The sequence below is a fragment of the Salmo trutta genome, chromosome 27 (assembly GCF_901001165.1).
Source record: "Salmo trutta chromosome 27, fSalTru1.1, whole genome shotgun sequence".
In the NCBI taxonomy this organism is placed as follows: Eukaryota; Metazoa; Chordata; class Actinopteri; order Salmoniformes; family Salmonidae; genus Salmo; species Salmo trutta.
The window spans coordinates 19,955,886-20,027,974 of record NC_042983.1 but is presented as its reverse complement, the minus strand read 5'-3'; the positions used below and the strand labels follow the sequence as shown (position 1 = coordinate 20,027,974).

The window sequence follows — 72,089 nt, the reverse complement described above, 5'->3', positions numbered from 1 at the left end:
GTCTGCCACCGAAATGTCAGTCCCTAGTTCTTCCTCCCATTTTGCCTTAATGGCATCAGTAGAGGGTGTGCTAACAGATTGAAAAGCATCATATATACGAGATATCAGTTTGTCTGAGGTGGGGCATATTTTTATGCATCCGTCAAACATGGAAGGTTTAGCATTCCCAAATGTTGGGAGGTATTTTCTAACATAGTCTCTAATCTGTAGGTATCTGAAAAAGTTACTTCTGGGAAGATTATAAGTTTCCCTCAGCGATTCAAAGGAAGCAAAGGTTCCCCCTATATATAAATCCCCTATGGTACTTATCCCCAACTCTCCCCACCGCTCAAAGGTGTTATCGAGGTTAGAGGGGGCAAAGGAGGGATTCCTGGCAACAGGAAGCATGAATGATATTGGTCTAAGATCAAAGTGGACTTTAATTTGCTTCCAGATTCGGACTGTGCTATGTATAATAGGATTGTTACGGTAAAGTGACATCTCCAGATTGACAGGTGACAGAATCACAGCACCAATAGAGAAGGGGTGGCACTCCTCTCGCTCCATACTAAGCCAGCTGGGTGGCGGGAGTGCGTCATCCAGCAGAAACGTAACAGCGCGGAGGTTGGCGGCCCAGTAGTAAAATATAAAGTTTGGGAGAGACAATCCTCCTTCCAGCTTGGATTTACAGAGGTGTTTTTTACCTATCCTGTGTGTTTTATAATCCCAGATGAAAGGATTGATAATAGAGTCCAGTTGTTTATGAAAGGCTTTAGGTATGAATATTGGGATGTTCTGGTATAGGTAGAGCAGTTGTGGGAGGAAGACCATTTTAATGGCATTAATTCTTCCGAGCAGAGAAATTGGGAGAGTTCTCCAAAATTGTATGTTTGCCTTAAGTTTTTGCATCAGAGAGGGGAAATTCTCTTTAAATAGTAAGGAGTATTGTTTGGTAACTACAATTCCAAGGTAGGTAAATTTATCTGAAGATAGCTTAAGTGGAAGATGTTCTAGCCAGGAGGTGTTTTGCAACCGAATGGGCATTAATTCACTCTTGTTCCAATTTATTCTGTATCCCGAGAAGGTACCAAACAAATTAATCACCTCCAGAATAGCTGGAATACTATCTTGGGGTTCTGTTACATAGAGGAGAATGTCATCTGCGTATAGGGAAATCTTATTTAGAGTATGTTTAGTATTATAGCCGTGTATTGCTGCGTGAGATCTGATCGCTTGAGCGAGAGATTCAATAATTAGAGCGAAGAGCATAGGCGACAGCGCACAACCCTGCCTTGTCCCTCTGTGAAGGTTAAATCGGGGTGACAATGATTGGTTAGTGAGTATTCTCGCACAGGGGTTCCTATATAAAAGCTGGATACACTTTATGAACCCATCTCCAATATTACATTTCTGTAGGACCTTGAATAGATAGGGCCACTCAACTTGGTCAAAGGCCTTTTCAGCGTCAAGAGATATAACGGCTAGGTCCACGTTAGGTAACCTCTGAGAATACATAATGTTGAATAGGCGCCTGAGATTGAAGAATGAGTTTCTGTTAGGGATAAAGCCGGTCTGGTCTGAATGGACCAATTTGCCAATTAAAGTGCTCAGCCTGTTAGCCAAAGTTTTTGCTAAAATCTTTTGGTCTGTATTAAGGAGGGATATTGGTCTGTATGACCCTACCTCTTCCGGATCCTTACCCTTCTTATGTATAACTGTAATAAACGCCTCATCCAAAGTGGATGGGAGCACTCCATCCTCGTTGGCCTGAACCAACATTTTGTGTAGGTAGGGAGAGAGCATGTTGCTGAATGTTTTGTAGAATTCACTCGGGTATCCATCTGGGCCTGGGGTCTTGCCACTCTTTAGATATTTTATTGTTTCTGTAATTTCTTCAAGAGATATTTCCTTATTCAGGAAGTTAGAGTCTTCCTGGTTCAGGGCAGGAAGATTACAGTTCTCCAAAAAGTTTTGCATAATTAAGGGGTTAGGGTCCGCTTTAGATGTATATAAAGTCTCATAAAACTGACGGAATCTGTCATTTATGTCTCTGGGGGAAGAGAGTAATTCCCCAGATGCAGATTTAACTTTGTGAATCATACGGTCACTCACATTCTTACGAAGTTGTCTGGCGAGTAGTTTGTGTGGTTTGTCACCAAACTCAAAATATTTTTGCTTGGCATAGAGAAAAGATTTAGCAATTTTAGCAGAGAGGATCTGATTGTATTTAAATTTTAAAGACATCATTTTTTTATGTTTCTCCCTAGATGGGTGTCTAGCATTCTCCCTATCCAGTAAGTGAATTTGTCCCTCCAGTTCTACCAATTCTCTTCTGTTTTGCCTACTCCTGGCAGTCTGAAAGGAGATGATACAGCCTCTCAAATAAGCCTTCAGTGTTTCCCACAATAATGCTGGGGAAGTCTCTGTGTTGTCGTTGGTATCAAAGAAAAATGTAATTTGATCTTTAAGATGTTCACAGAATGTTGGTTCAGTGAGGAGCTGAGGATTCAACCTCCAGACCCTCTCGTCTGGTACGATGTCACCCAATCTCAGGGAGAAGGTGAGTGGACTGTGGTCAGAGATTATAATATCATGATACCTCACATTACAGGTATAGGGGAGTAGTTTAGCATCAACCAAAAAGTAGTCAATTCGAGTATAAACATTGTGAACATGAGAGTAAAAGGAGTATTCCCTACCCGTAGGGTTAGAGATCCTCCATATATCATGAGAGTAAAAGGAGTATTCCCTACCCGTAGGGTTAGAGATCCCCCATATATCATGAGAGTAAAAGGAGTATTCCCTACCCGTAGGGTTAGAGATCCTCCATATATCATGAGAGTAAAAGGAGTATTCCCTACCCGTAGGGTTAGAGATCCTCCATATATCATGAGAGTAAAAGGAGTATTCCCTACCCGTAGGGTTAGAGATCCTCCATATATCATGAGAGTAAAAGGAGTATTCCCTACCCGTAGGGTTAGAGATCCTCCATATATCATGAGAGTAAAAGGAGTATTCCCTACCCGTAGGGTTAGAGATCCTCCATATATCATGAGAGTAGAAGGAGTATTCCCTACCCGTAGGGTTAGAGATCCTCCATATATCAAATAAGTTCGAATTTTTTATGTAGGTATTCAAGAATCTGCTTGAATAGTAGGTAGGGGTTCGCCGGGTAGAGGATCTATCCAAATATTGGTCTAGCACACAGTTAAGGTCCCCTCCAATGACCAGGTTAGTATGGGAGATATCTGGAATCAGGGCAAGGACTCTTTTGAAAAAAGAGGGGTTATCAATGTTTGGCCCATAGATATTTAGTAGAGTTACAGAAGTAGAGTGGATCTCTCCTATTACGATCACATAACGACCCTCTTTGTCCACAATAGTGGTTTTATGTTGAAAGGGAATTCCTTTCCGTACCAGAATCGCTGTGCCTCTGGTTTTGGCAGAGAAGTTAGAGTGATACACTTGCCCCACCCACTTACATTTAAGTCTGTTATGAGAATTGTTTTTCAGATGGGTTTCTTGCAAAAATATAATATCAGACGAGAGTGCTTTCAAGTGGGCTAGGACCTTGCCTCTCTTAATTGGTTCATTTAAACCCTTGACATTCCAGGAAGTGAATGTAAGCCCCGCCCTCCTCTCATTTGTAGTTCCTATGGTGGCCTGCATGGCATGTAAGTTACTAAAAAGGTAAGAAAGCGCAACAAACCATCATGATCAGCATATGTAGCACCTACACCCGAGCAGTATCCAACCCACCCCTCCCCCCCTGCAAGCACCTTTACTTTCCACCCTGTTCCCCTACTTTCCCCAAAATGTACCCCTCCCATCAACCCACATTTAACAGGCATACACAAAAAGGAGAGAAAAAAACATGAAAATAAAAATAATAAACACATTGTCTGGCCGATGCCAAAAAAGCACGGCGCGACCTCGAACAAGAGGTAAAACAAAAATAAAATCCCAACTATACGTTCACCTCTCATTATCCTAGAACTTCTACTAACATCTGAACTGAGGAGGCTCCCGCGAATAAAGTGTTCAATTAGCATCTAATAAACCTAAACAGAATAAGTTGCAACTTAAACATATTGTGCACTTAAGCTTCATCTTGGGTCAATCCCTGAGATAAGCAAGATATAGCATCACAAGATTACATTGCTAAGCAATGCCGGTCTAAACATAAACCATCAGCAACCGACATAGACAGCAGTACAATTACATATTGTGGGTTAGGAGATGGGAACAAGGATTTTGATAAATTGAACGTACCCCCCAATAAAATTAAAAAAAAATAAAAAATAAAAAATAAACAAAATAATAATAAAAATACATTTTTTTTCCCTTCTAAATAAAATTTAAAAAATTATCTTTTTAATAACTAAAAAAACAATAGTGATATATATATACATACATACACACATACATACACACACATACATACATATATACATATACATACACACACACACACACACACACATACACACACATATACATACATACACACATACATACCTATATACACACATACACACACACATACATCCATACACACACATGTACATATACATACATACATACCTACATACATACATACATACATACACACACTTGTACATATACATACATACATACTTACACACACACGTGCACATATATACACACGTGCACACCTACCTACACACACCCATGCGCAAGTATATACACACATACCCACATACGTACACACGTGCATACACATACACACACGTACACACGTGCATACACATACAACCAAAAATATATACTTATAGAAATAAATATTTAAAAAAATATATATACAGACACACACACACACACACACACACACACACACATACATCTACATACCCACCCCAGAATAGTAATCTACACTAATTTAAAATATACACATACCTAATACTAAAATGCTAAGAGAGAATAATAATAATAAAGTACACATAGTAATTATATGTACGCACACCTACACAGACACAAGCACCACGGAGGTCTGGTGGGAATCTAATCGTGAGAGCGGGCCAGGCTATGACAAAGGCAGAACAGCACAAAACATCAACTTGCATTCCAGGTGTTTGCGTCTGCCCCTTCCCAGCCATCACCCCCAGACCCCCGCAAGCAATAACTAACTGGTATGGTAATAGGAATAATGTAAGAATTGAAAAATAAATAACGAAACAAAACAAAAATGGGGGAACATAAGTATATCCATCCGAAAGTGTCAATGATCAGACCTGGAAGGCCTCCCAAACAGGCACCACCCCGAACCCAGTCGGAATTAAAGTGAAACTGACGTTAAATGAGAGCTCTAACCGCCCTCCATTGGTCAGCTCAGCGTGTTACATGTTCGGCAGGCCCTGTCGAGACCGTTTAGTACGGTTTCACCCGTTATGGTATAGTATGGGTTCGAGTCCATGAGCAGACCCTAACACACAATGACAAGGCACTCTAACCCGTACGGGGGATTGGCGTATATTCCCGGATAAACTTCTCTGCGTCCAAGACCGAGGAGAGCCAAATCTTCTCTCCGGAAGGCGGGGTAATTCTTAGTCTTGCAGGGAAGAGCAAGGCTGGGCGAAGATGGAGTTTGTAGAGTTTGGTCATGACATCTCTGTAGCCGGCGCAGTGCTTTGCCACATCGGGCGCATAATCCTCGTAGACACGGAAGGGGTGCCCTTTATGTAACAGGTTGCCCCTCAGTCGAGCCTCGCGCAGGATAAGATCCTTGGTCTTGAAACTGTGACAACAGATGATTACTGGGCGAGGACGTTGGCCCGGTCGAGGCACTGGGACAAGGGCGCGATGTGCACGGTCCAGTTGGGGATCTGAAGCCAAAACATCCGATCCCATTGCATCCTTCAATAGCTTGGCGAAGAAGTCGGTGGGGCGAGAGCCCGCCTCTATCCCCTCTGCCAGCCCAACAACGCGAAGGTTGTGACGTCTGGATCGGCCCTCCAGGTCGACCACTTTCACAGAAAGCCTCTGCACACTATCCTGCAATGACGTGCATAGCTTCTCCAACTCGTCGATCCTACCAGCGTTGAAATCAAAGGCTTTCTCAAGGTCCACAATACTCTGGCCCTGCGAGGCGACCGTTCGAATGGTGCTCTCAATTTTAGTGTCCAGTTCAGCAATAGTAGCCTTAAGATCCTCAGCTATAGCAACACGTAGTTCTCCCAGAGCGCGGGTAAGTTCTGTAAGTGTCACGTTGTTACCTGTGCCTTCCGCCATGTCTGTCTCGTTGTTTGGCGGGGAGTAGGCCTCCGAAGTGGATTTATTGTCCTTTGGTCGCTTATTACTCGGCATTTCCACATAGAAAGTTACAATATTGTATTAGAAAGAAACGCTTGTTGTAAAAAGTGCAATAAAGTAGGTTAAGTTAGATTATTTCGCTAAAAAGTTGCAGGAGCCTCTCACACACAGCCGTTCACTCCAACATGCTAGCTCCGCCCCCAAAACATATATTTTTTTAAATGGCTTCTGTCATTGAAGGTGTCATATTTCCAAAACATCTCAGAAATTGCAGGAATTAGCCAAATTAGATTTCCAGGTTGAGATGTAGATTCATGTGGGTTTCAGCTGTATACTTTAATTCTGTCACTAATCCCAATTGGCAGATCAAACAAAGAAGCCTGTGAGGGGAGCATCCTCTGAGGCTCCACAGTGGCCACTCGTGCTGCATCTAGTTAGACAATTTCCACCTAAATGATATTTTCAACCCTCTAATTAACATCCAGCTCTTTAGCTTGAAGCCGAAGACACAACAGGAGTGCCTTCCTTGGAACATGCCGGCCTCCGACCCTCTCTATTAATGAAACAAGCGTGAGACTGTCTACTTCAAGCTGCTGCTGAGCTACTGCATGACGGGCAATTTCTCCCGGGCCTGCTTGGTGCCAGAGCAGCGGGTGAGGGGTGGGGAAACAGCAGCCTGGGCAGTGTTGGCACACAGCCGTATGTAGCATCCTGCCTATTAAGATAAAAAGGCCTTGCCCCTCACCCGTGCCATAAAAAACAACTCTACCCCCAACCACTTTGCTAATGATTGCTGTTTTATCCCTTTTGTCCCCAGAACTCCTCTCAAGAATCTTTATTTGAACCATATATTAGCAACACAGAATGCAGTGAGAGACTTGTTATTTTATTCACAATGAGAATAAGCATAGCCGTCAAATCCATTTGTGTCCCAGTGATTTTGAATGGCACCCAGCATGCTACATAGAAATTCAGCATGAGGCCTAGCACTTATTACCTAAGAAGGCATTTAGAAATGGGTTTGACCTGTTTGACCTTAACTGTCCCGCTTCCTTCGAAAGTAGCAAAATTACAAGAAAATTACATTGCTGTATACACTAAAACGTCAGGAAGCTAGAACACAAGGGAATTTAATGTGCTTAGTCATGTTTACCACACCAGTGCAATTCTCTACAAGCAATGGTATTCATGTTTGATACTCCAGTACCTGGGAACCTTACATTTACTGTAAAATGTACTCTTCAATCTATTCTATGAAAGGATAGCTGCCTAATACTCCCACAAACACGTATTTACAATGATCCACTGTCTTGAGAATCCATGATAGTGTAGCTGGGGTGCTTATTAGAGCCAGCATCCCTCTCAGCAGGACAATGTACTTTATCATAATCATCTCAATGGAAGAGCGTCTGCCTTTCATGCTGCTACTACTTGGTAAACTACCTAGTTATATGAAGGCCATGTGCTGTAAATGGATCCAAATTGTTCTGTCATTACTGCTGTTTTTACTCCTGTTGTTTTGTTAATCCTACGATACACCTTGACAATTTTTTTTTTACATTGGACTAAATTATAGAAGTTGTCGGAAAGTGATTTGTCCCTCATAGTGAATAAACGGAATTTGGGAGAGCTAGTTGAGTGTTGGATTTATGATGTAACAAAAATTATAAAGTTGCATACAGGTCACAGTACACTGCCGTGTTACAAGACTCTGTTCTGGGTAATTACATTTTATAGACCTTTTTGCTTGAAGACTGGAGTTGGAAAGTGAAGATCCTGGCCCCTGCTGTGTAGTGTGTGTGTGTGTGTGTGTGTGTGTTTGTGTTTGTATTTGTGTGTGTGTGAGAGAAAGAGAGAGAAAGAGAGAGTTGTAGAGTGAGAGAGAGAGAGAGAGAAAGAGAGAGAGTGAGAGTGAGAGAGAGAGAGAGAGAGAGAGAGAGAGAGAGAGTGAGAGTGAGAGAGAGAGAGAGAGAGAGAGAGAGAGAGAGAGAGAGAGAGAGAGAGAGAGAGAGAGAGAGAGAGAAAGAGAGCAAGAGAGAGAGAGGGAGTTGCAAATACCAAGCATGGTAATTTGTCTACTATTTTGACCATTAGGCCATTTAAACTTGTCTGTTCGGTCTGGCTAGACACACTGTCTTGATATTACTGGACAATGGAGGATCCCTTTAGGGAATTCTTTTTGGAAAATTGTCTCATTAATATAAGAACAATAAACATGAAAGTGTCGGCTGCAGAATATCAGGCAGGCAGAGTGGTGTGGTGTGGTATACAGTCGGTGGAGGGCCAGACTAAAACCCTGGAAGCTGTAAATTAGGGTAGCTTTACTTGAAGGAATATTTAATAGTGAGTGAGTTCCTTTAGAATTTATTAAATTGAATAAAACTGTTTTGTGGACATCATTGTGAGAACTCACTCTGCTTCATTGATGGGCATCATTCCCCGAATCATAATTACATTTACATTACATTTAAGTCATTTAGCAGACGCTCTTATCCAGAGCGACTTACAAATTGGTGCATTCACCTATAATATCCAGTAGAACAACCACTTTACAATAGTGCATCTAAATCTTTTAAAGGGGGGGGGGGTTAGAAGGATTACTTTATCCTATCCCAGGTATTCCTTAAAGAGGTGGGGTTTCAGGTGTCTCCGGAAGGTGGTGATTGACTCCGCTGTCCTGGCATCGTGAGGGAGCTTGTTCCACCATTGGGGTGCCAGAGCGGCGAACAGTTTTGACTGGGCTGAGCGGGAACTGTGCTTCCTCAGAGGTAGGGAGGCGAGCAGGCCAGAGGTGGATGAACGCAGTGCCCTTGTTTGGGTGTAGGGCCTGATCAGAGCCTGAAGGTACGGAGGTGCCGTTCCCCTCACAGCTCCGTAGGCAAGCACCATGGTCTTGTAGCGGATGCGAGCTTCAACTGGAAGCCAGTGGAGAGAGCGGAGGAGCGGGGTGACGTGAGAGAACTTGGGAAGGTTGAACACCAGACGGGCTGCGGCGTTCTGGATGAGTTGTAGGGGTTTGATGGCACAGGCAGGGAGCCCAGCCAACAGCGAGTTGCAGTAATCCAGACGGGAGATGACAAGTGCCTGGATTAGGACCTGCGCCGCTTCCTGTGTAAGGCAGGGTCGTACTCTGCGAATGTTGTAGAGCATGAACCTACAGGATCGGGTCACCGCCTTGATGTTAGTGGAGAACGACAGGGTGTTGTCCAGGATCACGCCAAGGTTCTTAGCACTCTGGGAGGAGGACACAAGGGAGTTGTCAACCGTGATGGCGAGATCATGGAACGGGCAGTCCTTCCCCGGGAGGAAGAGCAGCTCCGTCTTGCCGAGGAAATGTGCACTTAAAAAATCAATCGCAGTATTTTTGCTTGGGGTTATCGTTATATGAGTAAAAACACCCAGGTTTTCCCAAATTTACTTGCATGTGATTCTTCTGCTAACATCTCATCTCTGCTCCATTTACAACAATTTAGGAGAATGTTCAGGGCAGAACTGCCAGTCTATAGGTGTAAGGACACGTAACATATATTCTTACATAAATTCTCAAATTTGATTAATAAATCCTCTACGAGATCAATGTCCCCCCCGCGGGACGGTTGAGCTAATGTGCGCTAATGTGATTATCATGACATTGTAAGTTACAAGAAACTTTCCCAGGACATAGACATGTCTAACTGCACTGTCCAATTTACAGTAGCTATTACAGTGAAAGAATGCCATGCTATTGTTTGAGGAGTGCACATTTATGTACTTGAAAATGTATCAATAAACCAATTAGGCACATTTGGGCAGACTTGATACAACATTTTGAACAGTAATGTAATGGTTCTTTGGATCAGTCTAAAACGGTGCATATACACTGCTGTCATCTAGTGGCCAAAATCTAAATTGCGCCTAGACTCCTAAGTCATATAACGGCCTTTCTCATGCATTTCAAAGATGATGGAATAAAAAATAAATAAAACACATGTTTTTTTCATGTATTATCTTTTACCAGATCTAATGTGTTATATTCTCCTACATTAATTTCACATTTCCACAAAATTCTAAGTGTTTAATTTCCAATGGTATCAAGAATATGCATATCCTTGCTTCATGTCCTGAGCTACAGGCAGTTAGATTTGGGTATGTCATTTTTAGGTGAAAATTGAAAAAAAGGGTACGATCCTTTAGTTAAACACTGAATATTTATTCTGTACCCCTTTCCTGCAGTCAATGACCTATTTGGCCTCATGGGTAGAATGTTATTAATATTTAATAAAGATATTTATTTATTTTTCTGATAAAAAACTTGGTGTTTCTATGTCAAACAGTTTTGTTATATTTCAGTCTTCTGTGATGTACATACAGTGTAATATTGGGATGATAACTCAAAATTGAATACGTTTTATCTGACCTGGTACAGGTGCCTTGTTTTTTTAAGCCCATAACCATGTGTGTGCGGTGTATACTTTTGCTTCAAAGTGTTTTTTTTAAGACAACCAAGAATCTCTCTGTGTGACCCTGGCTTATCCCACTGCACAGCAGGTTAAAAAGAGATCCTCCTTTTCCATGTCTCCTTTTAAGCATATACCACATTTTTTTCTCAGGGCATATCATTTAGGTACATGATTTTAAAATATACTAAATACTGTACATGAAGAGTACATCGTGGGTGGCTAGTTGAAGAAATAACTTCAGTCTTGAACCAATATTTCAGTTGGATCTCTCATGTTCTCTTCTGCAAATAATTTGCTTAATATTTTTTTTAACGATTTTGTAATATGCTTATATCACTGTAGTAAGTCACAATATTTGGTTTCCAAATTCAGGGACTTGTATATTGCATGGCATAATATTTGAGTTTTGAGTTTTATTTTGGTTGTGTTTGGCCTGAGTGGCGGACATGATTTGGCAGAACATGTTGTAATAACTTAGAGTTCTCTGTAAATATGTGTTTCTATGACCTTAGGAATTGTCCAGGGGGCCTCTGAAGGAAGAGCAGAGACCTACTAGTACGACATACATCAAATATAGCGGTGGTAGCACAATACATACAACCACAGAGGAGCGACTTGAGCTATACTTGAGCTATGTGTGTTTACAAAGCTTGGCCTTGTCTAACCAATGTACCAAGTATCAAGCTACTATTATCACACTGTACTCATGAATGTGCTCTTTGAATGCGAGGATACTTATGGAGTTGGATAAGAGTGCATCAACAGATGTGGTCTTCTCCTCTGGGTCTCCAGGGCTACAGTGTACCTGAAGTGCACTTCTCTTACACCCTCGTGTCCTGGTTGTCCTGGTGTGTGCTGCCCCCCCCCCCCTCATCCTGATTCTGCCGTGGCACGGCGGACTAGTCCCAATCCCCTGGGAGGAAGAGGAATGTTTTCCCAGGGAAGCTCCACTCCAAAGAACCCATTCCTTACATAAATAAAACATCACTATGGATTAATGAGGTTTATCCCACGCAGAAAAGCTAACTGTACAGTGTGTCCTACAGTACACAATGTTCTTGACTGTGTGTGCACCACCATGTGTCTTTTCTCTGTCTGGAGTTAGAACCTCTCCATCCTTCTCCTGTCATAGGGTTTATTATCACACTTTTCGCCATTATCATGTATCATCAAGGTAATATATTACACTCAGCTGCTTTTTCAGTTGTTTGTAGATCCGTATAGTTTTTCCTATACAATATTACTTGCTGGAGGTTTAAGGAATTGATATGCGTAATGCAATGTTACTGTAGGATGCCTGATCAGAGCAATAAGCATTATGCTCTATGGGGCCAATTCCGATTGAAGAAATGTATGCCTTTCCTACACATGCCCTTCTTATGCACTTCTCAGTGGTTGTCATGTAGACTTACCTTATGTATCGTTCTGGTGACTGGGTGTATTAATACACCACCCAAAGTGTAATTAATAACCTCAAAGGGACATTCCATGTCTGCATTTTCTATTTTTACCCATCTACCAATAGGTGCCCTGCTTTGCGAGGCATTGGAAAACCTTCTTAGTCTTGTGGTTGAATCTTTGTTTGAAATTCACTGCTCAACTGAGGGACCTTACAGATAATTGTATGTGTGGGGTACAAAGCTGAGGTAGTCATTGTAAAATCCTGTTACACACTATTATTGCCCACAGAGTGAGTCCACAGAGTGAACTTATTATGTGACTTGTTAAGCACATGTTTACTCCTGAAGTTATTATTTAGGCTTGCCATAACAAAAGGGTAGCATACTTATTGACTTAAGACATTTTAGCTTTTCATTTTTTATGAATTTGTAATAATTTGAAAATAAATAATTTGACTTTGACATTATGGGGTATTGTGTGTATGGAAGTGACGCAAAACCTACATTTAATACATTTTAAATTCAGGCTGTACTACAACAACATGTGGAAAAGTCAAGGGGTGTGAATACTTTCTGAAGGCACTGTAACGGTTATGTGTGGTCTGAGTTCCATAATGATTCAAATAGACTACAAGTCCCAATGTTAGCCTAATATAATCGACTAAAGCTAGCGACCCTCAGGATCATCCACACAGACGTGACAGAGGAATGAAAAGTAAACGGAATGGAATGGAATGAGGCTAAATGTATGCTACAATTGGAAGAAAACTAACACTGAAGTGAGAGTTATAAATGTATGTGCCTATTACTGACGGTGGCTCTGGATAGTAGCTAATATTTAGCATGTTACAAATTGTAAAATAAAATAGAGAAAAGCCTGGGCATATAATTAAAACATAGATCAACTCATACATCAACTCGGCAGGTTCAGCCCTATAACTTGTGTCTCATAATTTTGAGGGCACACAATAAAAATTCTGAATAACTGCACAGCTAATAATAGCCTACTTCACTGTGGAAAAGGGGCCGTAATACCTGTCATGCTGATATGATTTTCCGTTTGTTTCCGTATGACTGGTTTCACATTCGCCTCCAGGGCTCATAAAAACAATTGTGTATTTACAATCCCTGTTTCCAAACGGATTACTCATTCACCTAGCTCTTATCAATAGCTCTTATATATTTATAAATTACAGTGCATGTAGAATGCTGTTATTTCTATCAGGAAAAATGAAGTAGATTCATTTTCCACATGGAACCGGTAGGTTCGCTCGACCTTATTCAAGGTTTCTCGCACATAAAGGTGGTGTAATTATGAGGGAATTAAGTCAAGGTTAGAATATGGCTGACCTTGACACAGCTCCGCCACACCTTTATTTCTTAGATCTCCATCCCGGATGAATAGTGGGCGAATAGCATGCTATTCTCATTCGTAATTAAGTTCAAGGTCAGAATACGCATAGAGAGAACAGTGCACAAAAAGGGAATTACGCTCCATTTACGAGCACTTAACTCGGGTCGGAATCAGCCCCAATATGCACAGGGACGTACACTATATATACAAAAGTATGTGGACACCCCTTCAAATTTTATACACCGTTGCTGACAGGTGTATAAAATCGAGTACACAGCCATGCAATCTCCAAAAACAAACATTGGCAGTAGAATGGCTTTCCTGAAGAGCTCAGTGACTTTCCATGTGGCACCGTCATAGATTGTCACAAGTCAGTTCGTCAAATTTCTGACCTGCTAGAGCTGCCCGTTCAACTGTAAGTGCTGTTATTGTGAAGTGGAAAGGTCTAGGAGCAACAACGGATCAGCTGCGAAGTGGTAAGCCACACAAGCTCACAGAATGGTACCGCCGAGTGCTGAAGAGCGTAGCACTTAAAAAACATCTGTCTTCGGTTGCAACGCTCCATACTGTCTTTGGAAGCAATGTCAGCACAATAACTGTTTGTCGGGAGCTTCATGAAATGGGTTTCTATGGCCAAGCAGCCGCACATAAGCTTAAGATCACCATGCACAATGCCAAGCAACGGCTGGAGTGGTGTAAAGCTCGACGCCATTGGACTCTGGAGTAGTGGAAACGCGTTCTCTGGAGTGATGAATCACACTTCACCACCTGGCAGTCAAATCAAATCAAATGTATTTATATAGCCCTTCTTACATCAGCTGATATCTCAAAGTGCTGTACAGAAACCCAGCCTAAAACCCCAAACAGCAAGCAATGCAGGTGTAGAAGCACGGTGGCTAGGAAAAACTCCTTAGAAAGGCCAAAACCTTGGAAGAAACCTAGAGAGGAACCAGGCTATGAGGGGTGGCCAGTCCTCTTCTGGCTGTGCCGGGTGGAGATTATAACAGCACATGGCCTAGATGTTCAAATGTTCATAAATGACTAGCATTGTCAAATAATAATAATCATAGTAGTTGTCGAGGGTGCAACAAGTCAGTAACACAAGAGTAAGTGTCAATTGGCTTTTTCATAGCCGATCTTTGAGAGTATCTCTACCGCTCCCGCTGTCTCTAGAGAGTTGAAAACAGCAGGTCTGGGACAGGTAGCACGTCCGGTGAATAGGTCAGGGTTCCAGCAGGTCTGGGACAATAGGTCTGGGACAGGTAGCCCGTCCGGTGAACAGGTCAGGGTTCCATAGCTGCAGGCAGAACAGTTGGAACTGGAGCAGCAGCACGGCCAGGTGAACTGGGGACAGCAAGGAGTCATCAAGCCAGGTAGTCCTGAGGCATGGTGCTAGGGCTCAGGTCCTCCGAGAGAGAGAAAGAAAGAGAAAGAGAGAATTAGAGAGAGCATATTTAAATTCACACAGGACACCGGAAAAGACAAGAGAAATACTCCAGATGTGACAGACTGACCCTAGCCCCCCGACACATAAACTACTGCAGCATAAATACTGGAGGCTGAGACAGGAGGGGTCAGGAGACACTGTGGCCCCATCCGATTAAACCCCCGGACAGGGCCAAACAGGTAGGATATAACCGCACCCACTTTGCCAAAGCACAGCCTCCACACCACTGGAGGGATATCTCCAACCACCAACATACCATCCCGGGACAAGGCCGAGTATAGCCCACAAAGATCTCCGCCACGGCACAGCCCAAGGGGGGGCGCCAACCCAGACAGGAGTGACTCAACCCACTCAAGTGACGCACCCCTCCCAGGGACGAATCTGAAATTGGCGAATGTCAGGAGAACACTACCTGCTCCAACGCATAGCGCCAACTGCAAAGTTTGGTGGAGGAGGAATAATGGTCTAGGGAATGAAGGGAAATCTTAACACTACAGCATACAGTACAATAACATTCTAGATGATTCTTTGCTTCCAACTTTGTGGCAACAGTTTGGGGAAGGCTCTTTCCTGTTTCAGCATGATAATGCCCCCGTGCACAAAGCGAGCTCCATACAGAAATGGTTTGTCGAGATCGGTGTGGAAGAACTTGACTGGCCTGCACAGAGCCCTGACCTCAACCCCATCAGTGCCTGACCTCACTAAAGCTCTTGTGTCTGAATGAAAGCAAGTCCCCACAGCAATGTTCCAACATCTACTGGAAAGCCTTCCCAGAAGAGTGGAGGATGTTATAGCAGCAAAGGGGGGACCAACTCCATACTAATGCCCATGATTTTGGAATGAGATGTTCGACGAGCAGGTGTCCACATACTTTTGGTCATGTAGTGTATTCTTAAAGCCTTGTGTTAAAGGGCCACAGATCCAAACAGCTGTCACTCAACTGAAGCACAGGCTCAACAGGACTGCTCTTAGCTGGGTTTTGAACAGGCAGATGTGTGAACACAGCCTAATAGTTCCTGAGTGTTTGCAAATTCATCACCCTCATACATAGTTGATTGGTGTTTATGTTCAATTACCTGCTGTGTAATCTGCTCAGTTTCTACTTTAACTCTCAGTCATGCTCTCCATATCAAGCTATGTATCTTTTAGTGTATCTGCATGTACAGTACTCGTAGGCGTGTGGGGTGGGGGTGTGTGTCAGAGAGAGTGAGAGCGAGAGAAAGAGAGATTGATGGATAGATGGACATTCCCTCTCCATGCTGGAGAGCCCCCGAGAGCTTCCTGTAAGTTTGTTAAAAACACGGATGAGAAGCTGTTGATAACATGATTGTGTGGGCGCCATCAGGGAAGGTGACATTAGAGACAACCTTTAGTGGAAGAGGAAGTCAATCAGTGGAGCAGGAGGGAGGTGGACAGCCAGCAGTGGGACGTGTGGTGGTGCACAGGGGAATCTCTGGCTACAGGCCAGACACAGGAACATGCGGGTAGTCACGGGTGTTATGACAGTGTGTGTGTGTGTGTGTGTGTGTGTGTGTGTGTGTGTGTGTGTGTGTGTGTGTGTGTGTGTTTGACCGTGCACATGTGTGAGGACGTGCGGATGTGTATGTGTGAGTGTGTGTGACCCATTGGTTTAAAAAAAAACAAATAAAGCAACACCTCATGGCACATGACCTACTTGTTGTGTGTATGTACTGACATGTATGTACCTGATAGATCCACACACAAACTACATGTTAATGTTTTTAAATGTATGGAAATTGTGAAGTATTTTGTCTGTAATATATTGTTCCTTATATATTGGGCCCAAGTAAGACTAACTGTTGCCATTGGCGTTGGCTAATAGGGATCCTAATAAATCGAATCAAATCATTGCCACTCTTTCTGTTCCACACCTGGCCAGTGAGTCACTCTCTAGTGGTGTCAGTGTGAGCCGCTATGCTCGTCACTCTGATCGTGGCTCTGTTAACCTTTAAGACAAAAGGCCCTGACGTGCTCAGGCTCCTACTAACCTCGTGAGGGGAGGCGCCTTGAATTACATTTATTCTTCTCTCTTCCAACGATGGCTCATTTTATAACAACTGGAAAAAATATCTTGGAAACCTTTCATCAACTCCAAAGGTGAATCATAAAAGCAGTTTTGTCTCCTTGTTTGTAATAAAACAGATTGTGATATTCAAGTTTCCAGGTTGTTTAATACAGTGCAATAAAATCATTAACAGCAATATTACTAAATTGACATTATCTTATGGAGGTTTGACAGCTGTTACAGGAGTGAGGACAGAGACCAATGAATCCCCCAGCTCTAGGTTGATTTCCATGGCCATAGGTTAAAGTGGGGTTTCACCATGTAGTTTTTCCATTGTGATCACAAATGTTTTATAACAACATAGGCAATACAATGGACTCACCTTGAATGAACAACATATGAAAGAATGAAGGGTGTGTGTATGTTTTTGTGTGTGTTTGTGTTTGTATTTCACGTCCCCCGAAACCGGACACTGTTGTAAGATCCGCTGAACCCTCTCCCACGTGACAGACAGGCCCAACAGGCCCGGACACACAATGAACAGATCCTTAGAGATGGCCAATGTTTACTGGAGGGTTGTCAGGGACTCCTCCACGCTGAGGTAATAAGGAAGGGATTATTTGCTTTGGCTGCAGAAGAGGGCTCTAATCAGATCACTGCGACATGTGAGTGCAGTATTTTCTTTTTCGCCACCCAATGCTCTCCCTCCCTTCTTATTCTCTACTCTACTCTCCTGTATGTCTGTCTGTCTGACCGTCCCTCCCTTCCTGTCATGTTTACTACTCAGTTTCTCCGATTGTAAAAGAGGTATGTGTGAGTACGTAAAGGAGCTCTTTCCTTCTCTGTTTGCTTGTTTAGTGAAAAAGAACTAGTATACGGCCCATAAAACCATGGCTTTTGGGACATACGCCTGATATCAATTTCCCCTCAATGACAATCTCTTGTTTTTGCATGTCCTCCCTATTCAGTATGTGGGAGAAGAGGGAGGGTAAGATAGATCGGTCAGGTTTGTGGAATTGGATTTCCATGGCAGATTGACACACATCACCAGCTTTATCTGATGGTGCATGACAGTTATTGTAATGAAACGCCAATGGAGGCGAGCCAGGAAGTGTGAAGATAATGCCATGGCACACAGGCCATTCATGGCACAATCTAGCTCTTTATTTCTTTGGGTATTCCATGCTCTATCACTCCAGGAAGTGACAGCTGGGGCATGTGAGGGGCGTATGTGGGCAGGAGGAGCACTGGTCTGGAGGAGTGAAGGAATATCTCTGGTAACTGATGGAGCTTCACTCCACTGCATTGTGTTCTGAAATAACTCCCTGATGGAGATAACACACCTTTATATAGAGGACTGACAATGGCAGTTTATATCCACTGTGCTAAAAATGTTAGTGCCCTACTTGGAAATAAATTGTATACACAATGACTACAGACATTTTAAGAATAAGCCTGTTGTTCCTGAACACTTTACACTCCTTGCTTAAATGGCATGTCTCTGGAATTTGGTGTGATGCTTTCGTCCATCCCATTATCGTCAAACAGAAGATGAAAACATAAGCCAGAACACGTGCCTCAACAGGACCATACTAATAATAATGATGGAAGGTGTGGACTGTCCATTTCCTCAGTTATCTGATGTACATAGCAAGTGGTCTCTCTCTCTCGCTCTCTCTCTCTCTCTCTCTCCTCTCTCTCTCCTCTCTCTCTCGGCATGCTGTCACTTCAGTGCCCTACTCTGGTGTCTCTGGGTACTGCAGACCTTAGGACACCTGCTCTTTGCTGAAAGTGGAAGTTTCATTGTAACTTTTTTATGTTAGTTATGATGATCAATTGCAGGGACCTTCAAATTACTTATTTTGCAAAAACTCCCAAACAGGACGTGGTCGAAGGAATTGTCGGTTGAGCGCCGAGACAGGATTGTGTTGATGCACAGATCTGAAGGGTACTAAAATATTTCTGCGTCATTGAAGGTCCCCAAGAACACAGTAGCCTCCATCATTCTTAAAAGGAAGAGGTTTGGAACCACCAAGACTCTTCCCAGAGCTGGCCGCCGGGCCAAACTGAGCAATTGGAGAAGAAGGGCCTTGGTCAGGGAGGTGACCAAGAACCCAATGGTCACTCTGACAGAACTCCAGAGTTCCACTGTGGAGATGGGAGAACCCTCCAGAAGGACAACTATCTCTGCAGAACTCCACCAATCAGGCCTTTATGGTAGAGTGGCCAGACGGAAGACACTCCTCAGTAAAAGGCACCTGACAGCCCGCTTGGAGTTTGCCAAAAGGCATCTGCTCTGATGAAACCAAGATTGAACTCTTTGGCCTGAATGCCAAGAGTCACATCTGGAGGAAACCTGGCACCATCCCTACGGTGAAGCATGGTGGTGGCAGCATCATGCTGTGGGGATGTTTTTCAGCGGCAGGAACTGTGAGACTAGTCAGGCTTGAGGCAAAGATGAACAGAGCAAAGTATAAAGAGATCCTTGACGACAACCTGCTCCAGAGTGCTTAAGACCTCAAACTGGGGTGAAGGTTCACCTTCCAACAGGACAACGACCCTAAGCACACAGCCAAGACAATGCAGAAGTGGCTTCGGGACAAGTCTCTAAACGTCCTTGAGTGAACCCGATCTAACATTTCTGGAGAGACCTGAAAATAGCTGTGCAGCAACGCTCCCATCCAACCTGACAGAGCTTGAGAGGATCTGCAGAGAGGAATGGGAGAAACTCCCCAAATACAGGTGTGCCAATCTTGTAGTGTCATACCCAAGAAGACTCAATGCTGTTATCACTGCCAAAGGTGCTTAAACAAGGTACTGAGTAAAGGGTCTGAATACTTACATAAATGTAATATTTCAGTTTTTTATTATTTAATCAATTCTAGAATAATACTTAAACATAACAAAATGTAGAAAAAGTCAAGGGGTCTGAATATTTTCCGAATGCACTGTAAGTGCGAGATTTCTTGCATGAGAGTTTTCTGACTCTCATGCAGGAATTGGGGATTGTGGTATGAGCACAGTCGGTCTGGACTAGTCATCTGATACATATTTTACATTCTATTTTAGATTAAATTAAGAAATTAGTGGTTGCATTTAATGGAAACCAACACTGATGGTTTAAATTGAGACGTCCCGTGTGCGGTCCCTTACAGTCTTTAGGAAGCTCATGATGCCTGAGCCTCCGGTGCCCGTCTCCTCCAGTGCCGTGGGCGCCCTGCTGACAGTCTCCTCCTGGGAAATGTTCCCCTGGTTTCGGAGCTGTCGGGCACGGGCAGCGGGCACAGTGATAAAGCGGCTGACCACGTTGATGTGATAGCTGCGGAGGGCAAGCAGCTTGGTCACACAGAGCTGGAAGGATGCGGTCAGCGGTTCACAGGCCTGCTGCTGGACAAAGCCTCGCAGGGAGGGCTGCAGAGAGATGTCCTGGATCAGACGCTTGTGGGAAGGGGGCATGTAGTTCCTCATACGGGTCAGAAAGGCACCTGTACAAGTAGATAGCACATTCACCCTCACTGGAAATGACGTCTTTAGGATACCTAAGTATAAAAAATATGTCTATGTAGAATAAAATGGCATGCCAAAACATTTTGGAGACGTCTGTATAACACGGGACATGTTACAACTCTTTGTGGTTCTAAGTGAACATTTCCTTATTACATAAGAAAAGGCCTGTTAAAAAGTATGTTAATGCAGCCATTGATGGATTTTTGTGTGGTAATATTTTTTCTATGCACTGACTCTTCTGGACCTTTGCTTTCTTACCACTCTTTGCTTCATGTTTGACACCCAGCAGCTCATCAAAGCAGTGCAGCAGACTGCTCTGGGCAGCACTCCCACCAGAATACTCCATAGGCTCTGCCTGGACGCCCTCATACACCAACCCAGCTGGCATGGAGGAGTTGTCTTTCCACCTGACCAACACACATACAGGTATATAATACACTGAGTATACAAAAACATTAAGAACACCTGTTCTTTCCATGACATAGACTAACCAGGTGAATCCAGGTGAAAGCTCTGATCCCTCATTGATGTCACGTGTTAAATCCACTTCAATCAGTGTAGATGAAGGGGAGGTGACAGGTTAAAGAAGGATATCTAAGCCTTGAGACAAATGAGACATGGATTGTGTATGTGTGACATTCAGAGGATGAATGGGCAAGACAAAAGATGTAAGTGCCTTTGAACAGGGTATCGTAGTAGCTGCCAGGCACACTGGTTTGTGTCAAGAACTGAAATGCTGCTGGGTTTTTCACGCTCAACAGTTTCCCGTGTGTATCAAGAATGGTCCACCACCCAAAGCACATCCAACCAACTTGACACTACTATGGGAAGCATTGGAGTCAACATGCGCCAGCTTCCCTGTGGAATGCTTTCGACACCTTGTAGAGTCCATGCCCAGACAAATCGAGGCTGTTCTGAGGGAAACTCTATATTAGGAAGGTGTTCCTAATGTTTGGTATTCTCAGTATATAGTCATAAATTACATGTATATTATATGCGTCTAACTTTTGTCAGACATAAAAACTAATTTTATATCGTCTAGCCCTAGGGGTATTCAGTACCTACCCAGACAGATAGATCCTCATAATGCCATAGAAGACTTCTGGTTTGACATACACTGGAACAACATAAGAGACATCTATATGCTGAGAATGCAGGTGAACTGGACTGAATGTCAATGCAGTAAAACATCTCATCTGTTTCAGCTGTAGTACCATGCATCAGTTTAAGTGCATCTGTCATGCCCTGCATGGCCTGGCTGAATTCTTCTAGTGCTCTGGTTACAGTCTCAACATCACTGCACTGGACCCCATTAATAACCAAAGGAATACTCTGAAACACAACAAAGCATCACAAATCAACATAGTACTATGGATATTATCTGCTCAGTTATGTGATCTACTGTAGTATTTTTATTTGTGTGTCTTGTCTATTTTGTCTTTACTAGTCACAACTAAAAGACCACTGTTTCCTCTGACGGTTTCATGCCTGTCCTTCTCAGAATGTGCAATACATGTGTGACCAACTGCACATTATACAGCTCTTTATGTGTTTCAGGAGAGGCCTTCACCTTAATGGCTGGCACTGCAGCCAGCTCCACTAGCAGAGTGACCATGAAGAACCCTCTCACACTGTCCCCACCAGGCAGCGTGACAAGCAGCTCCAAGTTCCTGGGAAAGAGATGAAAACAACAACTATCACCAAGGCCACAATGACAGCTGGTAAGAAGTCAAAGTTCCAGCAAACCATTTATGAGATTTTCAAATTGCATTAGCTAACAAGCAAAGACTATTGGAATGTGTGGAATCTACAAAGACAGCTTGTTGGAATCAGTTATTCAAGACGATACTTACTCCATGTCAAACAGTCTGGTATGGAAGATGAGGTGGTGACATGAAAAATAAACACATTTTCCTTAAATATCACTGACAGACAAAAATATAATTGTATAACAGGAGACCCTTGAGTATTCTAACCTTACCCCTGTGGATCCCTCTTCTTCCAGTTAGCCAGTACTGCGTCTGCATGGGTAAGGATGGGAGGAAGTCCTAGGCGCTGAGACACCTCACAGTATGGAATGGCCAGGTTGCGGGGAAGCATCTTATGGGAGATAAGAGTTCATATCAGAGGGACTTGCTGTTATATAACAGCTGATACTCAGTGCATTATATGATGACTGGGGTTATGTTTACAGATAGCCAATGTACATACAGTAAGTCCCTAATGTGCATGGATCTAGTAATGATCTGTTGCTCTTCATATCCCTGCTACCATCTCCAATTCGCACAGATCCACAGATGACGCAATCTCTATTGCAATCCACACTGCCCTTTCCCACCTGTACAAAAGGAACACCTATGTGAGAATGCTGTTCATTGACTACAGCTCAGCGTTCAACAACATAGTGCCCTCCACGCTCATCACTAAGCTAAGGACCCTGGGACGGGATCCTAGACTTCCTGATAGACCACTCCCAGGTGGTGAGGGTAGGCAACAAAAAATCCGCCACGCTGACCCTCAACACGGGGGCCCCTCAGGGAACATGCTCAGTCCCCTCCTGTTCTCCCTGTTCACCCACGACTGCGTGGCCACGCACGACTCCAACATAATCATTAAGTTTGCCAACAACACAACGGTGGTTGTGTTGTGATTCCAACAAGATGATTCCAACAAGCTGTCTTTGTAGATTCCACACACGACTCCAACACCATCATTAAGTTTGCCGATGACACAACAGTGGCAGGCCTGATCACCGACAACGATGAGACAGCCTATAGGGAGGAGGTCAGAGACCTGACCGTGTGGTGCCAGGACAACAACTTCTCCCTCAACGTGATCAAGACAAAGGAGATGATTGTGAACTACAGGAAAAGGAGGACTGAGCACGCACCCATTCTCATCGACGGGGCTGCAGTGGAGCAGGTTGAGAGCTTCAAGTTCCTTGGCGTCCACATCACCAACAAACTAACATGGTCCAAGCACACCAAGACAGTCATGAAGAGGGCATGACAAAACTATTGCACCTCTGGAGACTGAAAAGATTTGGCATGGGTCTTCAGATACTCAAAAGGTTTTACAGCTGCACCATCGAGAGCATCCTGATGGGTTGCATCACTGCCTGGTATGGCAACTGCTCGATCTCTGACCGCAAGGCACTACAGAGGGTAGTGCGTACAGCCCAGTACATCACCGGGGCCAAGCTTCCTGCCATCCAGGACCTTTATACCAGGCGTTGTCAGAGGGAGGCCCTAACAATTGTCAAAGACTCCCGCCACCCTAGTCATAGACTGTTCTCTCTGCTACTGCACGGCAAGCGGTACCGGAGTGCCAAGTCTATGTCCAAGAGGCTATTAAACAGCTTCTACCCCCAAGCCGTAAGACTCCTGAACATCTAATCAAATGGCTTCCCAGACTATTTGCATTGCCCCCCTTCTACGCTGCTGCTACTCTCTGTTATTATCTATGCATAGTCATTTTAATAACACTACCTACATGTACATATTACCTTGATTACCTCAACACCGGTGCCCCCGCACATTGACTCTGTACCGGTACCCCCTGTATATAGCCCTGCTATTGTTATTTACTGCTGCACTTTAATTATGTGTTATTCTTATCTCTTCCTTTTTTGGGGGGGGGAGTATTTACTTAAAACTGCATTGTTGGTTAAGGGCTTGTAAGTAAACATTTCACTGTAAGGTCTGTCACATGCGCCGAATACCTGTTGTATTCGGCGCATGTGACAAATACAATTTGATTTGATTGGATTGGGATTTTGTAGGTCTGATCACTGACGACGATGAGACAGCCTATAGGGAGGAGGTCAGAGACATGGCAGTGTGGTGCCAGGACAACATCATCTCCCTCAATGTCAGCAAGATAAAGGAGCTTATCCAGGACTACAGGAAACGGAAGGCCGAACACGCCCCTATTTACATTCAACGGGGCTGTAGTAGAGCGGGTCGATAGATTCAAGTTCCTCGGTGTCCACATCACTAAGGACCTATCATGGTCCAAATACACCAACACAGTTGTGAAGAGGGTATGACAACGTCTCTTCCCCCTCAGGAGACTGCAAAGATTTGGCATTGGCCCTCAGATGCTCAAAATGTTCTACAGCTGCACCATTGAGAGCATCTTGACTGGCTGCATCACTGCTTGGTATGGCAACTGCTTGGCATCTGACCGCAAGGTGCTACAGAGGGTAGTACATCACTGAGGCCAAACTCCCTGCTATCCAAGACCTCTGTACCAGGCGGTACTGGAGTGCCAAGTCTGTAACCAAATGGCACCTGAACAGCTTCTATGCCCAGCGTCTACCCAGACTATTTACATTGACCCCCTTTATTATATATTCCTTTATCGTTTTGCACTGCCTTACTTGCACATGCTCTACGCACACTCACTAGACTCTACCCAGACACTCACACACACTACTGTACATACGCTCACACACACAAAACATGCTCACTAGACTCTACCCACACACTCACACACACTATACACACACACTCACTAGACTCTACCCACACACTCGCACACACACTACACACTCACTAGACTCTACCCACACACTCACACACACTACACACACACACACACACACACACACACACACACACACACACTCACTAGACTCTACCCACACACACTCACTAGACTCTACCCACACACACTACACACGTACACACTCACAAGACTCTACCCACACACTCACACACACTATACACACACACTCACTAGACTCTACCCACACACTCACACACACTGCACACACACACACACACACACACACACACACACACACACACACACACACACACACACACACACACACACACACTAGACTCTACCCACACACTCACACACACTGCACACACACACACACACACACACACACACACACACACCCTCACACATACAACACACACACACACACACATTCCCTAGACTCTACCAACACCCTCACACATACTACACTGACACTCCAACTCACACACACACTACATACGCTCACACACACAAAACACACACGCACGCATATTGACGCCACACACACACATACACACACACACACATACACACACTCACACTCACGCGTAGACACACTTTCACATTTCACATATTCTGCTGCTACTGTTTATTATACAGTGCATTCGGGAAGTATTCAGATCCCATTATTCTCTGCAGATGCTCTCAAGCTCTGTCAGGTTGGATGGGGAGCGTCGCTCCACAGCTATTTTCAGTTTTGTCCAGAGATGTTTGATCAGATTCAAGTCCGGGATCTGGCTGGGCCACTCAAGGACATTCAGAGACCTGTCTCGAAGATACTCCATCATTGTCTTGGCTGTGTGCTTAGGGTCGTTGTCCTGTTGGAAGGTAAACCTTCGCCCCAGTCTGAGGTGCTGAGCACTCTGGATCAGGTTTTCATCAAGGATCTCTCAGTACTTTGCTCCGTTAATCTTTCCTTCGAGCCGGACTAGTCTCACTTTCCCTGCCTCTGAAAAACATCCCCACAGCATGATGCTTTCACCACCATGCTTCACCGTAGGGATGGTGCCAGGTTTCCTCCAGATGTGCCCCTTGGCATTCAGGCCAAAGAGTTCAACCTTGGTTTCATCAGACCAGAGAATCTTGTTTCTCATGGTCTGAGAGTCCTTTAGGTGCCTTTTGGCCAACTCCAAGTGGGCTGTCAGGTGCCTTTTCCGTCTGGCCAATTTACCATAAAGGCCTAATTGGTGGACTGCTGCATGAGATGGTTGTCCTTCTGGAAGGTTCTCCCATCTCCACAGTGGAACTCTGGAGCTCTGTCAGAGTGACCATCGGGTTCTTGGTCACCTTCCTGACCAAGGCCCTTCTCCCCTGATTGCTCAGTTTGGCCCGGCAGACAGCTCTAGGAAGAGTCTTGGTGGTTCCAAACTTCTTCCATTTAAGAATGGAGGTCACTGTGTTCTTGGGGACCTTCAATGCTACAGAAATGTTTTGGTATCCTTCCCCAGATCTGTGCCTCGACACAATCCTGTCTCGGAGCTCTAAGGACAATTCCATCAACCTCATGGCTTTGTGTTTGCTCTGACATGCGCTGTCAACTGTGGGACCTTACATAAACAGGTGTGTGCCTTTCCAAATCTTGTCCAATCAATTGAATTGACCACCAGTGGACTACAGTCAAGTTGTAGAAACATCTCAAGGATGATCAATGGAAACAGGATGCACCTGAGCTCAATTTCAAGTCTCATAGCAAAGGGTCTGAATACTTATGTAAATAAGGTATTTCTGTTTTTTATTTTTAATACATTTGCAAAAGTTTCTAAAAATCTGTTTTCGCTTTGTCATTACATGGTATTGTGCGTAGATTGAGAATATATTTTTTCATTTAATCAATTTTAGAATAAGGCTGCAACGTAGCAAAATGTGTAAGAAGGAAAGGGGTCTGAATACTTTCCGAATATACTGTATATCCTGATTGCCTAGTCACTATGACCCTACCCACATGTACATACTGTATTACATCAACTACCTCATTCCCCTGCACATTGACTTGGTACTGGTACTCCTTGTCTATAGCCTCGATATTGTTATTTATTGTGTTACTATTTCCTTTTTTATTTAGCAAATATTTCTCTTACTTTTTAACTCTGCACTGTTGGGAATGGGCTCTTGAGTAAGCATTTCACTGTAGTCAACACCTGTTGTATTCGGTGCATGTGACCTAGAAACATTTATTTTATTTGATGATTTGATCTCAAACCTGAAGGTGCCAGAGTGGCTGGATATTTTGACCTTTGATTTATAGTCAGAAAATATGATCAGCAATTTTTTTCACCTGCTGTGATTTCAGAAGAAAACCTTTTTTCCAAAATAATCTAACGGTTACATGTGTCTCTCTTCCCACTCCAGGTCCAGAATATTCCTAATAAGAAGGGTTGGTGAAAAACCTTGACTGTGTCATCCTCTCCCTCCTGCCACACGTAACCCATGGTCATCACACTCAGGGCCAAGTGGGCCAGACGCAGCTCTCTGTGGCTCTCCAGGAATTGGGTGTTCAGCAGGGGCATCTGAGGGAGTCGGTATAAAAATGTAGGTGACACTACAGTCTATCACGTACAAATGTTAGTCATTATTAATACACTATGCTTGAAATATTACACATTACCCATTTGACTTTGTTAGATATTTAAATGCTTCAGGCTATGTAATGAATCAATGAAATGAATGATCTTCATAATCAAACCAGATGTATGTTTTGTCATCATCTCTTCACACATGACACATTGTTATTAACAGTGTGGAACTGTCACCAAAAGCTGTTGAACTTATAAATCTATTTAATTTCCACTGTTTAACGTCTTCCAAACCAAGTTGGTAGAATTCAACCAGGTGGTAGAATTCCATTCCCCCCTATTTCACCCCTTGTTACTTACTGATCAGCTGAGTTTTACAGTATAGACAGCTTTACCTTGAGAATGTGGGAGCGCAGCATGTGAGAGTAAATGAGCTCTGTAACATGCTGGGCAATGTCCATCCAGGGCTGGTAGTATGGCGGCAACTCTGCCTTTAGGGTATTGAGTCATATTGAAAAGTGTCAAGGTATTGTCCTGGATTGGAATGCTCTCATCTGCATTCCAAATTCAAACGCCAATGCAGTCTAGAGCAGGGCTCTCCAACCCTGTTCCTGGAGAGCTACAGTCCTGTAGGTTTTCACTCCAACCCTAATCTAGCCAGCTGATTCTAATGATTACAGTAACTGGTTGATATGCAGAATCAGATTAGTAACAACTGGGGTTGGAGTGAAAAACCTACAGATGGATAACTCTCCAGGAACAGGGTTGGAGAGACAAAAAATACCAATACCAAACTACCAACACAAAAAAATACAGCTTGATTTGGGGTCTCTGGGAAATGAATGTCACTGTGTGAGGCTAAGAAAGTTATAACCTGCCAACCACATATTAAAATGAATCAATGCTACTTACTTTACCCTTACTTTCATTCAACAAACAAAAACAAATGACTATAAGCAGGAGCAGCAGACCTAATGAGATTCAGCAAATACCAACTATTGACTGACACCAATTACAAATGCAATTGGTATCTATTGAAATACCTACCAGGGGTGCAGGGAGGATGAAGCCAAATTCCTCAGAGACATGGTAGGGGTCCAAAGAGAAAGGCTTCTGTGAGTCTGTGATAGTAGTGGCCATGGGGGCTGAAAGAGGGCAGTTTGAATGATCTGGTAAGTATGCAAAGTGAGAGTTCAGCCAGACCTCAAACTGTCTGGACCCCAGCACAGAGTTCACTTGTAAACCGTGTCAACAAAAATCGGCTTACACAACTTTTCTCTTTACCTTTAGCCACACTATTGCACAATGGTCTCATATCATTATGAGTTAGTAGTTCTAGGGTCGAGACATGCTTTTGGCCTTGTGATCTAGTTTGACCTGTACTGGTATCAATCTATAAACATGTCTATGCGAGAAATGTTATGTTCAATCAATATCGCATTGTGATTACCAGTGATGACAAAATAGCAGCTTACATAGATGTGAAGAAAATAGTAATGCAGCAGCCTCATCTTGTGGAATAGATAACACATTACAATGGTTAGAATAACATGGTGGACACATTTTGGTACTTATTCACATATGTCAGTTAACATATGCAATGTCATTGTCTCAAGCAATGTCTTGATTAGGGCTACTGTAGCCAAAAACCCGCATGTGTTTATGAAAGTCAATAACTAATTAGTCCTTCCCAAAGGGGCTTACTGTTAACAATAGCTGTTTACTGTAAGATGAGAGTGTGCACCGATATGGGTGCGATGCAGCCTCTGGCACATTATTGTTATCTAAAAACATTGTGTCAGGACAATTTTTCAATCTATAGAAAATACATTACTAACTGTCATTACACAATTATACCATTTTGGTGTATCCAGTAGGCCTACTCTGGATTTCCTTTCCACACAAGGACATTTAACACTGTGGAAATTACTGCTCTGGGTAAGTTCATAGACACTTTCAACTCTAAAGGTCAAATGTAATTTAATCTTCCTGTTCTCTCAACAAAGTTAAAATATACCAAAACATGTGACTTTGTGTGTGTGTGTGTGTGTGTGTGTGTGTGTGTGTGTGTGTGTGTGTGTGTGTGTGTGTGTGTGTGTGTGTGTGAGAGAGAGAGAGAGAGAGAGAGAGAGAGAGAGAGAGAGAGAGAGAGAGAGAGGCAAAAAAAGGAAAGGGAGGGGGTGGAATATTGAAAGTGGAAGGATGAGTGACCATTCTTTCTTAAACAAACTAAGGTGCAGTGTTTGGCCAGCCCACAAGAGAACGGGTAAGGAGCTGAAAATAATTTTCAAACAGTATTTATGATGCCTGTGGGTGTTTAAAATGTTTTAAAGTGTATACAATCTTGTTTATACAGGCGATGCTTTGAGTTAGGTTAGAACTTTGTCAAATGAGATCAATCCATGAGACATGGTTAAATTGACCTATGGTCATGCAAATATTTTATTTATTTTTGGAAGGTTTTATGTTTTGTGAACAGAATACTTGAGAGGGGTAAAAACAACCCCATTGAGGGATCATAAAATCTTATTACAATTTCAGGACCAGGACCATATTGACTCACAGTACCACATCATGGCAGTCATGGCAACTTTAAAGTCCACTCAGATCACATCCCATTATGTTTGCAATAGCCTACGATTTTAAGATATATATATATATATATATATATATATATATATAGTTTATTGCTTATCTCAGACATAATATTTGGAGTTTAGACATTAACCTTAGTAATGATCTGTATAGTAGCCGAGCTGAGACTAAAAGTATTTTCAGTAGAATCTGAACCAGAAGATACAGCAGCTAAATAGCCTACATTTGGATTGAATGGGATTTGCTGGAGATTTGCAGTGGAACGCTGTTTTGTAATGAATGGGGTTTTTATTGGTGCGCGTGCATCTATAATAAATTACGTAGGTGACTGGAGCTGGTTCTTTGACGCGGCGTGGCCTGCGGTTGACGGAGAAGACGGACTCATGTAGACCACCAGTGTCCTCAGGCACACGGTGATGATATCCTTATTATTTTTTACCAAGTATTCTTTTCTGGTGACTTTAGCGGCGTGGCCGCTATTTAATCCCCTATATTTAATATATGTAATTCCCTCTAGTTATCCTTGCTGCGAAAATGACGTTCAACCCAGGCTACGGTAGGGTGCTAGCCGCATCCGATGGAGCACTCTTCTTCTCAGTCTCAAACATCGGTCAATCCGATGCACCATTTCCTTATGTTGAGGTAAGGAGAAATGTTGGCCAAATGCGCAACGGGATAGGCCTTTGGGTCAGTAACCTATAATAGCCTATACTAATCTAACATTTTGGCATGCACCTCGATAACACAAAATGGCACAAGGAAGGAACCTCTGGGTGTTACGTAACGGTGGCGCTGAATGCCCAGTGACTCGGCTTGATGGAAATAGCTTTTGTAGCAAGCTGGGTGAATGTTATTAGCTAAACCCTTTATAATTTGCTGACCTGCATGTATGGTCAGTTCTTGGAGCGGATATAGCCTATAGTATAGTTATATTATAAAGAGGCTATCATATCGTCTGTATGGCCAAGTTATCTAATGGAATCCTCTGAAATAATTCGTTTTTTAGGCTATGATATATCAAACGTACTAGTTATGTCAGTCTAGTTTGCATCTAAAGCTGCCTAACTAAAAGGGGCCATAGGCTCATGAGAATCCATACGTCCATAATATAACGAAATAACTATGGAATTCTTCTTTGCACACAAGATAGTGCTAGACTTGTTGTTGTATAGGCTGTTCTATGACAGACAGTATTTGGTTGCATCACCCCGGCATTAGACAGAGGTCTGAACTGCAGCTAAAGTGCCTCGGTTGAGTTCTTGCTGAATTATGATTGATGACGTGGCTATTTGTTAAGCGCAGACTGTTGCCAAATAGCCAACATTACCAACGAGAGAAAATGGCATTGAGGAGTAGGTTGGCAATCCACCCCAGAATTCAGTTTCCGCCGCCGTGCAAGTTCGCAGCCTTCTTCCATTCAAGAACATAATATTGAAGGTATTTTATATGAATTGGCGTGCTGCAGCTAGCCTACTAACTACATTGTGAGAGGATGTGATAGCCTATATTGGAGCCCACAGAGACCAAGCAGAACCAGCCGACGGTACACCATGCCGAGTGGACACTCGAATTTCGTCGAAACACAACGTCATCATGTTTCGCGCCCTCATTGTCAAAGACGGTGACATTGTTGCAACTCATAGTTGCGGAGGTTGTCTGGATACTGGGAATGGACATTTTATTAACGAATAAAGCTACGGCGGTGTAGTTGCTGGCTTGATATGCTATGACATTTCTTCCCCTCATGGTCCAGTCTGGCCGCATTGTTTACGTTTTTGCGCGTGGCTGTCAGTCTACTTTGTAAAGGTAATTCAGTTGCCATACCCCTGTTACAGTATACCGAGTTTTTGATAGGTATATAATCAGTAAATCTATGGCCCATTGCATGTGTGGTACCAGGGTATGACACAGAAGCAAATCTGGTTCCCTTGGAAACTGGATAACGAGATCAGCAACCACTATTTTTCTAGACGTGGATAGAGGGTTTCCGTCTGTCTGAACTAATTATGTTCACCACAATTTTCTTGAATCCTAGACTGATCTAAGGTTCGATTTTTTTTTTTTTTGGGGGGGGGGGGGGGCTTGCTAAGACACTGCCAAGGAGGGGTTCTTGATCAAATAATGCTTAGATGATTGATTGTATAAATTCATCAAGAGACAGATGTCAGTGTGAGTATTTTTGTCCAAAAGAACACTGTTGTTTGACATTGCCAGGCCTATTGGTAAGACCATGGCTGAATTTATTGAAAGATTTGTTTTGGTTGCAAGTGCTTTATACAGAAGTGTGATTTCAGCTGCATCCTTGCATAATGGGACTCCCTGTGGGCTGTTTAATTTGATCCAAGATCTCTGGGTAACAATGTGAATCATATTATATTTTGTTATGTTGAATGTGGCTTATGTTGGAGAGAGGTTGTGATCCTATAACACATTGTTCTGGGAAATGGAATGTCCTCTCCTTTCAGTATAACTTAGTATTTAAGTCTGCATAAAACACAGGGAAACACAAAATGACAAGACACGGGTACAGCCTGAGTATAACCCAGATGCTAGACAAATTAAGTTAGCAGAGTCTGTGCTTATTTTTAGGAACACATCCTACTTCACTTCCAGAACTCTGAAATCCCCAGCGTGTCTCTTCAAATGAAAGAGTAAGGAACGTCAGGGACCTTCTGAATTGGCACAGGCACTCAGCCATGCAGCCACATCACTGGGGCCGAGCTCCCTGCCATCCAGGACCTCTATACCAGACAGTGTAAGAGGAAGGCCATAAAAATGTTCAACGACTACAGCCACCCAAGTCATGGACTGTTTTCTCTGCTACCGAATGGCGAGCGGTCCTGATACACCAAGTCTAGAACCAACAGGACATTGAACATCTTCTAGCCTCAAGCCATATGACTGCTAAATAGACTGCTAGATAGACTGCTAAATAGTATTTGCACTAACTTTTTTGACTCATCACATATGCTGCTGCTACTGTTGATTATCTGTTACTATATTCCTAGTTATATGCACATATCTACCTCAATTACCTTGTACCCCTGCACATCGACTCGGTACTGGTACCCCGTGTATCATTGTGTATTTATTATGTGTTTTGTTACGTGTTCTGTTATTTCTCTATTTTCTTTCTCTCTGCATTGTTGGGAGAGGCCCGTAAGTAAGCATTTCACTGTTAGTCTACACCTGTTGTTTACAAAGTATGTGAGAAATAAAATGTGATTTGATTGCAGTATTGATACCTGATGGGGTCGTGATGAGGTGCAATGTTTTTAACAAGCTCCTCAGTACCTCTGTGATATTTGATCTCCAGTTGATTAACCCTTTGGAATTTGATCAAACTCTGCTTTCCTCTGCCCTGACAGGCCCCAGTTGATGGATTCTGACATGGACTATGAGAGGCCAAACGTTGAGACTATCAAGTGTGTGGTGGTAGGGGACAACGCTGTTGGGAAGACCCGCCTTATCTGTGCCCGGGCCTGTAATGCCACACTCACTCAGTACCAATTGCTTGCTACACATGTACCCACTGTCTGGGCCATAGACCAGTACAGAGTTTGCCAGGAGGTGAGTGGTGGAGTTCTCTAGTTTTGCCTGTTAATTAATGAAAAGCTTTATCTGTTTGTCTGTTTTCTCTATTGTGGCTACGTTTTAGGTAATGGACTGCATGGGGTTTGAAATGAACTGTTTGGTCCACCAGCAACTTGACTGTAAAGGAAAACAATACTGAAATCCTCTGTTTTAAGTGCTACAGTTGGGTAAATGGTTGTTGCACATTAACAAACCTGCAACACACAATGTTTATCTTGGGCTTAGCACATTAGGCTGGTGGGCAGGTGTTAGTTTCACACCCTGCAGTTGTTGGTAATATCCATGCATGTGATAGATATGTCTCTCTGGTCAGGTTCTGGAGCGATCTAGGGATGTGGTGGATGACGTCAGTGTGTCGTTGCGGCTCTGGGACACATTCGGGGACCATCACAAGGACCGACGCTTTGCGTATGGAAGGTGAGATCAGCTGACCTTGTTTACTCATGCAAGTCATGGTACTGTTGCAGAGTAAAGTAAGTGGACCTTTCCTTTCTGTCCCTTCCCGAACCCCACTCGTCATTGCAGGTCGGATGTGGTGGTTCTGTGTTTCTCCATCGCCAACCCCAACTCCTTGTACCATGTGAAGACCATGTGGTACCCTGAGATCAAACACTTCTGCCCCCGGGCTCCAGTCATCCTGGTGGGCTGCCAGCTGGACCTGCGCTACGCTGACCTGGAGGCAGTCAACAGGGCACGACGGCCACTAGCAAGGTGCCCTACAACTACTAAGTCCAGTGCTTTCAATCTAAAGCAGTGCTTTTCATCTCAAGTTAAAGTTGATAGCCTGTGATTGATAGAGTCACTGTGTCACCATTAGAAATGTAGGTACCACTTTGTACTAAGATTTGTAAACAATATACAATGTTATTTATCCTCATGCTGCTCTGAATCATGTTAATTTAGTCCGTAAACTCACTTAACCTTTGGCCTCTTTTTGGCCTCATTTATGGTCATATCTTCCAGACCCATTAAATACAATGAGATTCTGCCTCCAGAGAGGGGCCGTGAGGTGGCCAAAGAGCTGGGAGTGCCGTACTATGAGACCAGCGTTGTGGCTCAGTTTGGAGTAAAGGACGTATTTGATAACGCCATCCGGGCCGCCCTAATCTCACGACGCCACCTGCAGTTCTGGAAGTCTCACCTGCGCAACGTGCAGCGGTCCCTCCTCCAGGCCCCCTTCCTTCCTCCCAAACCCCCACCACCCATCATCACTGTGCCACCTCCCCCCACCACCACTGAGGAGCATCCCGGCCGTCTTCTAGAGGACCCCCTGTGTTCCGATGTCATCCTGGTCCTACAGGAGAAGCAGAGAATCTTCGCCCACAAGATCTACTTGGCCACGTCCTCCTCCAAGTTCTATGACCTCTTCATCCTGGACGCCCGGTCTGAGGAGACTGAGCGGCCCGCGCGCGCCACTGCTCTGTCTGGGCGTGAGATGCTGATGCGTGCTGCCAGCTTCGATGTGTGTGAGAGCCCTGACGAAGGTGACAGGGCCAACCTGCGGGCCTGCACCAGTGACGGCACCCTGAGGGACTCTGAAGGGGGCCGGAGGGGCAGACTGCTGTCTACCTGGAGCAGGGCTTTTGTCAGCATCCAGGAGGAGCTGGTGGATGACCCAGTGACCTACAGCCCCAGGCCTATGACCGTGGTGCACATGGACCAGTCCATGCAGCTGGGGCCCTTCCGCGCTGTGCTACGCTACCTGTACACTGGTCAGCTGGACGAGCACGAGAAGGAGCTAATGCACATCGCACACATTGCTGAGCTGTTGGAGGTCTTTGACCTGCGCATGATGGTGGCCAACATCCTTAACAACGAGGCCTTCATGAACCAGGAAATCACCAAAGCCTTTCATGTACGGCGCACCAACAGAGTCAAAGAGTGCCTGGCCAAAGGGACCTTTTCTGGTGAGCGCACATCATAATACTGAGGGATTTTGTACACTGTGTTTCTCCTTGGATGCAGTATGATTTAACTTTGTGTTCCAGATGTAGTGTTCAAGCTTGATGATGGAACGATCATGGCCCATAAGCCCCTGCTCATCTCCAGCTGTGACTGGATGGCAGCTATGTTTGGGGGGCCCTTTGTGGAGAGCTGCACCAAAGAAGTAAGTCAATTCTTTACACCCTCTCACTGGAGTTAGAGAGTGTACCACTATATTACATTTTTATTGGTCTTGTGCACAATAACAAGACCTTCTGCAAGTCACCTAAATAACCAGCCTGAATAACCAGCCTGAATAACCAACCTAAATAACCAGCCTGAATAACCAGCCTGAATAACCAGCCTGAATAACCAACCTAAATAATCAACCTGAATAACCAGCCTGAATAACCAACCTAAATAACCAGCCTGAATAACCAGCCTGAATAACCAGCCTGAATAACCAGCCTGAATAACCAACCTAAATAATCAACCTGAATAACCAGCCTGAATAACCAGCCTGAATAACCAACCTAAATAACCAAACACACAAGATCACAGTAGAATAAACTAGTGAATAGGAACGGGAAGAATGATGTCGATCTGTGCCTTTTGTCTCAGGTGCTGTTTCCTAACACGACTCGCAGCTGTATGAGGGCTGTGCTGGAGTACCTCTACACTGGGCGCTTCTGTTCCCGCACTGACCTGGATGCCATGGAGCTCATTGTTCTTGCCAACCGTCTTTGCCTCCCACACCTAGTTGCACTAACAGGTATCTACTTGTTTTTGAGCACACCCTCATACACAAAGCCACATCTGTGCAACACAAGACATGCACACTTATAGTTTAACACACACTTCCCTCTCTTTTTCCTTCTCTTCATAGTGTCTATTAGGCTAATATGTGTGTTGAGAAGTTGTTTCTGTTCTTTTAATAATTATGTTGCAAGTTAGATTTGGCAATGTGCACAGTGACAGACTGGATTTTATAGGATAGGATGATCTTCAATGTCCCAGAAGGAAAAATGGTCTTAGACACATTACTGCTGTAAACAAAATAGACTCTGTACATTACACACTCAACATAATATATACACTACATGTTACTCTTATTATACACGTTGTACATTTCTCATATAGCCAAATACATAATACGTTGCACATTCCCTTATATTCTGTCAGTGGTGTACTAACATAGCTCAGGTTGACTTACAGTATTGCTGTTTAGGTATTTGATGGACATGGGAAGGAAGGAGTGCTTATATCTGTTTAGGTATTTGATGGACATGGGAAGGAAGGAGTGCTTATATCTGTTCAGCTTACAAGTAGGGACCCTATAGCATCTGCCTGAGGGGAGGAGTTGATATTCAGAGTGAAGTACATGGGAGGGAGCAGAAATGATGCTGCCTCACACCCATGACCTTCATGGCAGTTTGTATCAGGTGGGCAATTTGAGATTTCAGTTGAATATCTCTATGACCGCATGGTAGATCAGGACAATTATTTTCTGGCCAACTCCAAAAAGCCATAGGAAGTAGAGGTGTTGTTGGACTCTGGAGCAGACACTCTTTACTTGGACCTTCCAGCTCAGCACATTGTCCATATATATATACCCAGGTAACCTGTACAAACTAACCTGTGCTATGTTGGCATTGTGGACAACCACAGGCACATGGTCACCAACAGATTTGGGGTCAAACGCTATCTTCTCTGTTTTCTTTACATTGAGGATGAGATGGTGCTCATCACACCACTTGACAAACCTTTGAATTTCTGACCTGTACACAGTAGTATCAGCATGTTTATACATCAGACCAAGAATGGCGGTATCATCAGAAAACCTGACAATACAATTATCAGAATTACTGCAAATTATTATTATTATTCTGTTGTTCTTGTGATACCCTGCATGTTATGCCTCTGTTTCAGAACTCTACACAGTGACAGTCCTGATGGAGGCTGCTATGATGGGGGCTGATATTGACGGAGATGTGCTGTTATACCTGGAGATGGCTCAGGTAAGATGGAGGCCTTGTTCCTATTGCAATTCCATGAGTGTATTTATTCTTTATACTGTTTTTCTCCAATCTCACAAGTGTTTCTATTTCTAATGCTAATTTCTTTAACAAGTGTTACACTTTTAAATGTAAGAAGTTAGCACGTGTGGAATAAGGTCTTCCATAATATCTTGTCTCTCTGGCAGTTCCATTGTGCCCAACAGCTAACTGGCTGGTGCCTTCACCACATCTGCACCAACTATAATAGTGTGTGCCGCAAGTTTCCTCGAGACATGAAGGCCACGTCTACAGGTGATGCAAGTGAAATGCTAACTAAAGAGAACTGTATGTGCGTGAAACTACAATTGTCATTTGAAACGCCCTTTTACATCAATGCAGGATTTATAGAGAAGTTATCATTATATGGAGCATTTGTGTCTGCACATCTGTCTGCATTTGATGTTGCTAAAGCTGTTGAGCCATGCCTCTTGCAGACAACCAGGACTACTTTGAGAAGCACCGCTGGCCACCAGTGTGGTTCCTGAAGGAGGATGACCACTACCAGAGAGCAAGGAAGGAGCGGGACAAGGAGGACTTCCTGTACCAGAGGAGGCAGTGTAAACGCAAGTGGCTCTTCTGGAACTTTCCCTCTTCTCCCTCTGCCAACTCCGCCTCTTCTGGTTCCAATGCTGTCGTCTGATTGGCACTCAGGTTACAGGCAAGGCCCTCTGTGGGGATCTGTAGAGATGACTTGGGAAAGTGGAGAATCAGCACAGTTGGCCAGACACTAGGCCCACTCATTCAGGCCCTCACCTTTCCCTCCCTCATTTCTGTTTTGCATCTGCAGCCAAGCTACACTCCCCCAGGTTTGCAGGGTCAGCTAAATCGGATAATGAACGAAATTAGTCTCTTTCTTTCTGTGTTAGCATATCCATGCAAAGACAATGAAGCTCAAACCTTAAAGATCAGTGACTTAAACCTTATGAACAAGGCAAGGTAGATAGATGGTGCTGGTAACTGCTCAATAAGTTGTTGATATTCCTGCATACACCACCAGGGGGAGAACTGAGCAAGTTATGAAGAGGCTTAGCTTCAAGGTAAAGAACTGTGATCCTAAGCTCATGATAACCATTGACTGACTTGAATTGACAACCAAGTGCTTATCAGCTGCAACAGACATAGCAAAGACCAATGACCAGCAAAGTAACACAGAAATCAAGTCTCAGTGATAACACTTTCTTGCCCTTAAGTGTTTGCACAATCTACCAAACCAGGATGTGTACAGTACAATTATAATCACTCAACCAGAAATATCAACAAAATGCATTAGGTCTGCATTAAGATGAATCTATTCAAGTCATATAGGACATCCCCTTAGATCATCTGCCTACTGGAAACCACTAAGTCTGTACAGAATTACGACTTAAATGAAAACAGCGGAGATTTGACTCCTGTCCTCTTTTGTACAGTTATTGTATATTGCATTTTTCTGTACAACTTGCACAGCTGACATTGATGTGAGTGTATACACGACCCCTGTGTTGTGACGTGTGGCTACATGTCAGAAAAGGGCTTTCTTTTACACGGCCACATTCGTCTTTTGACAAGATGCAAAAGAACCTGAATCACAGAGTATTGTTCAGCATTTGCTTTTGAAACGCCAACAAACACAAACAAAGCTCACCACTATGTGTTGCAACAATGGAATAGCTTTGCACTACCAAGTTTCCTTTTCCTTAAAATCGGCAATTGTACCTTATCAGGAGAGTCTGATATATTTATCCACGTATCTTGAACCCCACAGCTTTATGGTGAATGCCACTATCAACCGGACCATTCCACATTATAGCAATGGATCTGGTGTATTTCATAAACCAATATGCCAACTCTTGGACTTGGAGAATCCACATGCACAGCAGATCCCCTCTTGGACGGTGGTGTTTTAGGCTTGTCTGTCTGTAATGGCAGTGACCTTGCCTTTTAGAAGTTTGACATTATGCTTATAGGGTATCCCTGTGATTGCATGTCATTGGTTATTTCAGATGTACACATACAGGAGACTGTCTCGTGTCTGGGTCTCATCATTCATCTATAAATTCCTCCTCACACCCTGCTACTGGACTCTTCTCAAGAGAGGGGGGAGCACCACCTGTATGTATCAGCATTCTGATGAGAAGAGCACCGAGGCCATTACAGTACTGGACACACATGTGTCTGAAAAGCTTCAAACAGTCTAAATGGGCTTGGAGAGATGATCATAGGATGAGAAAAATAACAGCACTACAAGACAAGTTGAATAGGAAGATGAATTTAAATCCTTAGTGTACACTGAAGAGATATCTGAAGAGGATGTTTATATCCCTGTTGTCATTTCACCAACGACAACCCACAGTATTGTTTTGATTTATAAGCATGGTGCTCATTCATTATTGTGAGTATTTACAGCAGGTGTATATCAAAAGTGGATTACCGATTTCTAGCAACACTTTACATGAAGTTGCCCCCATTGCAGTGTCCTGGAATTACTATGAAATGCCGGTGGTGACCAGAAATAATAACAAAACTTGACCTGTTTCACACACATAATTATGAATGCTGCTAACTTATCAAGGAAGTTGAAAATCCATGTTGTTTTGTGCTATTTGGGCAACTTATTGTAAGGTGTGATAGTCTACCAGATTTTGTTTGTTTTATGGAAAGTTTTTTTTCTTCAGATTTCTCCAATGCTTGTGCTGATCTCCGGTTACATGTATGGATGGTATGCAGGCAAACTGCTTTCAGATCAAAAGAAGTGGCTCTGTGGCTTGAGAAGGAAAATATGACATGGAGCACCCTCCCAGCCAATATACATTATTGTCAAGAATTTACTTGTAAAAAAAAAATATATATATATATATATATAAAATAATAGCTTTTTGTAAGATAATGTAAGTTACTTGTAGGATATTGTTCTCCTTCATGCACTTAGAAAATATAGCCTACATCCCTTATGACATCACTAAAACGAGTTTTACAGTCATTTAAATGCCATGAATCCACTTACAAATCTAACATGATATCTCAGAATGTTGTTTAAATGCTCAATTATACAAATAGACTGCATGTACAAGGCTCATATAGATGTGTAATCTGTCATTTAAGGTATAGATTATGGCAGTGCAGGAGCACAAGCCAGTAGACTTACACTTTTAGATCAAGTTCATATGTGATTTGTTTCTATAATCTAATTGAAAAAGGCAGGTTTGACATATGTATCTTGTAAAAGGATTAATCACTTGGCATACCATCCCAACTCATAATCACTTGGATCATTCTGTATTGCACTGGACATCCGAGTATGTAGGCTTGTTTTGTCGTCAATGTTCTGTTTTTACCAAGTAGTGAAATTATTCATTGTGTTGGAATTGTTGGTCTGTAAAATAGTTTTGTTGTGTTTTGTCAAATTGGTAAATGCATCAATGAACCTTTGAAATATTGTATTAATCATATATTTGATCAAATTTACCCTTAGAAGATTTATGTTTTGATTCAGGCCTTTGTTCCTTTTTTTCCTGTTTTGTCCATTCCACTTGACAATCCGCATTTACATGCTGTGGTTGAAATGCATTTGAGTTGATATCTCAATTAACCCTCTTCTGCTAATGCACTGCATCCAAGAAGACACCTCATGCCTTAATGTATAGTGTGTGAGAGACATTGAATGTAGATATTGTTACTGTGGTCACTAGTTTGTGTGTACTAAAGATGTGTCAATGTACCATGGTACTGAAGGCTTTGTTTATGTGTAAGTGTACATATCTGATTGTGGCATTAATGTGTGTACAGTTGAAAGCATCGTGAGCCTGTGCTTTTGTTAGTTTAGACAGTGTTTTGGTTGAATATTTTCATGCTCTGAACGGAATGTTTAGTAGTAAACCACTTTTCACCACACCAATAGACTAACACGATGACAAGCCCACTCTAGAAAACACATTCATCAATTACAAAAGTCAGCGCATCCCCATCAAATTAATGCAGAGAATACCAATTCTAATTTGTTTTCTGATCATTAACTTCACTATGGAGAAATATCAGTATTATCATTACAATGGATGGCATTGACTTGGTGTGGGAATTAGAAGTTGGATTATTAATCAAAAACATAGATAATGGCCAATTCTTTTACAACTGCCTGTTATAATGTGGCCGAGAAAATAAAACAAGCTTTTAGCTGTACATATTTCAGCATAGATACTAGCTGATGTTGTACACTATGCAGGACATAGGCATACCAGTGTCGTTTAAACCATAAATGCACATTGCATTATGTAGACTGAGAGCCTTAGCTTCGATTTTCATCGAATTGTATAAGGGGGTATGATATGTACACAGCTCATATTCTTAGATGAGTAGGCAACTTCAGGTGTTAACTGCAAATATATTATGACTAGATAGAAAGAAAAGTTATAACTCAGAACTTTTAAAGCCCTTTTCCATGTGTTTAGGTGCTATATCACCGCTGCAGAGAAGCACAAACCAAAGGGAGCTTGTAGCAGTACCAGGACACCAATCTGCTGCACAATCAGTTGCATAGTTATAAACAGAACTTGTATTGAAATGTTTGAATTCAAAACTTGAATCTTTTCTCAGTGTTTATAGCCTGGTCTGACATTTTTGCTCGTCAACAGGTATTTATTTTTGTTGTTCTGGAGAGTTACAGATGTTTGTATTGTTTGTTAGGAGCTGTAGATCTTGCGTTCTGTAGCATGTGTTCTTGAAATGTGTAAATAGTGTTTATGTAATAAATATAAAGTAGCAGCCTGCACACAGATGTCTTTGTGTATGATTCAGATCCTATAGAAAGTGGTCCAATCGCCAAACAGGGTGTCGATTAATGATCGGACTTCTCCAGTCATCTAGGCAGGGCCGGTTCTAGCATTTTTGGGGGACTTAAGCGAAATTTGGTTCGTGGGCGCCCCACCTCGCTGCAAATATTTTAATGGCCCCTGTCATGACAGCAGATAGAAAAATGTACGTTTTTAAAGTTCATTTTCTGCAATTCTAAAAAATTTGTCATGGGGCAGAAAGAAAATTCTGAAATGTTATTACTAATTGAATGCAATTCTAATCATTTTGCAGTTTTAAACTCCCACAAGAGCAGAAATGAACTTTCTTTCAGCTGAAAGACGATGCCCATAGCTTACCCACGATTTTGCACAACGATTTAAGTCAAGTCATAGTTTTAGTCAAATAATGATATATTTGGGGTTGAAGTTGGAAAACCGAAGTGGTAACTTGGGGATTTTCCGTGCCAATGCCGTATGTTTCCTCTATGATATGACCTGCTAATACTTTTCAGGGCTGGGTTTTATTTGAATGGCATTGTTTCTTCATCAGAAACACCTGCAAAGTTCTTCCTCTTCGACGGTTGCAACTAAGCTGAGCAATATAATAAATGATCTTTGGCTGAGCCGAACAGCTTTTCCTGCTCGTCGAACATCTCATTCCAAAATCATGGGCATTAAGATGGAGTTGGTCCCCCCTTTGCTGCTATAACAGCCTCCACTCTTCTGGGAAGGCTTTCCACTAGATGTTGGAACATTGCTGTGGGGACTTGCTTCCATTCAGCCACAAGAGCATTAGTGAGGTTGGGAACTGATGTTAGGTGATTAGGCCTGTCTCACAGTCGCCGTTCCAATTCATCCCAAAAGTGTTCGATGGGGTTGAGGTCATGGCTCTGTGCAGGCCAGTCAAGTTCTTCCACACCGATCTCGACAAACCATTCTCTGTATGGACCTCGCTTTGTGCATGGGGGAATTGTCATGCTGAATCAGGAAAGGGCCTTCCCCAAACTGTTGCCACAAAGTTGAAAGCACAGAATCGTCTACAATGTCATTGTATGCTGTAGCGTTAAGATTTTCCTTCACTGGAACTAAGGGGCCTAGCCCTAAACATGAAAAACAGCCCCAGACCATTATTCCTCCTCCACCAAACTTTACATTTGGCACTACGCATTGCGCATTGGGGAAGGTAGCGTTCTCCTGGCATCTGCCAAACCCAGATTTGTCCGTTGGACTGCCAGATGGTAAAGCGGGATTCATCACTCTAGAGTCCAATGGCGGCAAGCTTTACACCACTCCAGCCGACGCTTGGCATTGCGCATGCTGATCTTAGGCTTGTGTGCTGCTACTCGGCCATGGAAACCTGTCAGGAATGTCCCAACGAACTGTTCTTGTGCTGACGTTGCTTCCAGAGGCAGTTTGGAACTTGGTAGTGAGTGTTGCAACTGAGGAAAGACAATTTTTATGTGGTACCCGCTTCAGCACTTGCCGGTCCCATTCTATGAGCTTGTGTGGTCTACCAATTCACGGCTGAGCCGTTGTTGCTCCTAGACATTTCCACTTCACAATAACAGCACTTACAGTTGACCGGGGCAGCTCTCGCAGGGCAGAAATTAGATGAACTGACTTGTTGGAAAGGTGGCATCCTATGAAGGTGCCATGTTGAAAGTCAATGAGCTCTTCAGTACGGGCCATTCTACCTCCAATATTTGTCTATGAAGATTGCATGGCTGTGTGCTCAATTTTAAACACCTGTCAGCAATGAGTGTGGCTGAAATATAGCCGAATCCACTAATTTGAAGGTGTGTCCACATACTTTTGTATATATGTCGTGTATATTTTCATTTAATACAGACCAACAAAAAAAGTTTAACTTTACAAATTATCCAATGGATAATGTCAGTGCCCTACTTGTTGTTATTTCTCCACTCCACGTGGAAATCACCAAAACCTTCCAAATATACTTTAACATGACTATAATCCAATCAAAACCATGTAGAAATGATAATGGACCTACATTTATACACTTTCTAAAAACAATGGATAGTATATTTGGACAATTTTGACACATTTTCAGTGCGGCTCCGGACCTCTTTGAAGACCGAATGCGGCCCTGGGACAAAATCAGTTTGACACCCCTGATGTAAATACTGTATATTTTTGGGAAATATCTCATCTTAGAATGCTTTGCCCTTTACAAAAACATTTGTTTTTATATAATCCTGCACTACTCTCTTCTTAATCAGGGATGAGATTGGGAGATGTAAGTAACCAACTCCTTTTTTTAATTGGGAGGGTAGAGTTGGATGATCCAGAACTAGACATCAACAAGTGCCTGATATTCCCTGGGGATCATCAAATCAGAGAGAAGATCGGCAAAGAACAGGGTGCGCCATAGATACACCCACCTAGCCAGCGCTAAAAAGGTGAGGAATCTGTAATGTATCTGATTCAAAAATACCATTCAATTAACTTCTTTATTTAAACACTAGAGAGTACTAAAGCACAGATGTACATCTAAATAAAACAATTTTAAATAATTGTTTGCGCCTAAGTCATTGAATACAGTGATTATGAGCAATTGTGTGTCTTCAGTGTGTAGAATAAACGTATTATTCAAACTCTCTAATCAATCAATGACACAGCACTAGGCCTCTGTCACCATAACCTATTTTTTACTCTGGTTTATGTGCTTCTCTGAGCCTTTACATTCTTCTCCGTTGTCAGTGTTGTTATAACCAATGTTTACCAGAGGGTGGTGCAAGCACCCTATAATTTAGCCAAATGTTTCTTAGCCAGACCTGCATTGTGATTTGAAATCAAATTTTTACATTTTTATATAGATTTGACATGTTCTGTACATAATTAAAATACAGACAAATAAATGTGTAGGATTTTAAATACGTTTTAATCTAAATGGTAGAACTATACTGAACACATTTTTCAGTTATCTGTTGTTTCTACTCACTACAGTACCATAAGTAAAGAAAAGGATCACTGTTTTACTCGTCTTTTTGTGATAGCTGCAGATGATTCAGTAATTACATCACAGAAGAATGTTTTATTTTATTGGGAATAAAATCAGTGGAATATAAAGTCTGCTTCACTAAATCACTAAGATACGGTATAATATGCTTTCAAATTGTAAACCATTGTATGTAACAGTATACATTATTTTATTACTGTATTATCAGTATGAATTTGACTCAGTTCGAAAATGCAGATTTTCAAGATACACTGTGGAAATGAAATTATTTTGAATTTGATATAGTGGCAAACTATGAAATAATCATACTGTCATTTATCATGTTAGCAAAAGGTGACACCACCAGCACATCCCTTGATATGCATTATTCTACTCATATTCACGTGCATTCAGCATTATGACCAAAGATGAAGATATGATGCGAAAGTGAACAAAATATAGTGTATCAATAGCTCCTAATGTCACAGCCAACTGTATGGCAGATGATTTCCTGCTGTAACTGTATAAAAAACAATGGTCTGAACAGGTGTGAAACACTGCAAGTGTACTGTTGAGCAATGTATTCGTTTTGGAATCGGCCCAATGGCAAGTGTGGTTCAGTTTGAGAGATCTAGAGCACCCCTTAGACAAACTAAAGAGAAAACAAATCAACTCAGACAAAATTCTGTCTTTAAATCGAAAACTAAAATTGAAAGCCACCTCAATTTAGGAGGTAGTTTATAAATTCTAGAGCTAAGCAGTGATCTATTGCCCTTATGTCAGCCAAACTCCAATTGATGTATGGTCGTATTATCTATAATACTGTCTTACATAATTCCCTTTTATTGCCAGAATCGGTGGCAGACAGCAAAACAGATTACATGTTAGATCAAATCAATACAAACTTTATTTACTGGGCTTTGAAATGTAATTCCTTTTTTCCCTGACACTTTTAAAAACACATACAGTACTAGGTGAGTCTTGAGCAGGAGGTTTCATACAGGTAGTGTACTACTGTACAGTACACGTGTATTTGTTTTGCGGTAGGTAAGTCTACAGCGTGTCTGTTGCTGTCACTGTAGTGCTGCCAGCAGTGCCATTAGGGCCCACTGCAGGAGCCAGTGGCTGAGGAACAGAACAGAGCTCCAGAGCAGCGGTCAGTCACTGTCAGGTCCACCCACTGTGACACCCTCTTCATTACCCCGATGCTAGCCTGCTGAGTAATTGTAATGGAGCGGAATGGGCAGAAGTCCAGCAAACGCTGCCTCTAAATAGGTTTTTATTACCAAAAACAAAAGCAAAGGCCCACAGAAACAACAGATTTCTTTGTCCACACTACAAAGTAATGATTCACCACATGACTTGAATTTAGTTTCCCATTTGGAGAGGCTGTACGTATGTTGTTGCAATACATTTTGAAATGACTAATTGAGCCATAAAGCACCATAAGCAACTATTATGTGGATGTGAAGTGGTAATGATATAACATGATGAGTTGAAATGCTTGTTGATAGCACTAGGAGTTTGTTTCAGTTGGCGGTAGATTTAAAAACCTACGTGCTGTTACACATTTCTTTATATTTAACTTTTTTGATGTCATGAAGTGTTAATGAGGGTCAAGAGTGGGCTATGGACAAACTCCTTGGGAGTGATTGAAGTTATGTTTATCATTTAATGATAACCCATGGGAAATATATTAGGATCACAGAGGGTCCCCTTGGGAATAGTGTGCTTAAATCTATTCCACAGAATGCTTCCATGAATAGTCTGTATAACAACATGGGCCATTGAACACACACAAGAATATGTCAATGTTTTTTGCATTTAGTGTTATTTATGGGGATGACATTCACCATCTACTGCTTTAATGGTAAATATTTGCATACTTTTCACTACCAAAGCAAATCACATTTCAAGTGAAAAAAAGTGAAAACATTTGTTGGCTCACCTACCGTCCATCAATAAGAAGTGTTTAGGCTGTGTGTTGTCTATTGTGCAGCTACACTACTTGAACTTGTGAGCTTTGCATTTCGGTATCAGTTGTGCATCAACTTACAGTAACTGTAAGATTGTAAATCAATCTTTTCAGCTTTGTTTAAACAAATCTGGCCTCTGGAGTACTCTTCACTTCCTTGGTATTCTAAAATGTAAGTCAGTTGTGGAGTTTGGTTTTTGAGAAGGGCCCAGAGCCACAGGGCACAGTCTTAGGCATGGGGATTTTGGTTTTTGTGGAGATGTTTTTTTCCACATCTGGTGGAGGGTATGAGGGCTTAAACCATTACTGCGATTAGAACTGCCTCACTATGATCTCTTGAGCTTGCTTACTGCTGCTAATAGCTGTTTCCTCTCTATTTCTCTCAATATCTTTTTCTCTCTCTTTCTGTCTCACTCTGTGTGAATGATTTTTTACGCTTTGCTAAACCATGTGGGGGCGTTGAGAGAGGATTTAAATTTGACGATCCCCCTCCTCTTTTTTTGGTGAATCTCAGTGTTCTTTTCTGCAAGCCTCTGATGACGACAGGGCAGCATTAAGCCTGGCAGTGCCCACGGCAGGCTGCCGTTTCAGTGCTAGCTGCCCACTCTCACCAGCCTTGGCATGGTGGAGAACGCGAGGGTGGGGTTCCTCTCCAACAGACCCTGTCATTCCCAGGAAAGCCTACACGTCCACCCATGCAGGATTCCTGAAAGGTCTTCCTGTTGGGGATGTGAGAGCGCAGAGATGTGGATTTGAATTTCTGTAGGCGATCGTCCTCATTCAGCGGAAGAGTCAGCAATTTATATTTAGATGTCTGAGGATACTTCACAATACCATTAGTTATCATAACATGAGACCCAAGGTCTGAAAATGAAACGTGATGTCTGTCTAGTGTCACCAAGTGGGTGTAGTTGGCTGGTAGGATTACAGCATCTCATTTAGCCAAGATTGAGGGTGTTTATTTCCGTAGCTAATGTTCCAGTTGTCATAATAACAACCCTGTTAAGCTGACCTGTGACCCACTTTATTCAGTCATCACCCATTCTTACACAACTTGTATGATTCATGGAATGCTCTAAAGAGTAAAGCATTACGTCTGATACTAGAAGCGATGGATTGATTATGCATATTCAGTTAAATAGAGAGAGGCAAGATAGCCTAGAGGTTAAAAAAAAACCTGTAGTTGATTTCCGCGCCCCCTCTGAAATCTAATTAGCATAATACAAAAATCCCCATAAAATCTGTCAGTTTAAACTAGAGATATCAGTTTGTTTTGCATTGGATGTGTCTCAATACATCGCATCCGCCTATGTCACACTTCCGTAAAGGTGACAGAGCTACAGAGATGTTTGTCAGACCATGAGACATCCCGAAATTCAGTCTTCTCACAAAATGGTCTGTAGCGTCCGAACGGTTTGGTTTGCAAACTATTATTACTATTATCTCCGTTTTGCTCTACTACCTCCACAAGTGTCAGGAGACTTGTCGGAAGTCAGTACGGCCGAACTGCCAACTTCTGTCTGTAGCATCCGAACCGTTTGGGCTACACAGTAACCCCTCTGTGCAAAGATGTGACTCTCACGAACATGTATGTACATGTCAGTTGTTTTGCTCTAGGACACCCACAGGCCTCACAAGACTCGTCTGAATGTCCCCTGATACCAGTTGAAAAAAATGAATGGAAGTATATATTGAGACTGTTTATTGCCAAAAAATATGGGGTTAAATGCACGTTTTTAAAAAGCATATATAGGAGAGACACTTCAGAAGAAATGTACTTTTGATATTTTTTTTAAACTCTTGTTCCATGTAGTGAATATGTTATTCAATGCACTTGTATGGGCTAATAGCAGTAAGACCCAAAATCATTTTTATATATATTTTTGGGATACTTCAAGGGGTCTTAAAATTCAAAATGAAATAGCTAAATGATCCTTGGTATGACCTTTTAAAGCAATTTCCCCCAGCTTAGACTCTGATGGGTGAAGAGCATTGGACCAGTAACCCAAAGCATTGGGCCAGTGGTTCGAATCCCCGAATCTGTCGGTGTTCCTCTCCGTTTCCACAAAGAGGAATGATTTACATGTTGTGTACAATGCTGTACAGACCCCCATACTGCAAAGCCCAGATAGCATAGCAGCCTATGTTAACCTATGAAGTTTGCCCTGGTTGAGTGGACCCCTGGGTTGGGTTGAGGTGCGCATTGTGGTGATGTTCCAGCTTGCTCATTTACCCCTCTTGACCTCTGTTTCTGTATTCCTCTGTCTCTACCCCTCACTCAATTATTATGACTTTCCCTATTGCTACAGTACTGGCAGTATTCTTATCCTTATTTGTAACGTGTATGCTGGGAGTCTGGAAGCAAGTACAGGGAGTGAATAATTTTAAAGAAATAGAACATGGTACAAAACAAGAAAAGCATACAGACATGAAACCCAAACAGAGTCAATAACACCTGAGGAAAGAACCAAAGGAGTGACAGATATTTGAATTTGTTCTTAACTGACTTGCCTAGTTAAAGGTAAAAAATAAATAAATAATTATAGGTGAGGTAATCAAGAAAGTGAGTGTCATGAGGCACAGGTGCACGTAATGATTAGACAACAGGCGACAACGAGCACTAGAGAGGAGCGGGAATAGACGTGACAGTACCCCCTCCTTGACACGCGGCTCCAGCCACAGGACGCCGATCAGAGAGACTGTCTCAAGGACCATGAACGGCCCGGTCGCTGAGGCACGGGGAACCTGACGAGCCAACCGAGTCTTGAGAACCTGTCAAGCCAGCTGAGGCATGGAAGCCTGATGAGCCACCTAAGGCATCCACGGTTGCTTTGGCCAAGGCACGGGAACCTGTAAAGCCGGCTGAGGTATGGGAGCCTGACGAGGCGGCTGAGGCATGGGGAGCCTACCGAGCCAACCGAGTCCTGAAAACTTGACGAGCCAGCTGAGGCATCACCGGTTGCTCGGCAGTGGCATTTGGACCCGAAGTCACCAGAAACAAAAACACACTCCCTGATGCTCCCCTTCGGGGAGGTGTTATTCTGTAATGTGTACACTGGGAGTCAGGAAGCAAGTACAGGGAGTGAATAATTTAATAAATAGACCATGGTACAAAACAGGAAAAACGTACAGACATGAAACCCAAACAGTCAATAACACCAGAGGAAAGAACCAAGGGGAGTGACAGATATAGGGGAGGTAATCAAGAAAGTGATGGAGTCCAGGTGAGTGTCATGAGGCGCAGGTATGCGTAACGATGGTGGCAGGTGTGCGTAATGATTAGACAACTGGGGTGGCAACAACGAGCACCAGAGAGGAGTAGACATTATCTTATTTTTTCGTTCTCTTTTTCTCCTTCCCTCTCTTGCGTAGAATTACACAGTGACTATGAGTAAAATATGCTTTCAATTACCATGAAATGATGTTTTTATCACCAATGGGGGTGGTGTGTAAGGGCAGAGCAGGGGAGTACCGATGTGGTGTGAATGGCTAAGGCCAGGTTAGTATGCAAACAGACGTATTATGGGGAAAGTCATCTGAAAGTGATACTTGATACATAACATGTTGTAAATCCTGGATTATTGTCCAAATGTGTCTGTCGGCTGCTATCAGTGAACCCTGGTCATGCGGTTTCACAATGACCAGTTCGCTCCATTCTGGTGGGGTAAAACAGAAAGAATCAAGAGCAAAGACAACTGAAAGAGGAAGATGAAAAGACAGTCACTACCCAACCTGTGGTCTTTGGGAATATCATTCAAATGGCAGCTTCGTCTTGCCAGTTTAGCCAGAGATTCAGAATCTGCGCAGGAAAGTGCATTTGCTGCTGTGGATGCTAGGAGAAACATACAAGATTACATTTCTATTTATATGAGGGCACAGAAACCAACTAATGCTGTAGCATAGACCACAAGAGCAACCTCAGCCACCTTCAGTATAAGCAATAATGTTAACGATGTACTGTGGGATGTTTTCACTTTCAGTCTGGAGGTAGGCTCATGAAATGTGTTTTGTGTTTAGTTGTCTGTGGCCTTACTGAACAGTGCCATGAAATCCAACACTGGCATTTCAAATCATGCTTGTTTTATTCAGACAGAACTATTGGATTTAAACTTTAGTGTGCCACAAATGTTTCTGAGTGATGATAAAGTTAAAGAAGTCGTAGACTATAAAGTTAACAGCCTACGAGGAAGCTTTGGCTCTGTGGTATTTTGCCCAAATTGTATTATGTTTCTCATCCATAGTCCAGCTTTGGGTTTAGTTACAGTTCTGTCCCAATCCTCTGATTCACCTTCTTTAAGAATAGCTCCAGGGCTGCTCTTAATGCTAAAGTCTCCATAATGCCGTCCCCATTCCATCCCTCCTGGTGGTGTTATTGTCTTAACTCTGGATGGAGACGATGTCAGGAAAATGGGGTAAACACAAATTTGGCAACCTGCACATTTTAGTTTGAAGAATAAGACGATTTGCCTAATTGAAATAAGAACATCTCTTTCTCTTTCTCTTTCTATCAGAGGTAGCACTTATAGATAATAAACTGATCAAAAATAAATATATTCCATATCTGATTTAAAGGAAAACTCTGATTGATCTGAGCTGGCTTTGTTCCTCTCTAGAGAATGCAGTTGCTGATAAGACGGAGCAGCCTTCACTTCCTTGTCATTCCTCTGATCCTGTGGTTTGGAAGCAGTGAAAATGGTATGCAAATGATTTGTTAATCCCTTTAAATTATTTTGTTCCATTTCTCCCTTTTATTTTCACACTCAATGATTTCTAGTGCAGCTTTCGTGTTTAACAGAACGGCAAGCTGACAGCCAGACACCCTCAGTTTCACAATTCCTCTGATAGAAAAGGACTGACAAGCAATCCTGCATTGGGAATATACCTGATTGAATTAAGTAATTTGATATATCTCAGTAATAAATAAATGGAAATTATGATTTTGATTTTGATAAACCAAAATAATTTCCAGGGATTCCAATCAACCAATGACAAAATGTGTGAAATACAATGGTTGTTGATAGTATTATTAAAAGTTTGAACAACTTAGGGATATAATTTACATATTATTTTCACCATATCTACTTAGTTATCGCTCATACTTTTACCAATAGATTATGAACCCTTAGAAAATACCAACATTTCATGATCATAATTAAGACCATATACAGTATTGGCACAGGCAGAATAAGACAAAACAACCAAATCTAATTCAAGAGTAGCATAACGGAGATATGAGATTGTGACCTGTGTTTTGTTGTCCTAAGGGTTGGTGTTTAAATAATAAGAAAGAAGTGGGATGGTCTTATATCCAAGAAGCTTAAAATGCAAAATCTGGAATAAGCCTCATTTTCTTCAGCCAATCGCATTTGATTTTGGAGGGTTTCTGTTGATCGTCTGAACTGACACACACACACACACACACACACACACACACACACACACACACACACACACACACACACACACACCCCTCCTTAAATTAAAACACTAGAGGTTTATGTGGCTTTTCCCCAAAAAATTATCTAGACATTTATCCAGTTTAATCTTCTTAACATATTAAAGTGATTTGCATTACCCTGAAGTGGCTAAAGCTGTATCGAGATCATCCCCTTTAATGCATTGAGACCTGGAAGGCATTGTGGACATATGCAGCTCTTAAATAAAACAGAGGTGGGCAGGAGTCAACCTTCTCAGCCGTGGAGATTTGGCCGTCACTGCTGTGTGTCCATTTTTCTTGCTTTGTTGATAATCAAACTATTGCACTCAGTCAGTATGCTTCTGCACGTGGCTCTGCAAGAACTACCCACACTGTGAGGTGGAGGGTTGAAGCGCTCAGCTTTTGAGCTGCACTGAATGAGCTTTCCCATAAAATACACTACCGGTCAAAAGTTTTAGAACACCTACTCATTCAAGGATGTTTCTTTATTTTTACTACTTTCTAAATTGTAGAATAATAGTGAAGACATCAAAACTATGAAATAACACATATGGAATCATGTAGTAACCAAAAAAGTGTTAAACAAAGTAGCCACCCTTTGCCTTGATGACAGCACACTCACATTGGACGTCTATCCATTTCTCGGGAAATGCCTTAAAAACCAGCCATTATGGGCAACAGTGAGCGCTATTACCATGGTTTTGCTAGGGCATTGTGTACAGCGATGGCCGATGGGCGCAATCCCATGACTCTGGAATACAAGGTTACTTGACCGATCCCAGTGGTGGATATTAACCCTATCCCAAACCTTAACCATTCGGAATGAGTGCCTAAACTTAACCCATAACTTTGAAATTTGATGTTTTGAGAAACGTGGATAAACGTCTAGTTCTGCAGTGAGAGCTTGTTGGTCTAAAAATCCCAATACTGTACGTTATGATATTTGCGCGATATGAGCCCAAATGTAAAACAAGTGCCATGCTAAGAACGTTCAAATCTGTGGGACAGCCTTTTTTGTGAAACACGTGAAATCAGTGTGTTCTTGCAAACTATTACAGACTACTAAGGGAAGAACAGTCGCGAGCTGCCCAGTGACACGAGCCTACCAGACTAGCTAAATTACTACTATTCTCGCTTCGAGGCAACTAAAACTGAAACACGCATGAGAGCATCAGCTGTTCCGGATGACTGTGTGATAACGCTCTCCGTAGCCAATGTGAGTGAGACCTTTAAACAGGTCAACATTTACAAGCCCGCGGGGCCAGACGGATTGCCAGGATGTGTACTCTGAGCATGCGCTGACCAACTGGCAATCGTCTTCACTGACATTTTCATCCTCTCCCTGACTGAGTCTGTAATACCAACATGTTTCAAGCAGACCAACATAGTCCCTGTGCCCAAGAACACTAAGGTAACCTGCCTAAATGACTACCGACCCGTAGCACTCACATCTGTAGCCATGAAGTGCTTTGAAAGGCTGGTCACGCCTCACATCAACACCATTTTCAATTTGCATACCGCCCCAACAGATCCACAGATGATGCAATCTCTATTGCACTCCACACTGCCCTTTCCCACCTGGACAAAAGGAACACCTATGTGAGAATGCTATTCATTGACTACAGCTCAGCGTTCAACACCATAGTGCCCTTCAAAGCTCATCACTAAGCTAAGGACCCTGGGACTAAACACCTCCCTCTGCAACTGGATCCTGGACTTCCCGACGGGCCTCTCCCAGGTGGTAAGGGTAGGTAACAACATATCCGCCACACTGATCCTCAACACCGGGCCCCCTCAGGGGTGCATGCCCAGTCCCCTCCTGTACTCCCTGTTCACTCAGGACTGCATGGCCAGGCACAACTCCAACACTATCATCAAGTTTGCTGATGACACAACGGTGGTAGGCCTGATCACCGACAACGATGAGACAGCCTATAGGGAGGAGGTCAGAGACCTGGCCTGTGGTGCCAGGACAACAACCTTTCCCTCAACATGATCAAGACAAAGGAGATGATTGTGGACTCCAGAAAAAAGAGGATCGAGGACGCCCCCATTCTCATCGATGGGGCTGTAGTGGAGCAGGTTGAGAGCTTCAAGTTCCTTGGTGTCCACATCACCAACAAACTATCATGGTCCAAACACACTAAGACTGTCGTGAAGAGAGCATGACAAAGCCTATTCCCCACTCATTCCCCCTCAGGAGACTGAAACGACTTGGCATGGGTCCTCAGATCCTCAAAAAAGTTCTACAGCTGCACCATCAAGAGCATCCTGACTGGTTGCATCACTGCCTGGTATGGCAACTTCTTAGCCTCCGACCGCAAGGCACTACAGAGTGTAGTGCGAATGGCCCAGTACATCACTGGAGCCAAGCCTCCTGCCATCCAAGACCTCTATACCAGGCGGTGTCAGTGGAAGACCCTAAAAATTGTCAAAGACTCTAGCCACCCCAGTCATAGACTGTTCTCTCTGCTACTGTACGGCAAGCGGTACCAGAGCGCCAAGTCTAAGTCCAGAAGGCTTCTACACAGCTTCTACCCCCAAGCTATAAGACTCCTGAACAGCTAATCAAACGGCTACACAGACCCCTTTTTTACGCTGCTGCTTCTCTCTGTTTATTATCTATGCATAGTCACTTTAACTCTACCTACAGTACATGTACATATTACCTCGACTAACCGGTGCCCCCGCACATTGACTCTGTACCAGTACCCCCTGTATATAGCCTAACTTGTTATTTTACTGCTGCTGTTTAATTATTTGTTACTTTTATTTTCTATTTTTTACTTATCACTTATTTTTTCGTAACTTCTTAAAGCATTGTTGGTTAAGGGCTTGTAAGCATTTCACTGTAAAGTCTACACCTGTTGTATTCGGCGCATGTGACAAATAAAATGTGATTCATATTTGCTCTTTGTCATGGGTATTCCTCAACCTATCAAGGTACGATCAATGTGACATTATATTGCCAAGAAATATGGGAATGTCCTGACGGTGTTTCACAGTCACTGGATGTCTTTTGACTGAAATATAAGGTAAAATGTTTTTCCTTAGTTTCTGTCATTCAGATATTTTCAGAGACACTACAAAAACATAGCAGCTTACAAAGTGCAGCTCCTTGGCTACATTTTCATGTATGGGTTGTCAGGGGTTGGTCCATATTCACGTTTCGCCACCCCATTTCCATGACGTGCGCTAGCTTGCTAGCTGTGTGGGAGTGCCTGACGCTGTTCGCTGAGGCAATGAGTGTGTCTGTGTTAGGCTAACACACACACACATCCTAACACAGACACACACAGTGTGTTGGTGGGGGTGCTGTGTGTGTTGGTGGGGGTTGTCAAGGACGTCATAAGGATTGGACCAAAACGCAGCGGGTAAAGTGCTCATCTTCTTTCTTTATTAAAGAAAACACTTAAACAAAATAAACTGACAACGAAAACAGTCCAGTAAGGTGCACAGACTATACTGGAAACAACCACCCACAAAAACACAAGAGAAAACAAACCCAACTAAATATGGCCTCCAATTAGAGACAACGACAACCAGCTGCCTCTAATTGGAGATCATTGCCAAAAACCCAACATAGAAATAGAAAACTAGATAAACACATAGAAATAGATAACATAGAACATAAACCAAAAACACCGAAACACACAAAACAAACACCCCCTGCCATGCCCTGACCAAACTACAAATGACAAATAACCCCTTTTACTGGTCAGGACTTGACAGGGGTGGTGTGTGTGGGTGTGTGGGTGTGTGTGTGTGTGTATGTGTGTGTGTGGTGTGTATGTATTGAGTATCTCATTTGCATAAAGTTGTATTCTAATTTCACCAATTGTTACAAACTTTCAGTTTTGCATAAAGTATGAAGATTTGTTAACAATATGCATATGAAGTACTTAATTTGCATAACACCACATTTTTATTTAATAATCCGATTTTTTATTTGATTCATCTCATTGTTTTACATCAGCCTGAAAATGTCATAACAATATGACAACTCTATGTGTAGATATGAGACAAAACATGTTGAATTGAAGAACTTTAAGAAAATAAGACGTCTCAGCAATGGTGAGTCTTATCCTCATTAAATTGAGTGTTCTGTATTCCTGAGAAGCTTCTCTATACAAAGTATGACACCAGAATGAAAGTTTCACTTTGTCCCATAACATGCTACTTGAGCCCCCGATTATTAACCAGATAATGATAATTTTGCGCAAAAAAAACTAAAACAAGTTAGACAGGCCCACTGGGCTAAAAATGGATCAGCCCATCTGGCATTTGCCCCGAATTCCCAGATGGCCAGTCCGCCCCTGCACTTCACAGCTAATAGATGTTGAGATCTTCATAGTAATGAGGGATTTTTTTTTATGTGTCATGCTCTTATCTGTAAAAATAAATTGTCCTTCTATTATGCCTGCAGAGGTTTTCAGATACTTTTTTTTTAAAGCTGTTGAAAGGAAATGATCGTTCTTAATTCCATCAATTTACTTTTTATTTTCTAGGTTGCATTAGGTTTATTGGCTATATAAAATTAAGCTGATGATACTGCCAGTGTGCCTGAAAAATACTTGTTCTAACCTTAGTTAATTAACGTATAACCGTAGTATAATGCAGTGTTCACATCATGAGAAATATCATTCTTCATTTAACTCTGTTCCTATTTTCAATAATTTTGTATGTTTTCCTATTGCCTCCAATTGCTTTCCTGTTCATACTGTAGCTACTACTCCACAGCTATTGCCAGCCATCTCTTTGCAGTGTTAAAATGTTGGCCTCTTACTCTAGTACTTCCTCTAAGAGGCTGAGAGATGGTTGAAGAACTGCTGTTTGTAGCAATCCATAGAGGATCTTCATCTCTGTTAACATGGCTGAGTTAGACACAGACACTTCACACAAACCACCAGTCGTTGCTTCTTTTCATATCGTATCAAATTTGATAAATGTATTGAAACTGGAAGGTTTGAAAACAGGCCTTTCCTCTTTTCCTCAGTCAACCATGAATACCTTGCTAGAAAATTCCCCCCCAAAATTTCTGGCTTTGTTTTTATTTCTTTGTCCAAATCCTATCGAGTGGTGCTTCAGGTTCTTCCTTGAGTAAAAAGTTGATATTGTAGTGAAGAGGAAGAAAGGACTTTTTTCTGTGAGTTGGAATGTGGATTTTCCCCCCGTGAAATCCTAATTGTGCCTTGGAGGGCTGGTAGTATGTAGGGTATCTCTGCTCAGCTCAGCAGGATTTGTGTATGTTGGAGTGTCTTTCAGGCTGGATGCGAATATAACCCTTTCAGTGCACAAGCGTCTGATTCCTTGTATTTGCCGCTAGGCTGATCCTGTGCATCTGTGCAGCTTTGTGGTGAACACATTGAAACTTCTTTTTTTGGTTGCTACCATTTAAAAAATGACAGGTGTTTGTCATGTGCAGAGTAGGGACTGAAAACTGGGCATAATTTCAGTTTAGTACAATATGCTCTCAGGTAGTTGACTCTTGGCTGTGGATCAACCACATAAGAAAACTAAGGGCTTACAAAGCTATTGTTAATATGGCTCATCATAGCCAGAGTGGACCATAAGATAGCAACAGCGCAGACATCAGGTCAAGACTCAGGCCTCTGCTTAGCCCCAGAATTATTTATTTAAATGTATCTATGCAAATCCAGGATAAGATGTTATCTGCCTGCAGCTACCAACTCCCCAGGGGCAAACATGCCTGGGTCCATCAGAGGTAGACAGGTTACTGATGACAGTCAAACAAGGATGAAAAGGCCACATCTGTTAAGATTGTGGTGCTTTGGAGGTTAATTGTATTCTGAATGGGGTTCAGACCTTTAGATCAGTGTCAGTTCGTTAATCTATCAGCTATGCCTGATCTCACATATCTCTCCGTTTTCATTTACTTATCTTAGAATTTAGTAAAATATGCTTTATTCAAATGAATGGTGGAGAGTGTTCAGATGATATATGGCCCCGTGGGGATAGGCCAGGATGGAGCTGTTTGTGGAGCAGCTTTATTTGTTGTGTCTTTATCAGTGTGTCAGGCAGGGGGAGAGGCAGAGCATGTTCTGTAAGAATGGACGAGCCCTTGAACCATAAACCTGCAGCTCGTCTGATAACACTTTCAGTATTGTGAAATCTGTCATTCTGCCCTGCGTCTTCCTCTCGACAGAGCTTTATATATCAACACTTACTAAATCAGGGTCCTGCCACAGGGAGGATCATTCTGAACCTGCCCTCCGAATTAAGGTTTTCCGTTCCTCACTCAGTGTTTTTATTGCAGTTTCTTTTTGAGATTGAAGGGGATTAAATAACAGGGAGAACATCTAACTCTCCTTTTGTGTTTTACCCATTTACTGTTCTGTACCTGGTGGGTAGGAGTGTTTGGCCAGTAACCGAAAGGTTGCTGGATTTAAATCCCCGAGCTGACAAGGTAAAAATCTATTCTGCCCCTGAGCAAGGCACACAGCAAATTGGCCAGTGTTAACAAGTGTTCATTTTCTTGGTGTTACATTTTTAGTGTTCATAGTTGTTGATTTAAGAGTTGTTTTTACACTCTCTGTGATAATATTATCACGCCCTGATCTGTTTCACTTGTCCTTTTACAGGTGTCGCCCATCTTCCCCACTTATCCTCTGGGTATTTATACCTTTGTTTTCTGTCTGTGCCAGTTCATCTTGTTTGTTCAAGCCTACCAGCGTTTTGTCTCAGCTCCTGTTTTTCTCCAGTCTCTCTTTTTCTCGTCCTCCTGGTTTTTGACCCTTGCCTGTCCTGACCCTGTACCCGCCCACCTGAGCACTCTGCCTGAACCTGCCTGCCTTCCTGTACCTTTCCTCCACCTCTGGATTACCGACCTCTGCCTGACCTGACCCTGAGCTTGCATGTCATCCTGTACCTTGGCCTCTACTCTAGATTATCGACCCCTGCCTGCCTTGACCTGTCGTTTGCCTGCCCCTGTTGTTACAATAAACATTGTTACTTCACACAGCCTGCACTAGCTTCCTGATAGTATGAACTGGCCATGATGGACCCAGCAGACTTGGACCAGCTCCGCAACGCCATCTCCTCACAAGGAGCCACCATTGGTAGGCACAAGGAGATTCTTCGCGGTCTGATGGAAGGGTTCCAGGCCGTGGCCAAATGTCACAGCCTAGCCTTGGACGCATTGCGGGAGCAATTCCGTGGGTTGCCTACTAGGCAGCCTACCACTACGGTAAACTCCCAGCCCCTCAGTAACCCGGCTGTCACACTGGTTTCCCGGGAACCCCACTAACCTCCCCTGGAGAGCTACGATGGAGATTTCAGAACCTGCTGGGCCTTTCTCTCCCAGTGCTCCCTCGTTTTCGAGTTGCAGCCTTCTTCGTTCCCCTCGGACCACTTGAAGATAGCATACATTATTACGCTGATGTCCGGGAGGGCACTCGCCTGGGCCATGGCGGTGTGGGAGCAACAATCTGCTGTCTGCCTCATTCTGGAGGTATTAATGGCAGAGGTGATAAAAGTTTGAGGCTCCGGTGTCCGGGAGAGAGGCTGTCCGGAAGATACTCCAGCTTCGGCAGAACACCCTCAGTGTGGCAGACTATGCGGTGGAGTTCCGCCCGTTAGCAGCAGAGGGTACCTGGAACCCGGAAGCGCTGTTCGACACGGTCCTGCATGGATTATCGGGGGAGGTAAAGGATGAGCTGGCAGCCTGAGAACTACCGACAGATCTCAACTCACTCATCGCTTTAACCATCCGAATTGATGGTTGGCTACGGGAACGTAGGCGGGAGAAGAGGTCTGATTGCGGTCCCAATCGCTCACTCAGTGATCCCACCTTGCATCTTAGGAACTCCAGAAGTCCCCGGCGTCTACGTCACCGAGAGTATCCGAGCTTACCCGAGTCCCTCCAAAATGCCTCCGGAGACTGCCGATTCACGTCTTCCCAAGCCAATGCAGCTCGGTAGGGCTAGGCTGTCTCCAGCCGAACGCGTACGCCAACTTGAGACCCAGATTTGTTTGTATTGCTGTACTGCCATTCATTTTGTGTTTACCTGGCCCTTCAAGAGACCCAGCTCATTCATTGGAGTGAGTACACTGGTGGGTCTCAAAGAGAATTGTTCTTCTCCCCTTACTCGCTCCAGGTACTTATCGACTCGGGGACCGATGTGAGTCTCATGGACGCTACCCTGGCGTCCGAGCTGGGCATCCCACTCAACCCCTCTCCATGCCCATGGGTGTTACTGTGGTTCCCCGACACTATGAGTGTCGGGGAACCACAGTGAGACTATCCAATTCCTGCTGGTTGAGTCTCCGCAGGTTCCCATGGTATTGGGATTCTCTTGGCTCCAGTGCCACAATCCCTCCATTGACTGCTACTGGTGCCATCGTGGGCTGGAGCCCGTCCTGCCGCACTCATTGCACTCATCGCAGCTCTGCCTGACCGGGGTCGTCTTCCTGGGGGTTTGGAAATTGCCCCGGTCCTCTCTGCTAGCTCTGCAGAGTACCAGGACCTCCGGGAGGGGTTCAGTAAGGCCTGGGCCACTTCGTTTCCACAGCACCGACCGGTATCCAAGAAGGTCAAGCCTGAGGCACTGGCACGCCGCTATAGTGCCGCGGCTACACCTCCGGAAGCTAAGACCTTTCCCCTCCGCTCCAAGATCATTAGCCCCTCTGCTGTTCATCCTCTGTTTCCCCGTATGCTGACTAGTGCACTTTCACAAGGTAAGATTATTCAGTAATTGTTGTGTAATTTCTTTTTGGGGTTATCTCTTCATTGTCTTAACATGGGGAGAGTGAATTAAAAATACCCTTTGTGTGTTGCAGTCATGCTGCAGCATTGAAGACCATCTTGATGGGAGCCATGGTCGACAGTCATTCCTCCTTGCCGTCGGAAGAAGACAGAGCAAGATTGACAACTACTACATCGTGGTGGACAAGAGGCTTGTTCCCTGCCAAGCAACTAGTGGTCTGTGTGCGTTTGATGAACTGTTCAAAGCCCACTTTGTCTTTATCCTGACGTATGATGATGCTCTTGTCAACTTTTACACATTTGTGCAGACAACCATCTACAACATTGATGTATGCAAAACAAGAGAGGCCCCTAGCGTGATAGAGTTGAGGACAACACTTCTTAACTAGATAAATGTATGTCACGGTGCTTTTATTGTCAAGTGTTGCACAGAAACAGCCAGTCATTGATAGCAAATTTTTAGAATTGAACCTAGCTTCTGTCCCTCCACCAAGTTTAGATTTGTCTGTGCTCAAGATGGTTGTAGACAGCAGTTTTCAACATACTCAGGGTTCAAAAAACATTTCAATAGTATTCATAAGGATATTGGTCAAGTAGTTGATGCATTAAGCTTAGAAGGGCCCTCTCATGTTGCTGATTCTCCAGTCCAATCAGGAGCTCCACAAATGTGTGGTGACATTGGTGTCCCACTTGATAACACTCAAAGTGATTGTTTTGAGAAGAATAGACAGTCTTGCTAAAGATATGTGTGCCTCCATCATTGCCAAGTTGCAAGCTAGTGGTGTTGCAAATAGTTTTGTCAACAACAGTGTGGGATTTAGAAGAGCTTACTACTGAGCTGCTCTCCCAAATTAAATAAGATGTTCTGTCAGTTATGCCTATGGATAACACCTCTACATCTGCTGTAAAAGATGATAGCAGGTGAAATAAACAGACAGGCATGTATGGTCAAGTCCCAGTGAAAGATACTTTGTATATATTCCTATACTGGAAACATTAACATTCAGGTGTCGCATTTCTGAAATCTGTAAATTATTGGAAAATGCACCTAGGGATACATCAGTGGAAGACACTTATGAATACTTTTGTGATGGAAGTGACTTTAAGATTCATCCCTTGTTCTCAAAACATAGTACAATTGGATCTGAAAAGCATTTCTATGATGACTTTCAAACTGCCAACCCGCTTGGATCCAAGCGTGGTGTTCACAAGATAGGCGCTATTTATTTGCCACCCAAGTTTAACTCTGCTGTGTTGAATATTCATTGTGTATCATTATTTCATTATCAAGATCTAAAGAAATATGGCTTTGATGCCATTCTAGAGCCCTTGGTTAATGATGTTAAAAAACTGGAGTGTGATGGTGTAAATTTGCCTTTTCAACTTAACTGATAGTACCATAAACTCTATCTGCCAAATAACAAGACACCATTTGGGCAATGCATGCAGTCCTTGGTTTCACAGAGTCCTTCAGTGGTCATTACTTTTGCCGGTTCTGTTTGACAGAAACGTCTAATGCTCAGATGGTTTACAGAGAGGATGACCCTAAGATTGTCTTGTGTGGTAAATATCAATTTGAAATGCATTTGAATCAGTTGCAATCAGACCCACAGCTCCCATCTGTGTATGTCATTTTTCAGTGGACATAATGCATGGCATTCTTGAAGGGGTGGCTCAGTTTGAGTTCAAATTGTTGTTTGAAAATGTCTCTGAAAATTGCATTTTGAAACGTGCACTTCTCTCTAGAATCTACTCGATTGACTATGGGTACATGAAGTGCAGACTAAAGTCAACCTAGAGAACAGTGGAAATAGCATAGCACTTAATTCTATTCAAACTCTTGTGAGAACGTTCCCTTTATTTTGGGTGATGTTGTTCCACCAGGAAATGAGAACTGGAATTTCCTGCTAATCTTACTGCAAATAATCAACATTGTTTCTTCCCCCCTTTTCTTAGCCAGGGCATGACTATATATGAAGCGTTTGATAATTGAACATCACACACTTTTCAAACAGTTGTACCCACATAAAAACTTAATACCCAAACATCACTTTATGATACATTACCCAGCATGCGCAAGACAAATCGGTCCTTTATTATATATGTGACTCACCACCTGGATTCGGTCTTATGTAGCAAAATTTGAAATTGTGTTTTTTAAATTGAATAATGGTATATCATACACTGCATTTGTGGAAGAATTGGAAAGTAATTCTGCTTTGAAAGTTGATGAACTTGTAAACTCACTTTTGAGAAAATGGCCTTTGAACGTTTTGGTATCTAGTGAAGAGCTCTTCTTTGTCTACATCCATTCAGCATCATTCACACCCTCTTAAGCTCTTAAACCACCCATCTCGTTCCGCTCTTGGAGCGCACACTTAACGCTCTGGCCGATGATTTCTTTACCTATGGATAACATGAAAACAGCCTAACCAGCTCTGCTGGCAACAATTTCATTATGCTTTTTTGCAGACGTTTACTGACACCGGCCATATTCAACGAGTGTTGTACACACGAAAAATAACATCAGTTAGGGAGCCAGCCAGCTAACGTTAGTTAGCTAACAGTACACTTTAGCTTAAGACATGTAGCTAGCATGGTAAACAATGAACCTAGATAGGTAAACAAAGTGTAAGATCACACATGTAACGTTAGCTAATGAGCCAGGCAGCTAACGTTAGCTAGTTAAACAATGAACACAGCGCCAACAATGCTGTTTTCTAACCAACCAGGTTCAATGTTAGCTAGCTAACATTAGGCTCTAACTAGAAAAGCAAACGGGCTCTGGGATACTAGTCAAGGATCATATCACCTCCACCTTACCTGCCACCCTAGACCCACATCAATTTGCTTACCACCCCAATAGACCAACAGATGATGCAATCGCCACACACTGCACACTGCCCTGTCCCATCTGGACAAGAGACATCTCTATGTAAGAATGCTGTTCAACACCATAGTACCCTCCAAGCTCATCATCAAGCTCGAGGCCATGGGTCTAAACCCCGCCCTGTGCAACTGGGTCCTAGACTTCCTAACGGGTCTCCCCCAGGTGGTGAATGTAGGAAACAACACCTCCTCGCTGATCCTCAACACTGGGGCCCCACAAGGGTGTGTATTCAGCCCCCTCCTGTACTCCCTGTTCACCCATGACTGTGTGACCACACACGCCTCCAACTCAATCATCAAGTTTGCAGACGACACAACAGTAGTAGGCTTGATTACCAACAATGATGAGACAGCCTACAGGGAGGAGGTGAGGGCTCTGGGAGTGTGGTGCCAGGAAAATAACCTCTCACTCAATGTCAACAAAACTAAAGAGATGATCATGGACTTCAGGAAAAGGCAGAGAGAGCACCCCCTTATCCACATCGATGGAACCGCAGTGGAGAAGGTGGAAAGCTTCAAGTTCCTTGGCATACACATCACTGACAAACTGAAATGGTCCACCCACACAGACAGTGTGGTGAAGAAGTCGCAACAGCACCTCTTCAACCTCAGGAGGCTAAAGAAATTTGGCTTAACACCTAAAACCCTCACAAACTTTTACAGATGCACAATTGAGAGCATCCTCTCGGGCTGTATCACCGCCTGGTACGGCAACTGCACTGCCCACAACCGCAAAGCTCTCCAGAGGGTGATGCGGTCTGCCCAACGCATTACCGGGGCAAACTTCCCGCCCTCCTGGACACCAACAGCACCCGATGCCACAGAAAGGCCAAAAAGATCATCAAGGACATCAACCACCCGAGCCACTGTCTGTTCACCCTGCTATCATCCAGAAGGGGAGGTCAGTACAGGTGCATCAAAGCTGGGACCGAGAGACAGAAGCTGTTTTTCAGTCTCAAGGCCATCAGACTGCTAAACAGCCATCACTAGCACATCAGATGTGGCTACCTATAGACATAGATTATGAATCACTGGCCACTTTTAGAAATGGATCACTAGCCACTTTAATAATGTTTCCTGTGTCTAGCATTACTCATCTCATATGTATAAACTGCACTCCACACTATTCTACAGTATCTTAGTCACTTTTAAATTGTGTTTACATATTGCATCACCCATTTCGTATGTATATACTGTATTGTATTCTATACTACACCACTGACTGTTAAACAGCCACCTCCAGCACATCAGAGGTTGCTGCCTATAGACATAGATTAGGAATCACTGGCCACTTTAAGGAAATGAAACACTAGTAATGTCGCCGTATCTTGCATTACTCATCTCATATGTATTAACTGTACTCTATACTATTCTACGGTATCTAGTCACTTTAATTGTGTGTAAATATTGTATCTCTCATCTCACATGTATATACTGTATTCTATACTATGTCACTGTATCTTACTCCAATGCCGCTCTGACATATATGTATATATATTCCTATTCCATTCCATACTTAGATGTACGTGTATTTTTGGGTATATGTTAGGAAACTGTTAGATATTACTTGTTAGATATTACTGCATTGTCGGAGCTAGAAGCACAAGCATTCCGCTACACCCGCAATAACAACTTCTAAACACGTGTATGTGACCAATACATTTGATTTCATACAAATTATAACGTCAGCTAGGGACCCAGCCAGCTAACGTTAGCTAACTAACAGTACAATTGATCTTAAGACATGTAGCTAGCTAGCTAGGTAAACAAAGCACAAGATCACACGTCATGTAACGTTAGCTAACGAGCCAGCCAGCTAACGTTAGCTAGCTAGCTAACAGTACACTTTAGCTTGAAATTAAACCACTTTCTGTCAAAATTAGAAACATGTAATATCTGAAAATGTAGCTAGCTATCTTACCTTTATACATCATCATGCATGATGGACGTGTCTCCCTGTCAGGAATGCCATACCAGCTTTGCCCTTAGTTTGAAGATGTAACCCGGAGACAGGTGTTTCCTCCATCTCTTTAGCTATCATACTCTCTAATTTCACTGATTTCAAAACTTGATCCTCCAGAAAGTGGAGAGCAACACTTATGCAGCTCCACCACACAATACATTTTTTTTAAAGCCGCGTTCGACAGGATTACCAACACAGACTGACAACCTCAAATAGACAGAAGCCCTCTATATGGCAGACCAATCCGAACTCATCTCTCAGCTTGTCCAGCCCACTCATTATCTCAGCCAATCATGGCTAGTGGGAAGGATGCTTCCTTTTTCTGTGGCTTAACAAGCAAGGCTCGTAATTTAACAATTTTATTCGTATTTACAGATGGCATACAATTTTGTTATTAAGGCCCATGAAAGTTCACATGTTCGAGAAGGCATTTCTGCCCAAAAAAAAGCATTTTGCAAAAAAAAAATTTTGTTTACGTTCGAACGGCTCTCCTGTGAAGTCGTGACTTGCGACATATGCCTAGTTTCCTGAATCAGGTCACATATGTGGAGCATGAGGTTCGAGGCAAACCACAAACTCTTTAAGAACAGCTTAAAAAACTTCAAGAACATTCCCAAAAAACACCAATTTGCTGTAGGCCATCACTGGGAGACATCACCATTGCGACATACTGAGTATGGACCAATGAAAGCATTTTCACTGAGGGATTTTACTGGTGGTGAGGAGTTGGCAGTGTCACTTCAGGTCACTATGCAGAAAGCCATTTACTCTACCAGCTGGGTTAAGAAGGATGACATGGAGTAGAGAGAGGGACTGTTAGTTTGCAGTAAGATGGAGCATGAGTCTTTGTAAAATAAGATCATTGTGGTTGACAATATTGTATACCTATTGCTGGAGAAGTTGCATACTCCCGAGGGCTCCCGAGTGGCGCAGCGGCTGTGATGCACTGATTTCATTCTGATGCACCTGTGGTGCACTGATTTCATTCTGATGCACCTGTGGTGCACTGATTTCATTCTGATGCACCTGTGGTGCACTGTTTTCATTCTGATGCACCTGTGATGCACTGATTTCATTCTGATGCACCTGTGGTGCACTGATTTCATTCTGATGCACCTGTGGTGCACTGATTTCATTCTGATGCACCTGTGGTGCACTGATTTCATTCTGATGCACCTGTGGTGCACTGTTTTCATTCTGATGCGCCTGTGGTGCACTGATTTCATTCTGATGCGCCTGTGGTGCACTGTTTTTATTCTGATGCGCCTGTGGTGCACTGTTTTTATTCTGATGTGCCTGTGATGCACTCACTGTTTTCATTCTGATGCACCTGTGATGCACTGATTTCATTCTGATGCACCTGTGATGCACTGATTTCATTCTGATGCACCTGTGGTGCACTGATTTCATTCTGATGCACCTGTGGTGCACTGTTTTCATTCTGATGCACCTGTGATGCACTGATTTCATTCTGATGCACCTGTGGTGCACTGATTTCATTCTGATGCACCTGTGGTGCACTGATTTCATTCTGATGCACCTGTGGTGCACTGTTTTCATTCTGATGCGCCTGTGGTGCACTGATTTCATTCTGATGCGCCTGTGGTGCACTGTTTTTATTCTGATGTGCCTGTGATGCACTCACTGTTTTCATTCTGATGCACCTGTGATGCACTGATTTCATTCTGATGCACCTGTGGTGCACTGATTTCATTCTGATGCACCTGTGGTGCACTGTTTTCATTCTGATGCACCTGTGATGCACTGATTTCATTCTGATGCACCTGTGGTGCACTGATTTCATTCTGATGCACCTGTGGTGCACTGATTTCATTCTGATGCACCTGTGGTGCACTGTTTTCATTCTGATGCGCCTGTGGTGCACTGATTTCATTCTGATGCGCCTGTGGTGCACTGTTTTTATTCTGATGTGCCTGTGATGCACTCACTGTTTTCATTCTGATGCACCTGTGATGCACTGATTTCATTCTGATGCGCCTGTGATGCACTGATTTCATTCTGATGCGCCTGTGATGCACTCACTGTTTTCATTCTGATGCACCTGTGATGCACTGATTTCATTCTGATGCACCTGTGATGCACTGATTTCATTCTGATGCACCTGTGGTGCACTGATTTCATTCTGATGCACCTGTGGTGCACTGTTTTCATTCTGATGCACCTGTGATGCACTGATTTCATTCTGATGCACCTGTGGTGCACTGATTTCATTCTGATGCACCTGTGGTGCACTGATTTCATTCTGATGCGCCTGTGGTGCACTGTTTTCATTCTGATGCGCCTGTGGTGCACTGATTTCATTCTGATGCGCCTGTGGTGCACTGTTTTTATTCTGATGTGCCTGTGATGCACTCACTGTTTTCATTCTGATGCACCTGTGATGCACTGATTTCATTCTGATGCGCCTGTGATGCACTGATTTCATTCTGATGCGCCTGTGATGCACTGATTTCATCCTGATGCACCTACTCTTTGTGGCCTAAATAAATTCAAAAAAGCAGAGTCAATACTCCTGTAACAAATCCTTTACTGTTTCTGTTTAACTCACAACTTGCAGGCTTGATTTATGAGTGGGAGAGAACCAGACAAAAAGTTGTTATTTCCTAGTGTGAATATTTAGCAATTCCTGGTGTCAATTCAGCTACAAGATGCATTCTCTAGAGATGATCCTCAACTCTAAAAGGTGTTGCTGCTTAATACTGAGGGTGTTGAAATGACCCCATGGGTCATTTGAACAACACCTGAAGTGTTATATCTTAACACTCAGTGTTTCAATGTTAACACAACAAAGTGTTAAATTAACACTAATAGTGGACCTATATAAATACCAGAAGAGTGTTAAAATGAACTGTGCAGTTAAACCACTGTTCCCCGGGCGCCCATGACATGGATGTCGATTAAGGCAGCCCCCCGCACCTCTCTGATTCAAAAGACACATTTCAGTTGAATGCATTCAGTTGTACAACAGACTACTGTAGGTATCCCCCTTTCCTTTTACATTAATTACTGTTTCAATTTTGTTTTTAGTCAGCCAGGACTTCAGTCATGCACTAACATCTTAGCTCTCTACCTCCTGTTAGTGAAATGAGTGCTCCCTGAACTACTCAGCGCCTCTCTGATCACATGGCCCTGATTGTCAGACTGGTGGGCTGGTGATATATGAACACAGACGGTGCTTGTCTGGTTTAAATACGTCAAGCTTCCAAACTCTGGGCAGTCTTCTCTCCTAGTCTCCCAACACCCAGCATCGCCCACTGAAACCAGAGACTCCCAGAGACATACTGGAGAATCTGGCCCTGTGAACTGGCAGCCTGGATCTGGTTCAGCCCACATACACAGGCACAGACTGCACTGCCCCGTCTCTGATAGACACTAAAGCTTGCCACCCTACAGTATGTAGATGTCTTCTGGTGGCTGTCCATTAATGGCGTCAATGGCATCTTCCTACACAGGCATGAGTAAACAGAGGGCACAAGCAAATGTGGGAATAATTGACACTTTCCCACTGTATAGTGCATCAGAAGCATTAATGAATCATGATGTAGAGAACGTGGAAGGCATCCAGGCTGGTGAAGCACACAGTGCCTGTGAACAGCTCTGACACCTCTGATGGCTCTGAAGGGGGTTTTGACAAATAAAACTCTTGGTCATTTTCCAGACGGTTTACTTAGTTATAGACACAGTATGAACTAATTACTCATGGCTCACCTTTTTCCCGTCTAAAGTAGCAGACTGTGTTTACTATTGCCATTATAAGGGGCTACAACATAGAGGTAGGGAGGGGGCTGAATTCTGACATTAATTATCCCCAGTAGAGATCCTATTGTTTTGCTCCTGCAGTGTAAATATAAAGGGTGTGATCGAGGGAGAATCTCAATTGCTTCTCCTCGCATCCTCTTCCCTCTCTCATCGCCTCCTTCTCAAAACTCATTGGAGGAGAAGGTCAGAGGGGAGGGACCTCTGGCTTTCTCATCCAATGGGTTTTGAGAAGGAGACGAGGAGAGAGGACGCAAGGAGAATGCAATTGAGATCTTCCCGGAGGGTTCCAGACTGTTCCCTAACCCCTCCCTCCCAACCCTATTTCTATGCTCCAACCCCCCTTATTATCACAAACAAAAAAGGGTTACCATAGAAACCATATAGCTGCCTGGAGTCAAACTAAAATCCCATTTTCAATATATGTTTATATTTAGAATATCCCTCTCAAGGGGCTGAATATCAGATAGCTCTCAGAGACCTTGTTTAATTGTCTTCAGGCAGTTATAGCTTCGAAGTATAATCTTTCCCGATATTGTGTGACTTTTGGAGTGCGCTTGTACCGAATGTATTTTTTTGCTGCTAAAAATACTGGAACTGTCTGTACATAGAGATTTTATTCATCGTTGGATTAAAACGATATGGTGTCTTGAATAGATACGCTTCTTTTTTTCTCTCTTTCAGTGATGCATTTCTCCAAATGATTGAGTTTGTCTGCAGCTGCCAGGTTTTTGCACGATGTATAGGCCTACATGGTATAGGCCTGAATGTTTTAATTTTGTATCTACATTTTCCCCAAAAATATTTGAGTAACTCCTCCACAATCCAACCAAGTGGCAACGCAACACTATAACCTTTCGTAGGAAGTACATATGATAAGCAGAATAATGATGGATATCAGTCCTGTGTTGTTATTGACCCCATTCTGCTTGACCATGTTGAGCTCCTTCATCTGCAGAGCTACATGTCAAAAATATTTCTCTGTGCTCCATTTTCAATATGATTCGTTCAGTGTCTGAATTGTTGAATATGCTTGTGCCTGTTACTTACGAGTACATGTTAATGTCAGTTACTGTGCATGAGCATGTGCATTTGCAGAAATGCTTTCATGGTGGTGAGTAGGTGTATGTGTGTAGAGCCACCACTAGAAAGTGTTGAAAGCCCCAGCTAGCAAGATCGCATCCAGGGTGACTAACAAGCTTAGCATGAGCACGACTGTTTTTGCAAGCATTTGGTATGGTGAAAAGAGTCCTCAGAATTGAGAGGAATGCAGGAATCTTACTCTACCCTTCTACTAATTCCATACCCTCCAAGCCTCAGTCAGACTGAAACATACTACTCGCTGCTGCTACCGTATGGTGTTGGAAACAGAAAAAAATACACTTCCACCAAAAAAGACAAGAGGAGCAGTTGGTTTTAGTGTAGTGTATAAATAGATATCTGTGTCTGCCGAGCATGGTACAGTCAGTGGTTGTGGTTAGATGAGCGCAATGAAAAAACGTGTTAGTGTGATTATGTAATAATACATTTAAAAATATTCAACTTGCCTTTCAACACTCGCACTTGACTTTTTCCCTCTCTACTAGCACTGCCTTTGCTGATAGCTACTTTTACTGAGTAACATTTTTACTTCCTGTGACTGAGATATGTGGTTGTCCCACCTAGCTATCTTAAGATGAATTCACTAACTGTAAGTCACTCTGGATACTAAATTGTAAAATGTAAATATAATCATGTAAACTGGTGTTTCACGTTCCTCTGTGATACACTAACTCTTGATCTGGTCAAGTTGTTGACTGTGGATGTTGTGTGTGTCCTGGTTTATGCATCGCAGTGCCATATCGTTTTTTCCTTTGGCCATGGTGTTTCTGGAGCTGTGGTTCCACGAGCCACTCCACCCTCCTCTTCTGTGTAGGAGGCAGGCTGAGTTAAAAATAGGCACG

At 43.0% G+C, this 72,089-nt stretch overlaps 2 protein-coding genes across 7 annotated transcripts; one reads left to right on the top strand and one right to left on the bottom strand.

The window, feature by feature from the left end:
- Positions 1-19,797: 19,797 nt before the first annotated feature.
- On the bottom strand, positions 19,798-28,690 carry LOC115164544 (indoleamine 2,3-dioxygenase 2). Of its 3 annotated transcripts, none has more exons than XM_029717147.1 (10): positions 28,534-28,687; positions 27,882-27,977; positions 27,361-27,480; positions 22,404-22,522; positions 22,276-22,290; positions 21,993-22,092; positions 21,637-21,754; positions 21,488-21,560; positions 20,681-20,829; positions 19,798-20,400 (listed from the first exon to the last, which is right to left on the bottom strand). In XM_029717147.1, the coding sequence occupies exons 1-10, from the start codon at positions 28,624-28,626 to the stop codon at positions 20,036-20,038; spliced, it is 1,248 nt and encodes a 415-aa protein (XP_029573007.1). In that variant the 5' UTR covers positions 28,627-28,687; the 3' UTR covers positions 19,798-20,035. The 3 variants fall into 3 exon arrangements, with proteins under 3 accessions (XP_029573007.1, XP_029573008.1, XP_029573009.1); XM_029717148.1 differs by having other exon boundaries at positions 21,488-21,539; positions 28,534-28,686; XM_029717149.1 differs by lacking the exon at positions 27,882-27,977 and having other exon boundaries at positions 28,534-28,690.
- Positions 28,691-30,325: 1,635 nt separating this feature from the next.
- On the top strand, positions 30,326-40,477 carry LOC115164543 (rho-related BTB domain-containing protein 2). Of its 4 annotated transcripts, none has more exons than XM_029717143.1 (11): positions 30,326-30,494; positions 30,599-30,723; positions 33,450-33,651; positions 33,989-34,092; positions 34,201-34,386; positions 34,639-35,582; positions 35,664-35,782; positions 36,220-36,370; positions 37,528-37,616; positions 37,802-37,907; positions 38,090-38,295. In XM_029717143.1, the coding sequence occupies exons 2-11, from the start codon at positions 30,659-30,661 to the stop codon at positions 38,293-38,295; spliced, it is 2,172 nt and encodes a 723-aa protein (XP_029573003.1). In that variant the 5' UTR covers positions 30,326-30,494; positions 30,599-30,658. The 4 variants fall into 4 exon arrangements, with proteins under 4 accessions (XP_029573003.1, XP_029573004.1, XP_029573005.1 ...); XM_029717145.1 differs by lacking the exon at positions 30,326-30,494 and adding an exon at positions 32,671-32,836 and having other exon boundaries at positions 30,648-30,723; XM_029717144.1 differs by having other exon boundaries at positions 30,326-30,723; positions 38,090-40,477.
- The last annotated feature ends 31,612 nt before the right edge of the window (positions 40,478-72,089 follow it).

Bases quoted from the DNA above. Each gene is read 5' to 3' on its own strand.
- LOC115164544 (XM_029717147.1), bottom strand. From the start codon at position 28,626: ATGGCCACTACTATCACAGACTCACAGAAGCCTTTCTCTTTGGACCCC. The intron at 21,755-21,992 runs GTGAAGGCCTCT...GTTGTGTTTCAG, and splicing joins CTGCAGTGCCAGCCATTAAG to AGTATTCCTTTGGTTATTAA. The intron at 20,401-20,680 runs GTAAGAAAGCAA...CTACTTGTACAG, and splicing joins CAAACATGAAGCAAAGAGTG to GTGCCTTTCTGACCCGTATG.
- LOC115164543 (XM_029717144.1), top strand. From the start codon at position 30,659: ATGGAGCACTCTTCTTCTCAGTCTCAAACATCGGTCAATCCGATGCAC. The intron at 30,724-33,449 runs GTAAGGAGAAAT...CTGCCCTGACAG, and splicing joins CACCATTTCCTTATGTTGAG to GCCCCAGTTGATGGATTCTG. The intron at 34,093-34,200 runs GTGAGATCAGCT...TCGTCATTGCAG, and splicing joins CGACGCTTTGCGTATGGAAG to GTCGGATGTGGTGGTTCTGT.